This window comes from Genypterus blacodes, unplaced genomic scaffold (genome assembly GCF_046128005.1).
Source record: "Genypterus blacodes isolate CSIRO-AG114 ecotype Tasmania unplaced genomic scaffold, CSIRO-AGI_Gbla_v1 ptg000105l_1, whole genome shotgun sequence".
Taxonomy (NCBI): domain Eukaryota; kingdom Metazoa; phylum Chordata; class Actinopteri; order Ophidiiformes; family Ophidiidae; genus Genypterus; species Genypterus blacodes.
Window position 1 is genome coordinate 1,154,793 of NW_027466909.1, and position 62,708 is coordinate 1,217,500.

General features: G+C 43.4%; 5 protein-coding genes and 1 long non-coding RNA gene across 9 annotated transcripts; 4 read left to right on the forward strand and 2 right to left on the reverse strand.

The window, feature by feature from the left end:
* The first annotated feature begins 4,344 nt into the window (after window positions 1–4,344).
* Window positions 4,345–7,975, forward strand: tlx1 (T cell leukemia homeobox 1). Its single transcript, XM_076160419.1, has 3 exons — window positions 4,345–4,807; window positions 6,267–6,468; window positions 7,765–7,975. Exons 1-3 carry the CDS (start codon window positions 4,345–4,347, stop codon window positions 7,973–7,975), a joined length of 876 nt encoding a protein of 291 aa, XP_076016534.1.
* Window positions 7,976–11,119: 3,144 nt separating this feature from the next.
* Window positions 11,120–12,412, forward strand: sdhaf4 (succinate dehydrogenase complex assembly factor 4). The gene is made up of 3 exons (XM_076160410.1): window positions 11,120–11,282; window positions 11,415–11,534; window positions 11,815–12,412. Exons 1-3 carry the CDS (start codon window positions 11,207–11,209, stop codon window positions 11,922–11,924), a joined length of 306 nt encoding a protein of 101 aa, XP_076016525.1. The 5' UTR covers window positions 11,120–11,206; the 3' UTR covers window positions 11,925–12,412.
* Window positions 12,413–12,500: 88 nt separating this feature from the next.
* cep68 (centrosomal protein 68) lies at window positions 12,501–20,299 on the forward strand. 3 transcript variants are annotated; one of them, XM_076160409.1, is made up of 8 exons: window positions 12,501–12,951; window positions 15,412–15,849; window positions 15,948–17,054; window positions 17,134–17,326; window positions 17,467–17,669; window positions 17,761–17,883; window positions 17,985–18,081; window positions 18,822–19,097. In XM_076160409.1, exons 2-8 carry the CDS (start codon window positions 15,592–15,594, stop codon window positions 18,881–18,883), a joined length of 2,043 nt encoding a protein of 680 aa, XP_076016524.1. In that variant the 5' UTR covers window positions 12,501–12,951; window positions 15,412–15,591; the 3' UTR covers window positions 18,884–19,097. The 3 variants fall into 3 exon arrangements, with proteins under 3 accessions (XP_076016524.1, XP_076016523.1, XP_076016522.1); XM_076160408.1 differs by lacking the exon at window positions 18,822–19,097 and adding an exon at window positions 19,112–20,299 and having other exon boundaries at window positions 12,801–12,951; window positions 17,470–17,669; XM_076160407.1 differs by lacking the exon at window positions 18,822–19,097 and adding an exon at window positions 19,112–20,299 and having other exon boundaries at window positions 12,803–12,951.
* A 528-nt stretch (window positions 20,300–20,827) lies between these two features.
* On the reverse strand, window positions 20,828–27,238 carry LOC143008510 (ras-related protein ORAB-1-like). The gene is made up of 6 exons (XM_076160298.1): window positions 26,845–27,238; window positions 23,681–23,753; window positions 23,410–23,505; window positions 22,634–22,729; window positions 22,384–22,515; window positions 20,828–22,218 (listed from the first exon to the last, which is right to left on the reverse strand). The coding sequence occupies exons 1-6, from the start codon at window positions 26,856–26,858 to the stop codon at window positions 22,018–22,020; spliced, it is 612 nt and encodes a 203-aa protein (XP_076016413.1). The 5' UTR covers window positions 26,859–27,238; the 3' UTR covers window positions 20,828–22,017.
* A 6,721-nt stretch (window positions 27,239–33,959) lies between these two features.
* LOC143008492 (cadherin-5-like) lies at window positions 33,960–57,408 on the reverse strand. 2 transcript variants are annotated; one of them, XM_076160276.1, is made up of 15 exons: window positions 56,900–57,408; window positions 50,405–50,635; window positions 49,968–50,247; window positions 49,346–49,468; window positions 49,091–49,258; window positions 48,445–48,626; window positions 46,125–46,232; window positions 45,889–46,031; window positions 45,669–45,802; window positions 44,916–45,025; window positions 44,428–44,530; window positions 42,114–42,235; window positions 41,885–41,999; window positions 37,961–38,093; window positions 33,960–37,783 (listed from the first exon to the last, which is right to left on the reverse strand). In XM_076160276.1, the coding sequence occupies exons 1-15, from the start codon at window positions 56,900–56,902 to the stop codon at window positions 37,399–37,401; spliced, it is 2,340 nt and encodes a 779-aa protein (XP_076016391.1). In that variant the 5' UTR covers window positions 56,903–57,408; the 3' UTR covers window positions 33,960–37,398. The 2 variants fall into 2 exon arrangements, with proteins under 2 accessions (XP_076016391.1, XP_076016389.1); XM_076160274.1 differs by lacking the exon at window positions 56,900–57,408 and adding an exon at window positions 53,649–53,710.
* Window positions 38,696–48,433, forward strand: LOC143008493 (uncharacterized). The gene is made up of 4 exons (XR_012964595.1): window positions 38,696–38,771; window positions 45,718–45,843; window positions 46,163–46,256; window positions 48,121–48,433. It is a non-coding gene; the product is annotated as an uncharacterized LOC143008493 (long non-coding RNA).
* Window positions 57,409–62,708: the final 5,300 nt, after the last annotated feature.

Sequence of the window (62,708 nt, forward strand, 5' to 3'; positions counted from 1 at the left end):
AGAGAGAGAGAGATGAAATTCTGTCAGTCTCCACACAGCAGGTCAGGTTCTTCTTACGTTCTTCATCCTACACATCAGCTGCAAACACGTAGATTGATAAGAATCTTATCAGGCTGAACAAATGGACAAGAAGCCATGAGGACGGAAAGCTTTAGTAGAGATGAGCAACATGACGAGAAGGTTTCAATCCCAGAAGAAGAATCCACAGTCAGAGCTTTTACACCAACAAGGGGTGGAGTGTCTGTAAGGGCGGCGATGCATTTACAGGCAGAAATGTGAGTGAAATGTAAGCAAGGACGGAATTAGTAGGATTTAAACTTTTACAGAGGCGTTAGGCCATGGTTCAGGTTCGGTTCTGTTTCATGAACCAAACGGGAAATACATGACATCATGAGTGGGTCGTGTCTTACTCTTCCTCTGCAATGGTGCCACTGTAGATTGGTAGAAATGTGGGAGGGGTTACATGGATACTGAACCAGAACCAGAACTATTTAGGTGGAGATTGGTGTGTGAAGTTGACTTTCTCTACATGTAAGTCATATATATTTAATGAGACATAAAGTGAATCTGTCTCCATACTAACTGAGTGCAGCGTACAATCAAAATGATGTCATACTCTCTCTCTCTCTCTCTCTCGCATTAGCATGGAGACGTGAAAGTATTCAGTCGGTCCCCAGACCCTCATTTGGCAGCCGGTGGTCGAGGGGAAAAGCTCATCTTGCGCCGGGAGGACGAGCTGATGGAGCTGGCGCCAGAGAGGTTGAGGTCAAGGGTCAAGGACTCTGCAGGTAGACCCCCCCCCCACCTCCTCACACACCCCCAAGACAAAACAGGATCTACAGGCTGTGACACACACAAACACACACACACACACACACATACAGCAGGCAGTTTGGAAGACAGGAGGGGAAGGCAGGCAGTGATGTTTACGTCCCTGCGCACCAAATTCACTCATACCCAAACGATCCCAGGCGTCATCAAACGTCTCCGTGTCTCTGCCAGCGTCTCCTTCATGTTTATTGTAGATATAAAAGGAAAAGTGCTGTTTAAGCTTCCTCTCATTGTATATTTATGACACAGGACATATGAAACAGCAGCATAAGTAGATGTGCTCTGTTTACACGTTGGAAAGTGACACCTAGTTTCACCCGAATCATCATTTTTCTCTCAGACTGTATTAAGGTCTGAAAATGTGCCGAGTCCAGATGTGTACAAACGTCTGTAAACAAGCTTCATAGATCAGCCGCTACGTCTGATGAGATGTGTGGAGCTGCACGGCCTGAAGGAGAATTTTTTTGGATTAGCCTAATATATAAAAGATTGCTAGGAACAGAAAAAAGCAGATAATTCAGGGGACTTCCAGGATCTCTGAAATAACAACCATAACCCAGACTGTCCACTGAGTGATGCTGGGCAAATGAAGGCGACAGAAAGGGTAGTTACTGTCCTTACCCAGAGAAAGTTGGCATGAAAGCATCCGTTCCCTGGTGAGGAAGCCGTTTAACCAGAAATAGAGCTCAAGAGGGAGGCAGAGCAGCAAACAGAGAGGCAGAGCGTCCAACAGAGGTCTGCAGAGCACACACAGGAAACTATGTGGTGTGAAATCTGAGGTGTGAAATTATGATACAGACACATGCTGGCTCCGTATTATTATCAGTCTAAAATAGGACATGTTGAACTATCTTTGCTGTGATTGTTCCAGATGTATTAAGTATTATATGCAGTGCTGAGTGCCAGAATGAGCTCCTCAAAACAATGTGCACTTCTATCATATCAGAATTAGTGGCAGAATGACTTTGAACAACATGCACACAAACTGCTGAAACGATCAAACTGCTCCAACGTTGTTCTGTGTTTCAGCACTTTGTGCCTTCAGCAGAGAGAGATGAAGGACGTAAGGCACAGTTTGGAACAGAATATGATTCAGCTCCATCTGCTTTGGATCAGATCTATGAGACAAAGTGACCAGCAGTGAAACCAACTGGACCAGCAGACATGCAAAGTACACAGCAGTACATAATACAGATCTTAAAAAGTTGAAGATGTTTGTCCTTTATTTCTTCAGCACTAGGCAGGTTGGAATTTTTCATTTGTTATTCCACTCCTTATGTTATCTTATTCAAATCCAGTGTGTAGGTGTAGTTTAATTGTAGTGTTGAGGAGGTGCCTTAGTTTCCATGGAGATCACAGATTTTGTCTAGATTTTTGGTTTTTTGTGAAGGGGCCGGTACCTGGTTTAGGCCCCCCAGATCACTGAGTGCGCCCCTGCTTTATTGTTACAGTCTGTTTGGTTTCCTGCTCTGTAGATAACTTGGTGCTTTAGGAAGAACTTTGAACTTTGAACAAAGGTATAATTTTACAGACAGTTTAGCGACATCAGAGCTTAGGCAGCGTGTGTGATGGAGTGTGACAGCCTGTGTGTGTGTGTGTGTGTGTGTGTGTGTGTGTGTGTGTGTGTGTGTGTGTGTGTTATTCTGCTTACAGAGCCATAAATCGATCAGAGGAGTTTCATGTCATATTTCCGGGGCCCCTTAAGGACTCCAGCCTGAGATGAAACTGTTTGCTCGATAATTGAGTTAGAAACGATGTGACAGTGTTCTTGTCAGTCTGGGACCTGAATACAGCACATATAACTTCACTATCACTTCCAATCATTTACTTTGAAATGGTAAAATCATGTTACCTGATTTTTCTGGCCTCTATGAGCTGATCTGATTTCAGTAAAATTAGTTTCTGTCTTTGCTTGCTTTGCTCTTTATTTTTAAACTATTTTTTTATCCCTTATTATTTCTGTATGTGTGTTGAAAGTGCGTTTTTTTTCTTTAAACACAGCTGAAGTGAAGCTGCCCCGCATTAGCAGAATATTGCATTTCATCTCAATAATTTACCCGCTTTTTAAAGTCCCTGATGCTCATTATTGGTCTGGATGTGCAGGAGTCTCTGCTCTGATTGGCTGCTGGGCGCATTAAACTTTGATGTGGGTCACGTGTCCAATGAGAAGAGTCGAGACTGTATGAAATATTAATACTTTAATGCCCCATGTTAAGTAATTAAGTCCCAGTGGCTTTTAGAAGGAGAGAAAATCAATGAGCCACATGGTTTAATTTCTCATTTAATTGTTCTGAGTTTGTGTTTGGCTGCAGTGAGGTTAGGAACAGTCAGGATGGCGTTAATGGGAAATCATTTGTTTAAAAAATACCGCTTGTTATTTATGATCTACGATTAAACAAACCTGTGTCGATTTGTTATGGCTGCAATCAACATTATAGCCTAATTTAGAGCCGCTGGAAAGTCATTGATCATCCTCTGGATTCATGAATAATGACTTTAATGAACATAAAGTCACATCGTTTCGTGCTTTTGCTTTGATTTTGTTTTGTTAATAAAAGGACTCTGGGTTTGTTGGAAAATGTAAAACTTAAAAAAAAGGTATACACTTATATCAAAAACGAATATTTTAGAATTTCAACAAATGATCCTCTTTACTTTATAAAGCGTATTTGACCCAGAAAATAGAAAGTATTTCTACATCTCTGGTGTTAATTAGAGCTTCACTAAATGCGGAATAAGCTGCATGTTTTTCCTGTTGGATCATTGTTACGTTCATTCACTACATTTCAATAAGCTTAATTGTCTATTCATGTCATTTATTCCTTATGGAACATGATGACCTCACTGTGTGTCTGTGCTTGTGCCCGCGGGCTCGCTGCTTTAAAACACAAACAAACTGTTATAACTGTGAAAGTGAAATAAATTAATGTCTAAAATTCCCAATGAAAACTGTAAATGTGGTAAACACGCCGTGATTCCTGAATGAAGCTGAGATCAGCCGCTTTATTATGAAAATGCAGCAGAATATCCGTGAGAACGCGAAGGTTTAGTGTGAAGCGTTTAGACTCGAATCCCGTCACGTCCAGACGATTCGTGTTTGTTTGTGCTGTGTGTATGTGTGTGTGTGTGTGTGTGTGTGTGTGTGTGTGTGTGTGTAAATCAGATGGATCCTCTCCGTTATTGATCTGCTCCAGCTGTTAATCAGAGTCTTATGAAGTGCGTCATAGAGCCTCGCAGAGCGCGCGGAGTCTTTAGCCAATTGAGTTTCAGGCCTAAAATTGGTTCTTAATCGCGCGCGCTGTCTATTTGGCACTTTGATTGATGTCCTCGCGCAGCTCAGTTGGGGGTGGGGGGGCACAAACAGCCCCGCTCTCCATCTGCGCACGCACACACGCGCTCAGCTCCCACGCGCAGTAGATAACGACCGGAGCGCGAGCCAGAGCGGCGCAGACTGGAAGGTCCGGGGCGCGGGAAGCTGTGAGCCTCGCGCGGAGCGGGGCGCTCGCGGGGGCCATGGATCACCTCGGGATACTGGGCGCTCATCTGCAGCAACAGCACGCGCACGTAGAACCCATCAGCTTCGGCATCGACCAGATCCTCAACTCGGTGGAGCAGAGCTGCATGCTTGGAGCCCGAATGCACGAGCCGGACTACGGGCACCCGGCCTACAACAACGGCACGAACGGCGGCATGAGCGGCGGCGGAGGCGGCTTCTCCTGCGGGAACAACGGATATAACGGCACCGGCAGCTCGTGCGGGGTCGCCTCCCTCGGCGGGAGTTATCACATGAACATGAACATGGGCATGAACGGGAGTAACGTGAACGCAGCCGGGGTCATCCGCGTGCCCGCACACCGGCCACTGAGCGGGGGGAACTGCTCCATGCCTCAGATGAGCGGGAACATCAACAACCTGAGCTCGCTCACCTTCCCCTGGATGGAGAGCAACCGGCGATACACCAAGGACCGCTTCACAGGTAACACACACACACACACACACACACACACACACACACATGATCCATAATCAATACAAGACATTAGGTCTGCAGAATGAAATGGGACGTTCAAGCTGAATACCACAGAATAAATACAATTGATTATGTTAAAAAACACATACAGAAGAAGTCTATTAACAGTTAAAACAAATTGAATTGAGGTTGTTTTTATTTGTAATATACCAGTCATATTTTAGAAAATTAAAAATCAAATTAAAACCAGATATATTAGTATAGTTTGAAAGTTTTATAAAATTATGTATAATAACAAAACGATAAATGTAAAGTAAACAAAATTATACCAAATTAAAAAATAGAATATGAAGTGTTATGAATGAAATTTTTAGTTTTAAAAGCAAAACAAACTAACGGCGGTTTCTTTAAATTATACACAATAGACGATATATATTTATAAATCAATGAAATAAAACAATATAAACATGGCAAAGCTGAAAAAAAATTTGATTATTCATCAAAACAACAGAAAAATGAAAAAAAAAAAACGTGCTATTTATTAGATCCATTTGATTCATTCTGATTGATTATTAGAAAAGGCTCTTGACATTGAAGTAACCAACAAACTGCTACATCTAATTCAAATATCTCATCTGTATCATTATTGTTATTATGATGACATCTTCTGTGGTTGTGTGTGTTTCCGTGTCTCTGTCACGTGACGCTGAGCTGTGATCTTTGTTCTATAAGCTGCTTCACTTTGTTTCAGTTTAAACATGTAAACACGCAGATCTGCATTACAGCGCCCGCCAAACCAGAACAGTGACGTCATAGCAATGATTGAATACAGACAGGGAATAAAGGACTTTATGCAAAACTCCCAGAAGTTATAATAAAGGCTGATGGATTTCATAATGTATACAATATTTCATCTTTACATTACAGTGAAGCCTTGTGTAATAATAATAATGATAATAATCATAATCATAATCAGTTGTTACATTGGCGTCCAGGCTTTGCTGCTGCTTGCTCATTTTGTGCCCCTTTGCCTCGCTTGTCTTTATTTGTCTTGTCTTGTCCTTTCCTGTCTCAATCTGTCCCATCCGGCTTTGTCTATTCCCTCCTGCCCTCTCCAATCCCATCCTGTCCTACTCTTCCCTGTCTTGCTCTGTCCTATTTCCTTCTGTCCTCCTGTGTCTCATCCCTTCCCTGTCCCGTTCTGTCCATTTCTGTCCCACTCATCGCATTCTATCGCATTCTGCTCTGTCCTGTCTCATTCTGTCCTGTTCTGTCTTGTCCCCTCCTGGTCTGTCCTACTTTCCCTGCTCTTTCCCATTCTGTCCCGTCCTCTTCTCCAATCCTGTCCCTTCTGGTCCATCCTCTCTCATCTCCCCCTGCCATGTCTCACTCCGTCCTGTCCCGCTCTGTCTCACCCTGTCCCATCCAGTGTCTCTCTCACCCCTCACTGTAACTCGGCGCGTAGGTCACCCCTACCAGAACCGGACGCCGCCCAAGAAGAAGAAGCCTCGGACGTCGTTCACACGGCTGCAGATCTGCGAGCTGGAGAAACGTTTCCACCGGCAGAAGTACCTGGCGTCCGCCGAGCGCGCCGCTCTGGCCAAGGCCCTGAAGATGACCGACGCTCAGGTCAAGACCTGGTTCCAGAACAGACGCACCAAGTGGAGGTGAAGCCACAGCAGGCCTGTTTGCCTTTCTGATGTGTCTGAGTGCTGGGGAAGGGTCGATTGATACGTTTTGAGCCGAATGTAGAAAGATCTCTGAGGCCGTAGTTTTTCACAGAGGGATTGACCCCAACCCTCTACTCATCATCTGACCTAAGGTTACAAACTCTATGATTAGATTTAACTTCATGAAGGAATGTGATCATCTTTCATACACAATATACCACACAGCTACACTGGACTGGAGGATCTGCAATCTGTCTGTCTGCCTGTCGGTCTGGGCTTAGGGTCAGGACCTCTGCTATTGATTTTGTATAAGGGTTAAATACTCACACATATGGGACACATCTGTAATCACCACACATCTGCTTTAATCCAGTCTGTTTGTGTTCTCATATTTATAATGTAGATGAAAGCACAGAGACTTTATGGGCCCAGAACTCAGAATCACACCATGGAGGAGTCAAGTCTGTTTATTTAGAACAAATAAGAAATACATCAAAGAACAGATGCATCTTTATATTCAGCAAATTCAAAGTAGAATAAAGATTTAACAGGTCAAGAATATTTGAAATGAAAAAATTAAATAAACATTTGTTTTAGTTCTTACAGTTCAGTATTGGGAGATTGAGCATCAACATGAGTTCAGGTTTGAGTTCATTTTTATGCTACGTGTTTTATACGTAATTAAATTCGAAAAATAAATAATTAAACTCCTAACTCTTAGTGATCAAATAATTCTAATAATAATTTACTTTTCAAAATGTTGAAAAAAACTAAACTAAACGAATTGTATTTTATTGAGCTGATTTCTTTCCCAAAGTGACTAAATATTATATTTCTCTTATAAAAATAAAAAATTATCCCAGTTTTATTTATCACTGATTGTGTCTTTATGGAGGCAACAACTGCAAGACCAATCTGAGGTGTGTGTGTGTGTGTGTGTGTGTGTGTGTTTGTATAAAGATTTAATAGTTGTATTGGACATTATTGGAGTTAATTTCGTTGCATTTAAGATTAAATTGTAATTTACCAACCGAAACGTCGAAAAAAAATTTCACGTGACAAACAAATCTGTGATTTAGTGATGATCTGGATTGTTACCAAACAAACGAATCACCTGGATTATAATGAGCATAAAGTCAAGAGTATCATTCTAAATATGCTTTAAAATGATAAACTCTCTCTTTGGCACCGCCGGGAAAGAAAGCAGCATTACTGTCTCTTCCCCCCGGGTTTAGAACCCGAACCCCTCGGTCCGGGTCGGCCCAGATCACGGTAGCCTGTGTGTTGTTGCAGGCGGCAGACAGCGGAGGAGCGAGAGGCGGAGCGGCAGCAGGCGAACCGGATCCTGATGCAGCTGCAGCAGGAGGCCTTCCAGAAGACCATCAACCAGCCGGTGACCCCGGACCCGCTGTGCCTGCAGAACAGCTCGCTGTACGCCCTGCAGAACCTGCAGCCCTGGACGGAGAACACGGGCAAGATCAGCAGCGTGTCGGCCTGCGAGTAGGAGCCAAACCCCGGCGTGACTCCGCCCGGGCAGCGCTCGCTGCCGATAGGGGCGACACGCGCTCCGGCCCGCCGCGGCCCCGCACAGCCTCTGGTCCTGCGCCCAAACCAACACCTACTCACATGCGGGCCCGCGGGTTGATCTGATCCGGATCCCTGCGGTGATCCCGGGCCGGAATCTCCTGCTCGGCTCAGAGACACATCGCTCTTATTCCCTCTGGGATTTTGGGAATGTTTCTGCAGGAAAACTGGTCCATAAAGACACGAAGGAGCTTTAGACAAAGACTCCGTGGAGCAGAGTGAGTGACAGTGTATCATAAATGTTTCCTCCTCCGAGTCTGTCAGTATTTAATGGACTTTATAATGCAGAAGAAGAGAGCACTTGTTCTTGTTCTTGTTCTTGTTCCAGCACCTTTGTATCTTATAATCACACATGATGAAGAAACAACAAGCAGCTCGTCTGTTCACTATTTTTCCATTTTGTAATTTGGATTTGAACTCATTAAGGCTTAAAAGCATCTCATTAAAACATGAAATAAGAACTTTGTGTTGACATTTATGAGGCATAAAGCTTCTTTGATTTCATTCTTACTTCTGTACAAACCCTTTGATAAACTGCTTTGTGTGTTTGTGTGTGTGTGTGTGTGTGTGTGTGTGTGACCGCCCCTCTCTCTCAACACAATGCTGCGTTAATAATGATTTTAATGCCATCAAACAAAAAAAACAAAACAAATCATCAATTTTTTTGGAGGTCGTTTGGTATTTTTCTCCGTTTTGAAAAATAGGTAAAAATCATAGTTTTCATTTTCACATCAATCAACATGACAAAGTTTGATTTGTCCAGATTCATTAGAATTATGAATAGAAACGGCTGTGTTTTTGTTTGCAAATTAACTCTTCATGTTTTGTCAATTTAAACAATCTATGCCTATAAACAAACATCTTTCTGTGTTTATGATGCATATAAATATTTACTCACACGTGTTAGATTGGATTGTTTTATGAGAACTTTAAGGTTTGCGTAGAACAATGCTAAACCAGCTATGTGGCTGTGTGTGCGTGTGTGTGTGTGTGTGTGTGTGTGTGTGTGTGTGTGTTTGTGTGTGTGTGTGTGTGTGTGTGTGTGTGTGTGTGTGTTTGTGTGTGTGTGTGTGTGTGTGAGACGTGACATTCTCCAGGTCTGCTTTTCCAAAAGGTTGAAGAGGAATGTAAAGGAGAATTTCATCATCCACTCAGAAATATCAGCACTGAGTCGCTCAGTGCAAAACTCCTGAAATTCCTCTGGTCTGCACACTCACACACTCGCACACACACGCACACTTTAGCCTCCGGGGAGGAAAAAGTGCTGATAAAGGTAAGACCTGCAGAGAAAACACACCAATATGCAGCATTACTCTGCACAGCTCAGACACTCAACACTCCTCTGTTCAAACCACATCAGCTCTTTGGAAGATTCACACAAACTCATGAAGTTTTAGTGCCAACACCAAGCTAAAGTATAGTTTCTTCTTTCTCCATACATTTCCACATATGCACAAATGTTTCGTGACCAAGTTCTTCTAAATTGTACTTAACAATTTCACTGATTCCTATGAACACACATGTCCACCAGGGGGCAGTGCGTCACATTCATGTATGTGCTGATAAATATAAACGTACAAAAATAATGACAGAAATTGAGAAACAGGTCTCTGTAATTGTTCACAGTAAGAGCGTTTTAAATGAGAAAGGACCACACCTCCGCCAATGCCGAGTTGTCTTCTAGTTACGGGGGAGGGGCTCCATTCTTCAGCCATCGTTCGGTTATGTGCCGTGGATTTATGCTCACTCTAATTTTATGAAGGAAGTCTTGATTCACACAAAAATATACATTGAGGCTCAAAATACCTGAGCTGAACTATTTGCGTTTAAAAAATATTTTTATCCGTCAGCTTAGCCTGAACTTTATCTATATGGACTTCTGTGAAGGCTTTTATTTCTTTGTATGTTTGACATAATACTGAACAGAATCACAGGAAGCACAGTTTGAGAACCACTGTTGTAAATTACAGTTGCATGTTTTCTCGTTTCAGCCAGAATTCAAATCAATCCTCATCTAAATCTTTAAATTCTGGTGATGTTTTCACACATCATTTCATATATGGAGTTCCAGTAAATCCACACCTACAGCTTGCCTCACATTCAGCGTTTAGTTTGTTATGGCAAAGCTAAATTGGACTGCAGTGTCTTTCTCTCTGCTCACCTCCATTCATCTCTTATTCATTTCATGGGAGCAGAGCTAAACACCAGATTATTGGTCTGTAATTTGCAATAAATCAAAATGTCTTGTGCATAATGCAGGACATAATTCCCAGTTAATTTGGAATTCTGTGTCTGGGCGTCGTAATAGCAGAGGTAATTTGTGGTGTGAGGCTTTTTGGATGCTCCAGCAGCAGAAGGGTGTGTGTGTGTGTGTGTGTGTGTGTGTGTGCGTGTATGTGTGTGTGTGTGTGTGTGTGTGTGTGTGTGTGTGTGTGTACGTATAGGGAGAGGATGAGCAAAATAACACACTTATGGCTTAATCAGTGTGCAGAATTACTGGTAGAATGAACAGAGGATGATGATGAAGAGGATGGTGATGAAGTCATTTACATTGATACATGTACTGGGGTGTAATATATAATAAATGATCATCAACAGTGTTTACAGAGAGCAAACATAAATCATAAATACATTTTTTTTTTAAAACAATGTACAGTAAAGATTGATGTTTCCTTAAATGATGTCTCTATTGATCACAGATTCTGTCTTATCTGTCATGAAGGTAGTATCATCATTGGTATTGTTATTACCGTTATATTTTACTTCACGGGTTACATGTTTCACTTGTGATTCTTGGAGTTTTGTCTCCCCCTTTTGGCCTTAAATAGACATTGCTTTCAATTGTAGAAATTAAATCGAACAACACATTAACTCAAAGCAGCACGCATTGTTAAAACGCGTCTTTAATTTCAAGTGTTTATTGTACTGATTTATAATACTATTTCTGTCTTTTGTCCGTTGTATTCTAAATGAATGAAAACACAATATAGTTTAAATAAAGTTTTCTGTAAAAATACACTCGCCCTTTGTCGCGCTGTGATGACGTATAAATGCGCCCCTTACGCGACATATTACAACAACAAACTTGTGTAACTGTCCGTGTAGAGGCAAATTCGCCTTGTTCTGTTTTTAAATCTCGTATTAAGTTAAGATGTCTGCGCTGCGGCTCTGCTCCTCAGCACGGAACCGTTTATTATCCAAGAGTTTACTAGAATCTACGTTTACAGGTCAGTATTCATGCTTAAAGATGTGACTGTTCATCGTTGATATTCTGATTAAACAACGTTTTAAAGTACGTGTGTAAACTAAAGGCTCATGTCCGCGGATGTCCTGTGCTTATATTGCATGTTCTACTGCAGGGTCAGGACGCTCCAGAGCCGCCAGCGGAGCCGTGAAGGACCGAGAGCCGCTCAAGAAGCCCACGACCCCGCTAGGCCGCCACGACGCCCCCGAGGAAAAGAGCGGCGACGTGCTGGAAAGTGAGCAGCGTGTAGGGACAAAGTGTCTTAGAGAAAGGCCCAAGTCCAGACTGGGAGGTCACAAATTAAGGTCCAAAACAAATTCTGTCTTAACTCCACTCAGTGAAGTCCAGAGTGATGAGTCACGACTTGAGACTAACTTGGGACTTGGTGACCCCTGGGGTTCCCACGGTAACAAGCCGGTTTAAACCAGCACAGTGAGATTAATGTGAGAGAAATAAGAGCAAATCTAGACTGTCGTGCATCGTTCTAACTGAATGTCTTCCTGTTTTCATCCCAGAATTCCCGGATAATGTGAATCCTGCGACGAAGGAGCAGGGGGGCCCCAGGGGTCCGGAGCCCACCCGCTATGGAGACTGGGAGAGGAAGGGCCGCTGTGTGGACTTCTAGATCATCATGGACATTGTGTGACCGAGTGTTGCTAGTGTTTAGCTGAAGGTGAGACGGTCACCCACACACTTCAACGCTGCTATTTGAACTCCTTCTGTGTAGAGAAGTGAGAATATTCAGATCAATAAAAGGAAAAAGATGATGATATAAGTATGTTGATGGACTAATGTTGTTCTTCGGTGTTGAATACAAATGTAACTGATGGAAAAGTGCTCGTCTCTATCGATGATCCTCACAGTTAACACTTTTTCATGACTTGTTTTGTATTTTAATGAAGGCATTTGTGGGACATCATTTTCCTGAGATATGTGTAGGGAAGAAACTGGTCTTGAAGACTCATTTTCATTTTGTTCATACTGTTTCTCCAACTATTTGTTACACAGAAATGTAATGTGGTTTCATCAGAATGACACTTTAAGGTGTAACCTAAGGTTTATATTGATCATGTGCTGCTCCTGTTTCAGACGAATAAAATATTCAACAAATAATTCCACTACCGTTGTAAAGAAAATCTCATTGCTCTGGTTTCATTATACTTGGATTTATAATTGATTCATTTTACTGGAAAACATAAAGAAAGGCATACAAGCTTCTTAACAATTAAGAATTTTAGATATGTGTACTTCCCATGCTGTCCGGTAGAGGGAGTAAAGAGGCTCTTTCAATGCTGCTTTTCACATCAATGTTGCCTTCAAGCTGCAGTGAGGAATGCTGTAAATCGGAACTTCTATAGGAACGTCTCGGTACTTGACCACTCGTTTCGAGAGTGGAGATATTGATCCAACTTTGAAAAATAAATTAACTTATTAGTGTTAACCTCACTGTTTGATGTTTGATTTGTTGGATATTTTGATTGATTTACCACCTGCTTAGTATTAAACTAACGCAAAAGACATCAAGTCTGTGTGGGCGTGTGGTACTTGAACGCAGCATGTTTAAGGAAGGAGGCGGCAGCAGCAACAATGCCGCCTAAGAAGAAAACGAGCAACAAATGGATAATTTGAGCTTTAACTGCCTGATGGACGCGGTAAGTTTGTGTTATTCGTTGTGTTTTGAGGTTGTGGCGAGTCTGCTTGGTTATTACTCGTGAGAAAATCATAAACGAGACGCGTAAAAACGCAAACGTAGCCAGTTGACATCATGGAGCCGCTAGCTTCAAACTTTGTTTTTTATTGTCTAATATCGTGAAAAATGGTCGTACACTGGAATGTAATATATTTTATTTTACGCTACATTTACGTGCTTGACCTCAAAGTTCCCGTTATAGACATCGTGTGTACCGAATTTTCCCCTCCAAACGCGGTTGAAGTCTCATCCAGTTTGCTTTAGCTACAAACACACACAGCTGCGACTCATTACGACATTTAGTTCAGATTTATAAATTATTGGTGAATTGTTTCAATGTAAAACACTTTGACTTAATATTCAGTAGCGGGCGGTAACAATGTTTAAATGTAAGATTGTATATAAATTGGAGGGTTAAATTACTTCCGAATGTACCAGAATGAAGATGAATGTAACGTATTAATTATCATTTAGTGCTCCTCTTTACTTCTACATGTTGTCCAATTGTGTTTCAGTCATGAATGTTTGTGGGTTTTTCTAGTGATGTTCTGTTACAACTGTCAAACTACCAGTAGGTTATTAAGATTCATAAAACATATTAAAAGCGTTTCTTTGGGTCTGTACTTCTGTGAAACCCGGAATACAGATGAAATGTTTAAAAGGGAAGCGTGTATGTTAAAGGGAAGTTGTGAGTAGAAACCACCATCACATTGTTATTGTGTTATAATGTGACAACTGATTTCTCCTGTCTTTCTTGTGTTTCTACGTTTGGTCGATGTCTCATTAGTACAAGTACACCTGGGAGGATATTTTCCCAGTATTAAATATTATGACTGACCAACCCTGACCCTGTCATGCCTCCGTAAGTGAGTCTCTGGTCCCTTTAGTCTCTTGGTTCATAGATTTGTCTTCTGTTCATCATACGTCTCTCTTTATGTTTGCATGCTCGTGTTTCATTCACTCCTATGAATCTTTGTATAATTTGTAGCTCTCTCAGATGAGCCGTAGTCTCTCGTGGTCTCACGGGCGCTCAGGCGAGTGTAGGACAATGGCTCCTTGCTCTGTGTGGGTCACTTGTACTTGTTGCCATGGTTCCCTACGCACAGTACCCACAGTGACTTCTGTGCCCTGCGTTTGTCATTTGTGTTTGTCCAAATGAACAAAGACTCAAAACACAAAATCAATTCCTTAATCAGCCTTGGTGACTGAAGATGCTTGGATGAATCAAACTGTCATTCTAGCACAACACAGCGGGTTTATGATGCTCTGTAATCACAGACAGACAACAGGATGTCATTTAAGATGCATTTGTTTAGTAGGAAATTACGTTTACCCTCCTGTCATCAGATTGTGTTCCAGGTGAACAGAGGAGCCAGGCAGGTCTTTGTTCAGTTGTAGCTCTTCATTGTCACATCCCTCTCGAGTCTCAGCAGCACCCTCTCCGTGGCATCACCATGGAAACCAGACACACCATTATGATGAGGGATACTGTTGAGAGTGCATCCTTTGACCCTGAACATAGTGAAGATATGAAACCAGCGCTGGAGGCACATGGTGTCTCTTTTACGTGTGCCTGTTTCAAATCAGCTGCTAAACACTGCACCGGTTGAAGGGAATCGTAGCCTCTCAGCCACCGGCAGCACACTGAGCAGCGTGAAGGGCGAAGTGGGCCAGGGACTTTGCTGTGAATGTGGAGGAAGATTCAGTTACATCAAATCCTCCTAATTTCTCATGCTGACATATTTCAGCCTGATTTTAGTGGCCTTTCCTCTGACATTGTGATCGTCCTCACGTTGTCCAGATCATTGGGAGTTTAACTTCTGAACTCCATTGGCGATTGTAACTCCGTATTTCTTATGGATCTGATGATGTCATCGTGTCTCTGGCTGTCTAAGTGTTATCAGACCCGGTGGACAAACAGTAGCGGTCTTCCTCTTTGGTCAGATGAGCACAGGCGAGTCTGAGCATGCAGTCTTAATGAGCTCAGTCAGGTGAAAGCGTATCATTACACTCACCTGGACCTGTGCTGTGCCGACTGGCTCCCAAAGACACAAGTGGAGCATTTCCCCTCACTAAGCAACTGTCACCATGTGTGCAACGTGTGTTGTTGTGCACATATGTGTTTATTGGAAACGAGCGTTAACAAGGATCAAATGATCAGTTGTAGTTTTTTTTTACACCATGTGAAAGAAGAGCAACGTTGACAAACGTAAAACCAAAGGGTTTTGAGGGAGATTCGGAAAACTATAATTTTTCTTGTATGTATTTTTTTAAAGCCCAATTCAACCATTCAGACTGATCCTGACTGTCCTGTCATAACACTAGATTACCACTAGACCACTGGTAGCAGAGACTAAGACCAATGACGGACCAAGGACTAATTCAAACCAAATTAAGTCGGTTTTCTCTTGTGTCATTTCAGTTCCTGCCACAGAACAGAGGCCTCTACGCATCACCTCCACAACACCATGTTTGGGACTGACAGAACCTTGGGCGAGAATCTACAACCGTAGGCTGGCCGCTCCTTCAGGGTGCACGAATGAAACTGAACCCAAAGAGTAAAACAGCCCCGTAAGGGAACGTTCAACGTTCTCCTTCTCCAATGGAAACCAAGGGATGCAGCCAGCGATGGAGGACACAGATCCCAGAGTTTACACACGCTAGAAGATGTCAGAGTATAAAAGACACAGAAAGAGACGAGAGAGAGAAGGAAGGGGGAGGTGCGCTGAAGAGTGTTTCCATGGCGCCCACCTCTCGGTATTTGACCGACAGGCAATATGTAATGAGAAAGCCTCTGTTCTCAGTGGACGAACAGACATCCATCTTAAAGAGTGGACATCCACAGAAACACTGGCAGAAGGTGAGGATCAAATTATTCACTGCTGTCGAAGTTAAAGACGTTGTTTGACTGCCAGGAAGCATCCATTTGTTTCATTTTGATTTCTTCCCTCCTCATAGGAGTCGTTGACCAGTAGCAGGACTGAGGACTACCAGTCTGCAAAGTCGGGTGTCTTGTCCAGACCAAGAGACGAGTTGACGGTAGAGAGATTCAGCCTCTCCCATGGTGACGTCTCCCCCCCCTCGCCCTCTAGAGACGACCCCCTCTCCCCTCTGGGTGTGTCGGACCTCAGGAGCAGGTTATCCCACGAAGAATCCGGTGTTGGGTCAACCTACCTAGGCAGCAGATTAGCTGGGCAGAGCCTCTCCAGCTCCACCCTAGAGGTCCAGAGCATCAACCCGCCTCTCAGGCCCCGACTGTCCTCCACCGTCCTGCATCCCACATACACCCCCCGCTCAGGTCAGTCCAGGCGCAGCCAGAATGAGTTTCGAGTGAGTGGAAGGGATGGAAGAGACGAAGGGGAGGTCGACCTAACTGTATACTCATCTGGAGGTTATGTTAGGGGACGCACTTCCTCTTCCCCCCACAAAATGTCTCCCTATCAGGCTAATTACTGGTCCTGCGCCATCCCCAAGGGTTTGCCTCCGTCTCCAGACAGGGACTCTCCAGGCTGGGACCATAACCGAGAATACCAGGCCCTGCTGGACTACACCTATCCTCTAAGGCCAGGAAAGGTGGCCAGTGAGTGGAAGAGCCCCGACCCCCACAGAGACCCTCCCTCACGTAGAGACCTTCGCCTGCAGGACTCGGGGATTGATCTCGACCAGCTTTGTAGCTCCACCAGCCTTTCAGCTATAGACGTCTCCCCAAGAAGAGAAGAAGGCTATCATAGTTTAGTTCATAGATCAGGTGATCGTGGCCACGGGCTTTCCAAATCCTCAGAGGACCTTCCTTACTGCAGCCCTCTATCCCCATCAGACCCCATTGGCTTGTCTATGGACAGTCTGAACTGCAGTAAGGACAGAAGTGAGTTAAAGCCGTCCACTCACACCAAAGAGTCTGAGCGTGGTCGTCGTCATCAGCGAAGTGCACCACACGCCTTCTCCGCCTCTTTCATCCGCTCCACCAGCCTCCTTCCACGCTGGCAGTGTGCAGGCGGGCCGGTGGACGAGGAGTACCGGCCTCTCCCGGACCAGCTGGAGGAGCTGCAGGTCCTTTCCAGACAGGTTAGGATACAGCCTTAAACTTCCCTACTTCTCAGAGCCACGCTGAAGTCTGTTAACATCCTGTCCCTCATGTGTGCAGGTCAGGGAGGTGACGGCTCAGCTGGGCCGGCCGGTCACAGCCAGCTGGGAGTCTCTGGAGCCGCCGGGCACCACCTCCGTCCTCTCCTCCGTCACCTTGCCGGAGAAACAGGACCAAGGTGAGGAGCAGGAGGAGGAGGAGGAAGAGGGTGAAAACAAAGAGCAAGAAGTGGACAGTCAAGACGCAGACCAAAGTATGTAATGATGTACTTAAGGTCTGGATGTGTTCTTCATAACCGTCCCTGTAATCAACTCTGTGATCCAGTGAACCTCATACGAGTCTTTGCAGAACAGATGAGTTTAGTTCCTGAAGCTCCGTCCTCCTGTCCCTCAGCAGGTCATCACAGGGACTCGAGCGACGCAGGCTGGAGGAGTCCGGCGGTCTGGATAGAGTCTGTGGACGCGGGACTGAACCTCTCCAGCATCAGGGAGGTGGAGGCTTTGGCTGAGCAGCTGAGCGGCCTCACGCTGCCTGAGAGCCACAGGAGGAGTCTGGAGGAGATGGAGGAAACCCAATCCCTTGTGCGACACATCCAGGTACAACTGTTTAAAGGGACATTTAAATCCTTTCACATTTCCTGTGATCCAACAATGGCTAAAGCAGTGATGGATGTTGTGTTTCTGTCAGATCTTCTGTTCCCACCTGGGGCAGCTCATCCAGTGGCTGTACGCCGTGTCAGAGAAGATGGACCTGCTGGCTCCGCCCACAGTGGACCTTGAGAGTGTCAAGTCTTCACTGGCAGAATATCAGGTGAGTGTTAACTACTGCCACTGTCCTCAATGTACATAATAACACTATATATTCTATATCTAATACATCCATTCTATTCTTTTGTCTCCATTGTTCATCAGAGGTTTCAGAGAGAAGTGAGCGACCATCAGCCTCTGACCTCCTCCGTCCTGCAGAGCGGTCAGCGTCTCCTCAGCTGCATGGACATCATGTCTCCAGGTGAGCCTCAAGGTGTCTCCAGGCAGGCAGCAGCTCAGAGTCTCACTGAACATCACAAGCTTTGATCTCACCTGTGCCGTGATGCCTAGCTAGATAGAACATTTAAATAGTGCAGTATCGTCTTCACTGCAGTACTCCAGAGTAAAAGCAGCACAAAGGGTCAGTCAGCCATTCTGGAGACGTCTGTTGTTGTTGTACAGTGATTCAAACGGATCCTTTCGCAAACATGAGTCATGAGTCGTGTTTTACTGTGAGAAATCAGTAGGCATTCATAAAAACGCCTACTTTGGCTCAATGTCTCATGTACATATAGTGTAGGGTGAATATGATCATAGGGGCTATGAGAGTCATCCAAACGTCTCCTGTCATATACTGGAGAACACAAGGTTCTGCAGAGAACCTCTTATTGGAGATTTGCACACATCCCGTCCTCTGCTCCTCTGAGGCAGTATGGGGGGTGTTTAGTGCCATGCTCATGTGTCTCATAGTAGACGTTGCAGATGTACAGTACTGTTGCGTGCAAGAACACAACACCGAGATCCATCAGCACGGATCGTCTTTGCTCGTTTATGATGCAATTTTTTTACGTGGAAGAGACAAATTTCCATCAGATCATGGATGAGGGAGACGACAGAGAGCTGGAGGTGAGTCGACTCTGCACAGATACCTGAAGTGGATTTTAGACCAAACAAAGTATCTGTGCTCCAGTAGTAACGCTGTGTTTGCATTTATCTCTGCAGCTCACTGTGATATCCACACTGCTGCTCTCAGGCCTGTAAATGAAGCCTGTTTAAACTCCTAATGAGAGGCAGGCAGGCAGGCAGGCAGGCAGGCAGGCAGGCAGTGACTGGATGAGACGGCAGGATTAGACACAGTCCAGCTTGGCTCGATCGCTCACAAGGTTGACGACAGAGATTTGTCTTTGAAGCATTTCCAAACCAACCATGAGTTCCTTTGTATTCTCTCTCTGTCTCTGTCTGTCTCTCTCTCTCTCTCTCTCTCTCTCTATCTCTCTCTCTCTGCCTTGAAGTCTTAAGAGACACCCTGCTTCTGATCGAGAGGCAGTCCAGAGCTCTGGAGACCCACACAGAACAATTCTTCTCCTCCATCTTGTTGGCCATGGACAGCCTGACCCATCCCAGCCCCACCAGTCGACTCAGTCCAGTCTAGGAGAGCAGAGTGGAGGAGCCTTATTACACATATTTATTTTTCTTTTCCATCTGTCTCATTTATGCACCAGAAAATTCACATTTCACACTCTCTGTGCACGTCATCAGTCGGCTGTAGAGTCGTGCAGTGTTTGTCAGTAGGAAGGAGCAAACCTGGGGAGACGGTTTAGATCTTTCGGCTGTTTCTGATGAAGCAGCAGCGCCCCCCAGTGGCCCACTCTTTATTCTTACCATTATTTTCGAACAACAAAGACCTGCAGCCGCACTATTGTCTTCAAAGAGAAAAGAAAAATGGGCTGTGACATTAGTATGTAATTAATTTTGAGGCATATTCTTTGGTGTTTTCTCTCCAATACCTATTATCTTAACCATTTTACAAGTGTTACTTAGGTTAAGCCTTAATCCTGGAGGTGGTGCTAGAGGGCGTGGTCAGGGGTCATGGGGTCACCAAAAGCAAATTCATCTTGATGAAAGTGAAATCATATCATGTTATTGGACCTGGAAGGGTTTTAAAAAAATTATCTTATATTACATTTGCTTTTAATAAGCATCAATTTTATCCTTTCTAATATTATCTGTGTTATTGTGATGCATTCCTGCTATTGTTACTAAAGCTTTGTAATTATCAAAGCTTCAGTCTCACGGCGCTTTTGAACGTTTTGATCATTTGTGTAGTATTATAATAGGATATCATAAAGGTATTATGATGGTAAAAACTATGAGCCATTACACTAAACAAGCTCTGCTTTGCTGGCAGGTCAGTGAAGGTTTCACACAACGCCGCTCCATGTTACAATGAATGACATTTTATAACCCGACTCCACTATAAGCCGACTTGTTTACAGGGATCAGTGAGGTTTGGTTTGATCTTCTACAGTCACAGGATGAATGGCAGGCAGCTTGTTTGTTTCTTCTCACAAAGTGCACTTCAATGTAACACACAGTTTAAAAACACATTTGAATCTTGTGTCCCATGTGTTAATATGTACGTTAAACACGCCTTAACATGGGCAAAGCACAATGTTTTCAGAATCATGAAATAAACCCCGTTGTATAAAATAATGTTTTGCTATTTATTATTCTGTCTCTCTCTTTTGTTCTGCACTCTTTCCCCTCTTCTTTTATTATTCCTCCCATTATTTCCCATCATACATTTACACATTCGTCCCTCTTCAGTTTCACAGCCTATTAAGCAGCAGTTTCAAGCTTTCGATGTAGATGAGTAACTGTTGTAATCATCACAGCCTCTTTGGTTAGTTGTTTTGATATGTTGCTGTTTTATGATGCACATTAGAGAACTTCTGGCTTCCTGTAGTCACCTCTTCACTGTTTCCCTGCAGTGAGTCAGGCTCAGTTATGAAGAGTAGCACGCTGGAACTTGATGGGATTTCCTGTGATTGTGCTGACTCGTGCTGAGTGGAAACTAGGCCACACATCTAGCAGTTAAGGATTGAGTTTAACCAGCTAATGCCCGGCTGCTATGTACACAAACGCTCATCTGTGAGCGTGACCTCACCTTGTACAATAGAGCCTTGTTCTAACACGCTTATCCATACAGCAAACAAGCGCTCCCAGAGTTGCTTTAAAACTGAATCCAGTCGCCTTTATTATGAAAACAAAAGAACATTGTAAATTTAAATGCAATTCTGTACTGAGATTACACAGCAGTTTGCAAACAGACCCCAGGTTATTGGCAGATTTGCCGAACCAATGCAGAATAAATAATTCAAACGTTTCTTTGTGTCTCGCCAAGAATTTCAGACAGATGTTTCCGTTTCTTACAGTCTGGTAGTACAATATTTATTCAGTTTAAGTGTTACATGTTGAGCAACAAACTTACAATTGTCGTCAGCCACAAATTGAATGCAGAGATAGAATCACAACTATCCCAATGTGTTGAGCACTACAGAACTGGCGAATTAGATTTTACATATGGATATATACATAAAGGTTTATGTACATATACTGCTGCACTACACTTTCAACAGGAACTTTAAAGCAGCAGAGGTGTGAAACAGCAATGACAACGTCATCTGTGGATCTACAACAAACAGGTGTGGCGTTGTAGATCTGCAGTGGTAACGAGAGCACGTCACCACGGCCGTCGTCACGACTACTGCTGCTTAAAGTCCCTCGAGCTGGACAAAGATGAGACGCCGCTGTGCAGAGATCGGTGAGAAAACTACAAAAAAAAAAGAATTCAAAAGTAGGGACAGATCAACATGCTGATAGAAAACAGCTAAATAATAATTGGTGGATAAGAGAAAAAACAAATAAAAGTACATACAAACAGAAAAGTTTATGCATGTGACTCAGACCCTCCCCCCCTGCTGAAGGAATGCAGAGAAACAGACACATTCACACGACACACAGTTTTCATAAATCTGCATTCACAGGGCCAAAGGAAAGTCTCTGAGCGGTGGAAGGTGACGGTACGACGATCATCTAGCTGCAGATTTGACTCGTTATGAACCAGGACAGTAGGAGAGGAAGGATGCTTTATTTGTTTTTGTTTTTATTTTGGTAGTGCGGCTACGATATGTACAGTACAAACAAAGGCTATTTAGATTTTGCGTTCTTGTTGCTTGCACTCTCAAGACACCTGTTGTCGTCCGTCCGTCCTGTCCGGTCTGGTGGTGGTGGTGTTGGCTTTGCTGGGACACAGTGGAGCATAAGAGGAGGATGGTGGTGGTCAGGCCGACCTGCCTGGGGGGGGGGGTGGTGGGGGGTGTTGGGGCAGGAGGGAGTAAAAGTGGGAGTTTCTCTCTCAGCAGCATCCTCCCGATGAAGGCTTGACGGTGGTGCCGGGGGTCAGCTTCACGTTGGGCTTATCCCCTCCCCCGGCCGTGGCCCCCGGGCCCATCCTCTTCTTGATCTCCGCAGCCATGGTCATGAAGGCCTGCTCCACATTGGTGGCGTTCTTAGCACTGGTTTCCAAGAAGGGGATGGCCAGGGAGTCTGCAAACTCCTGCACAGGAGAGAGAAGAGATGAAGTTTATGTAAATGTGTATTGTATCAGGATGTGTATAAAGTGGATCTAAGGCCTTTTAGTAGATATGAGCGCTTACATGCTGTTCATGTTCTGACCTCACTGCTACATTATAAATGAACAGAGGATAGTAGATGTTTGTACCTTTGCTGTTGTGTAATCCACCACCTTCTTTGTTGTCAGGTCGCACTTGTTCCCCACCAATAGCTTGTTGACATTTTCACTGGCGTAGCGGTCGATCTCCTGTAGCCACTGTTTGACATTGTTGAAGGACTCCTGAGACAGGAAATGCAAACACAAACCACCGTCAACCAAAGTGTGTGAGGGGTCAAGCAGACCAGCAGCACTGGTTTAGAGGCAGGTTTAGAGCTTCATGTGGGCGGTGGTCACTGACCTGGTCTGTGACGTCGTACACTACGATGATACCGTGAGCTCCTCTGTAGTAGCTGGATGTGATTGTGCGAAACCTCTCCTGACCTGCCGTGTCCCACTGTCAGGAGAAAACATCTGCTTACCAAGCTGACAAACAAAATCTAACACTTTATACTTTCTCACACCTTAGGGATGAGCAGGTAGGGAAGCTCGACCATCAGCCCCTTACACACTTTAAGGGTTAAAAACTTCATCAGACTCAATCAAGTCTGGTCACTAATTGTCGCAGGTGTATTTTGTGACAGTCAGCTGTGACGGCTCCCATATGGATCCATCCTATATCTATTTCATCCTGCTTCGGTTCAAGGAGACCGTGGAGTCAATCCCAGCATGCACCGGGCCACATTTTCATGATTACATTGTCATTAGTATTTGGCTCACGTCCTGACAGACAGCAGGAGTAAACCTTCTGTTGACATGCGACTCAGACAGCGTTAAGTTAGCAACTGAACAGAAATGTGTCACGGAAACACCCAAAGTTCAGAGAGATTGCAAAATATTGCTAAACAAGTTGCGCTGCTCGCTCAGGGGAGGATTTGTGGCGAGAGAAGTCGACACTGAGACTTGGTGCCATTTCGCCACGTTAAGGTCCTTTGATTGTGTTGATAGACTTTAAGACAGTGATTGTTAATTCCCTGAGATTCTGCTGCTCCATGTTGACATCACTTCACCTACGTTTGGCGTAACTCAGCTATGAAAGCAGCAGGCAGAGGCTGAATGAGTCTGGAGGTTACTTACGATCTGAAGCTTAATGGTCTTCCCATCAAGTTCTATGGTTCGTATTTTGAAGTCCACTCCAATTGTGCTAATGTAACTTTCTGTGTATGTGTCATCCTGTGGAGAGGAAGAGAGGCAGCGTTAAGACATCCTGTTCACTTCCTGCTTCACTACACAGCAAACAGCAACATCAATATTAGCAAAGTGTTGGCAGAACAAACGTGTTTCATGATGTGTGCACTCAAGTTTCCCTCTTTAATAATCAGAGAAAGACGGATTTGTGGCAACTTACTGCAAATCGGAGAAGAAGACAAGACTTTCCAACACCAGAGTCGCCAATCAGGAGCAGCTTGAATAAATAGTCACTGTGAAGGGAGAGGAAAGAGCTCTAGTTAGAAATAGTTACTAAGTATGTAAGCAAAGTTACAATTTAACCATTTGACATGGAAACAATCGTCCACAGCGTCTCTCAGCAGCGTTTCAGAGCAGAGGGATTCTAAAACCTTCTAGTTATTAGATGGATGTCAGTTTGGTTGAGATCAGAAGCCCTGGTCAGTATTGAGTGTCATCGCACCGTTTGGCTCGTCTGCATTTCAAGTAAAGGAGCCGCTGAGGACAAAGAGCCCTGCTGAGCTCAGCCGTATTTCCAGAGGCAGATCATGTGATCGTCCAAACCGAGCTCAAAGAATGCAGAGGGGAAGTGGAGCAGGGAGGAAGCAGAGCGGCCTTGGCGTGGCTCTAGACTTCAGTCCCATTCAGGATATCCAGCACCGGCCTTTACTCTGTACTAGAGACCTTGGAGAGCTAACGTAACCTTTCTTTAACTCCACAGTGTGAGATACACCGGTCCAAGTTCAAAGACGGTGGAGAACGTTGACTCCAGTAAATCTAATCTGTCGTGTTGCCTTTTATTGTAGCCGTCATGACAGACGCTCTGTGATTATGTCCTTAACCTCTAAACACACCGTGGAGGCAGAGGACAGCTTGCGTACAAAGGGCAGGGCACCTTACAGCACACGGGTGGATCCTACATCCTGTTCCACTTCAGAGGCCTCAATAATGCATCATTAGCTGATAGAGCGCCGACCCCCCCAAACACAAACACGGCAATACCAACGCACGGCAAACACGCTTCACCAGAGGCTGTACACACATTCTGCGTGTGTTTAACAAATTCTCAACGTTCTCTGGATTTCAGGGACCGGTGCAGACTGAGCTCTGCTGTGTGACGCTCAGGCAGCGGGGAACTGTGAAGCTTCTGTAAGGTTTGAGCATTTTAGAGACGTTTGCTTTTCACTTACTCGACCAAAGACGTAACAAAGAGAGAAGTGAAATAGGCCACAATAAAAGCTGAGGACGTTATAATAGGATAGAGATCCGTGAGGACAAAGAGGTGTCAAGGTCGAAGGTCACGGGAAAACACCTTGAGGACACATATGACAGGATACATCTGAACACACGTTTACAAACTTCATCCAAACTAAATCCATGTTGTTCCTTGCCGTCACAGAGCTTTGTGACCTCAGCTACAGACGGAGCGGTGATCAGGTGGATTTGGGTGAAATTACAGCTGAACGGACAACAGAAGTGGCTTGTGTTGATGGTTTCGTGCGGCTGGTTACCGTTGGAAACCATTGTGAAGCCGACATCAGGTTGACACAGCTGCTGTTCTGCGAGTGCATAAACTACAAACGCAGGAGGAAGAGTGTAGTTTCCCTACAGACAGAGTTTGGGTGGAGTATCACTGTGAGCCGGCCTGCTGTTCTGTCTCCAGCTCCTCCACTCCCCATTGTATAAATTCCAGTCATGCCCTCTTCATTAAGCCCTTGGTTGTGGACAATGGTCGTCCCTGTGCCACACGCTGCTCAACACCACTCTGGATATCAGCAGGTTAGAAGAAAACAAGGCTTTAAACTGTTTGAGGCCATTTCCCCTCCAGCACTTTGTGGTTTAAACCAAACCTCTTTAGGTTCATCTACTGTAGGTCAGACCAGACATCCAGAAACATCCCAAATATGCCACTAAGAGACAAACTGCAATTCAGCATTCATAATGCAGCCCACAGCTACTTGTCGTCACAGCAACTTAAGACAGAGACGCTTGACTGCACTCAGGACTAAACCTGCATGTAGGTCAAAGGTGCTTTGGGTTAATTTTACTATACATTCCAAAAACAAAGAGTAGGAACCTCTGGACCTTGTTTGGGTTTACCAAGGAGGTGAATCATTAGTACAAACTGGACACTGAGGCACCAGTGTGTGTGTGTGTGTGTGTGTAGTAAACATGGTTTCTCTGGACTACTTCACTTGTCAAACTGGTGGAATCTGAAAAACACATTCGTCACCCATGTGATCGTTGATGAATGGAAGTGAACAGTGACGATTATGTGTGGTTGAAACTCAGCGATTGCTCAACAGTGCCATGGTGAAATAAGGGCTTGTCCTGTGGCATGTGACCCAACACATGACAGAGACGTGCAGCAGGAGCTTCTGCACAGCTGGAACATATGACTGCACACGGAATCAGGAGTGGCTTTTTCTGCTCAGATAACTCATAACCTACATGTAAACTATAGGCTACATCTGCTGTTAGTTTGACAATAGGAGTCATTGTCATTAACGGCACAAGGAGTCAAACCTTCAGTTGAGGATGTGTAGCATTTTTAGAGTTCAATCAGGTGCTTTTACTAACAAAACAACTGACACAGATGAGTCTCTCGGATCATTTCGTCTTATTCTCTAACAAATCCACTGTTATGTTCATTTACCCAGGTGATCTTATTAACCGGGATCAATAGTGACTAAGCTATAGGAGGCTTGTTTACTTCGTTCCGTATTTTCCTTTCCCTTGTTCTACTGTATTAGCTCCAGCTGTTATTGGACTGAGCCACACAGTCTAAACATTTAGCCGTTAGCAACAGGTCTCCGTTTAGAAACGCGATATATCGTCTAACCAAAACAACCCCAAAGGGAAACATTGGGTATCAGGTCGTGTCCATGACTAATTTATGACTTCATTAAGCTAACTGCCGAAATAAAACCGCTTCGGCAAAGGTTGACAGGTTCTTGAAAACTGACGCCACTGCTAACAAACAATATTAGATCACTCGGTGTTACCTTGAATTTGCGTTTTATTAACGAACTGGTGTGACGGGTTTACAGGCCACCAGGACGCGGACACTGGCCGACAGCTAATTAGCGGTGTTAATAAGGACAAAACCTTAACCGACGCTTGTTAGAAGATGGATTGATTGGATTGATTAAGATATTCGACGGGGCGGACATCTCCGATTTGACTGGACAGTGTTAAAGATGTCTGAGGCGGGTACAGGTGCACACTAAGGAGGCGAATGTCAGCTGATGTTAGCCGCTAACTCAGCTGCTAATGCTAACTTGATGCCCAAAGCTAACGTCGCTAGCACAGGAAAAAATATGGCTTTTCAGGTACAACACTTACTATTCTGGATTCATCGTTGACCCGTTGTGTCGTGTGTCCCCTCTTGTGAAATGTCACCTTTTCCCTGGCTGCAGATACACACAGTTAGCTTCCACTGCTGTCCAGACGACGGCCAGCTACTTGTTTCTCAGTAAAAACCCAAAATGGCTGCAACTCCAACCAGGAAACAGCTAACATTAGCTAGCTGGCTAGCAAAATCAGGAAAAACGTAAGGAATACGTCACTGTAATCTGCGGGAATATTGACAAAGCACCGAGTTAACTCGTTTTTAACCTAGACGGAGTGAACAGGGAGTCTATGGAGCCGTGAGGTATCCTTCTTTCTCTCGGTGTGCGTGTCGTTACCGCAATAGTGAACTGTCAGCCAGAGGGATTACGTCATTTAGTGAAACGTGGCACAGAGGAGTCAACCGGTGATATGAGTCAAGCTAAACGTAACACTGCGATTCTGGTTGATTCTTTCGAAATAAAACGCATCCGCCTCCGGTTTCTCTCGTGTACATTGCAACAGAAGTGGCGTTTTACAGTGACAGGATAACAGCTCCGTTTCCGCTTTTATCGTACTTAGTGTGACTGGTTTGACACAGTCGTGAGTATTTTCCAGTTTAGCAGCCCAGCGCCTCTGTACACTTTGCACCCATTCATACTCTCATACGGGTTCACCGCCTGAGCAACAACCAGTTTTTCAAAGATGGGAACATTGCCACAGTGGAAGTCATACTGTGTGTTATCTCTGCCATGAGTCATTGATCTGTTGTTATTCGGTTGCGTCATCGCAAGTGTTAATAAAAAAGTGTGACGCTACGCGACAAGAATGCAGTACGTTGGCATCTCCAATGTAAAAACTACGTCATGTTGAGTAGTTTGATCAGCTGTATGTAAACCTTAGGATGAGTTAGAATGTCTGGCCTGCATTCCCAACAAGTCAGTACATTTTCAGGGTCAAGGTTTTGTAGACTGGACTTAATAATGTTATAACCTTGCTCATGCAAAGCCGTCCTCTCTAAAACCTACTGTGGAACTTCGTCCTTCTTCCTCCTCTGCATAGATGCGTCACTTATTGGGAAAGCCTGGCCAAACAGAAAACACGATGTTACAGTTAAAAAACGGTCTCTTACAACATTGTGTCACAGACTCCAAATGATGTCATCAAACTAACACCGTTACACCAGTGATGTCAAACTTATGTTGTCATCCAAACTTACAAAGTTACGCTTAGTTTCCCTACAAAATCTGTCCAGCATTCTTACCATTTATTGTTTTATTACATCACATTCTGATTCTGATATGAAAGTCAGAGAGACGCCATGAAATAAAGGCCACCACTGAAATGGCTCACATCAGCATTGCCTCGTTTTCCATAAATATCCGCAACTCTAATAGATTCTGTTACTTGTTTAATAAACCTGAGCTTGTCAAAGTCATCCAACGGTCCAGGTCTGGATGGTTTCATTGCTGATCACTATAAACATGTCTAGAATATTCCAAAATACAAAACATTTTGTGTATGAAAATACATAACGCAGGACACAGATTGTAATTTTTCTTTTCTTGCTGATTGGCTTTTAAAACCACACTAGAAAAGAAGCCAAATTGTGATTGGGTGTGGCTCTTTGAACCACAATTATAATATTGCATGTAATGGCAAAAAGATACCACTAGAGGTCGGGAGAAAACATGATTTGTGAAACGCATGCCTCTCTACTCTCTGAAATCTCTGAAAGCATTCCTGCCCTAAAACCTAAGATTTGTACAACTCTTGCCTCTGACCATGTTAAGTTATCACGTTGTAGCTGAGGGAAAAGTCTGGATGTGAAGTATTTCAAAGCCAAAAATGTCTTATTTGTTTGTTTTTTCAACCCAGCATACTGGCAGGAAAGACCCACACATTAACAGTGTGCACCTCATCTGGAACAGTACCACAAAGAAACACAACAACACAGTATTTTGCTGAGACTTAATGAGGGTAAATTATCAGTATTGACTTTCCCGCTCACACACGTATCCTTTGCACTGTTTGCGTACATGACCTCCATGTTAAAAGCCCTGTGGGTGAGCGTGCATGGTGGGATATGCATAGAAAACAGAGAAAGACTGCAAATATGCCAAGCCATTTTCCCTTTTCACTACGCTGGCACCTTTCATTATTTTCAGTATTTTGTTTTGTATATTCCAGGCAGCACTTACAGGCTTTCTAAATCCCCCTGACTGGCTGAGGGAACTAAAGCATGTTTGGAAAAGTTACAATAATTTAAACTCAGCAACAAAGCCCCGCACTTCAAATGGAGTTTCAGCTGTTGCATAGCAACAAGTGCTGAAGAACGGCGCCTCCTCTGAGCTCCGTTTAACGCTTTGATCGAGGGGTGAAAGAGAAGGAAAAGGCTGTGCACACTCACTCTCAGACAGATTTTGGATTAAGAACTATTTTATAGCTGTAACAGTGAGGCAGCTCGACACCACCAGGCAATACCAGCATCCGGAATCTCTCAGAGCAAGCAGTGTGTTTAAAGATGCTGTGTGTATGTGTGATTATACTCTTAATCACGTCTGTCTGTCTTATCATGCCGGCCATGTCATTCTCGCAGACGTAGATCTCATCTGCGTGCAGTTCTGGCTCGTTGTCGTCGATGTCTTGGACTAAAATGTCAACATTGACAAATGACTCCAAACCTGTGAAGAATGAAAGACAAAAGCTTAATCAGCTGTGATACGAGCTGTCAGGCAAGACGCCTACAGGGGAGAAGAACAATCATTAAATTATTTAGGTAGGAGACAGTTTGGCGTTCCGCTGAGAGGAATTGTTCAGTTGGAACTCATGTAGAGAGAAGGTGACGGCGCTCATCCCCTGTGTATCACCATGAGTGATCATCACCTGACTACATTGCCAATTATCACTTGTTTTCTAAAAGACATGAAGGATGTTGGATGAACTACCTGTAGACATGCTTTAGCTTTGGTATCCTAATATATAAGATCATTTCCGGTTTGCTGTTTCTTGTGCAGAGACCGAGGAGCTATCTTTGCTGCATGTACGTACATTATGTTTGTGAGTATGTTCCGTTAAGATCTGTTTGAACAGTTTGTCATGATGTTTCACAAATTATGAAACATAAATTGCTTTCTAAACGGTAACCAACCAATCCTATGCATAATGACAAGCTGCTGAGCTGAAGCTATGAATAACCTAGTTCCAATTTTTGATGAGAGAGAGAGGCCTTAACAATATTGGGAAGGTGTCATTCCTGCTTTAAACCACAGGGAGGAGACAAAGCACAGCCTTTGATAGAGAGGAGGCGAAAGCTAAACCAAGCTGCCAGCTCCCTCTCTCTCTCTCTCTCTCTCTCTCTCTCTCTCTCTCTCTCTCTCTCTTTCTCTCTCTCTCTCTCTCTCTCTCCCACTCTCTCACCTCAACAATGACAGAATTATTTGATAGTTTTCTTCTGTTTACATTAAAAATAAGATTTAACCTGGACTATGTTCTGCTAACCAATCAGTCACTGTTGAATTGTGACTTTATGCTGTAAAACCTTTGTGTGCTCTTTAGATCAAGCTTTACAGATCTAAACAAAAGCACGACTCTGGAACTTTCATAAGAAACCACTTTGATGTTTCATAACTTCTGTCATAACCTCGCTTCACAGCTCCCATCTTCTACAAAGTCAAATTTAAAGAAGAGTTATTTTACATCTACATCAAATAGTCTTTGGAAACCATGGGCGCACGGCTCGGCACAATACCAGCTCGTCTGTTTGGGTTCTGTGCTGAGATGAAACAAACAGCAGGAGAAGGAGGAGTCCATTCTACAATGTCTAAAGTAATTTACTGCTCACAGACAGCAGGCTGCTCCAAGCGGCAGCCATAGTGGAAATCCGTTTGTGTTGTCATGTTGTATCTATTTTAAAGTAGCACAGCAGCAATCTGGTAATGTTCCTGTGTCGCAGCACGCACATGATCGCAATCATCTCTCACGGCTCTGGAGTTGCCAGACTGTCCCTCGTCTGCAAAAGTGTACCGACGTCCCCCCACACACATTGTGTAGCTCTTTCTCCAGTCGCGGTTGTTTAGAACTCCGCCTTTGTTTGTCAGTTTGTCTGTAGGATGTTTAATGCAGTTCTGACTTTGTGATGGTTGACTGCAGTGCTTTTCAAACCCAGAATGAGGAGCAGGCCTGTTTCCACTGGGCATCCATGTGGGAGGGGTCGACGGTGTATTTGGCTAATTCAACTCTATCCAGTGTCACACATGTAGGGAATGGAACCCATAACCTCTGCAGTGACATGTGGCAGTCTTATTCTCAGAGTTACAGAGACTGAGGACATAAAACAGGACACCCAAATATATATCCTGTGTATTTAGTCTGCAAATGTTTGTCTGTCTGAGAAATATTTGTACATAGAGCAGAGTTAAAGAAAACAGTCTCTCTTCCTGCGCTAACAATAGAGACAGATTTTATTCACAAGATTTCCCAAACAGACACATTGGCAGGTTTTCATACACAACAACAGCTTGTCAGACATTTGCCATGTTCTGTCATAAACAGACGGATTCCAAAAAAAGGCTAAGATCGACAAAACCAAGCATTTCAAATCTATTTTGGAAGTCTGTGACCCACAATTGGAAGTGTCAGTCTATCACAGGACGGGAATGGAACAGGGCAATGTGTTTCTCATTGCATGTTTTGAACTTTCAATCCCAGCCACGACGCTGAGATTTCCAAATGTTTCAACTGTGCGTCGCATGCCAAAGGGTTCACGGCAGAGGACGGGGGGGAGGGAAGGGGTTTGAACTGGTGCTGTATGCATGAATTCACTGTTACTGCCCTCCAGGGTTATTTTGGTGAAACTACATCTGTTAGCTGAAATAGGTCACAGCCGGGCACAGAGGGTTTTCGCTTCCATCCTACCGTGGGATGTTGAATGATGACGTGCTGACAGATTGTGCGTCGTCTCCTCCTTCACCAGATTAAAGCCCTTGGCAGCAGTGGAGATACAGACTGTGCAAAGGACTGGTGTATCTATCAGTGTAGGTCATGTAGAAATGTGGAAAATGTGTGATGTCCTCTGTGTTGAGGTCACTGGTCAAATAATGGTTGATCATAGTTGAACATGGCAGATAAAGGCAGGTCTAGGAATCTATTTGTTTGTGTAACTATCTTGGACAAACATCTCTGGATGTTTGCGAAGAGGAATGGGCACTTTCTCAATCTCAAGGAGGTAGAACGGTGTTGAATGGTTTCTGTGAGTGTTTGGCTCGTAATCAGGATCTCTCTGTGGGAAACCGACAAGATTACCTTAAAGCTGAAAATGAGATTGGATTCTGAAAATTGCGACTCTGGACAATTCTGGTGTTTGTAGCTAAAAAAGATAACAACTCTCTCTCTCTCTCTCTCTCTTTCTCTCTCTCTCTCTCTCTCTCTCTCTCTCTCTCTCTCTCTCTCTCTCTCTCTCTCTCTCTCACACACACACACACACACACACACCTTTCCAGGAGTCACTCAATCAGATGAGACCGATTTGTTGCTACCCATTTCTGCTCATTTATGAGATTGTGAGCTCAACATCATGCGGTTCTATCTGCGCCGCTCCCCCAGACCCATTTTCAGATACAAGGCTTGAAAGTTTTTGCTACATCCAGCTGAATCCCTGCTAAAATATCAAACCCATAGATCTACAATTGACCCACCAGGAACATAGAACATCCGTCACTCCACGCAGATAGAATACAGATGTGTTCAAATGTAGTGGTGATTCACACTTTACAGCCACCGACGATCATAAACAGAAGCTGCTGTACACAAGTGTGTGCTAACAGGATTACATGCCGTAGTCGTGTAAACAGCTACCCGTGTCAACTCCCTTTCTGCCCACTTCAATATTCAGACTTTCTTTGATCGGACTTCAAAGGATTATCTGTTTGTAGTCTCTATGTAATCATGTTGAAGGATGAAGCAGGCCTGCGTTTAATCGTGCAGTTTGACCGAAACGTAATGTGTTTGTGCCTCTGGTCTTGGTCGTCTTCTGTCCTGACCGCGAGTAAACACAAGGTTCAGCTGAGGTGATTGAAGGAGATGATATGTGAAGAGTGTGCCTCTCTACTCTCTCTTTCCTTGAAATCGCCTCTGAAAGCATTCCCGCCCTGTTTTATAACGGAGATATGAGTAAAGTCTTGATTAGAAACAGCCCTAAATCTTCATTCCAGCCTCCGACCGTGATACGATGTCACATTGTAGCTAAGGGGTTTGAAGTATTTGAAGAATGTCTTTTTTGTTTTTGTGTTCTTGTTGTGGCTTCCCCTCGCACTCTCAGCCGGTGTTTCCATTCGCAACTCTCTCAGACGTGAACTCTCAAGCTGGCTTTGATTGACATATTTTTCCTTCTCTGTTGTCAGGCGAACTGCCTGAACCTGAAGCTGTGATTTACCCGACTGTTCAGATAGCAGGCAGCGTCAAAGACTGGAGATCAAATCCGTGTTTTATTGTGTAGTCATCTGAAGGCCAAACATATTCCTGAGATGCGATCAAACACGTCGGCAGCCTCGTCTCTTCTTATGAGATTTAAAAGTGTGTGTGTGTGTTTTTGAAGTCAAAGCGTGGCTGTGACATCAGTCTCTCATGTTGGAGGTCCAAGCCATGAATGCAGTCGGGCCTCTACAATAACAAAACGACACAAATCTGGCGGCTTAACACTCGGGAGGTTGAAAAAGAAAAACAAAAAGACTTTCACACTTTGAAGTTCCTCCAGCCCAGCGGCCAGATCGTCACAGATCACATGTCAGGGCGGTGCAGGAGATCAGAACATTTGACACGGAATCAGTTTACACACGTGAACGTCTGAAACTCATTGTGTACCTGACATACACATCTATCACAGGCTCTGGTTTTATGGCCAAGACGAGAACATATGGTGTTGATATTCTTGTTAAATAGTAAAATTGTTTAAATAATATATTCTTAAACGATTTTCAATCAAAAGTTTTTGATTCTTTAAGGTCACAGTCAGGTCCCCATAGTGCTGCACATACACACATGTGTGGTTTAAAGGACAAGGTGTTCAGATTGAAGTCCATGTAGCATTTGAGCACCACTAGCATGAATAAGACAACAATACTAAGACAACAAAACTTATTGGAGTGTTTATTTTTACTCTACACTTACAAAAAATGTCATGTAATAAAAAGTCATAGCTATAACCATAAAAACAATATAGAAAACATTGCGTCTACCATCAAAAATGACTTACAGTATTTATCTTAACAAACAATAAAGGCACATGTTTCTCCCTTTGAGAGCCTCACTGTATTTACACTGAAAACAAAAGTACTTTGACGTGGTTGTTCTCTTACTGACTGGGCTGCTTGGATGCCGTCACCCAGCAGGATGTGTGTGTATATACACAGGTATGACCGCACACACACACGAGAATAGACACAAATAGAAAACGACATTCATTCATTCTTGTGCGCCCACACACGTCACACACTTTGATCAAAACGAGCCTCGTTTTACTCTGTACAGCAACAAAGGAGCAAGTGTGGAGTGTTACGGCGTCTAAATACAGCAAATCAGGCAAATAAGACAAGACAAGATGATGCCAGAAATCACATGAGGCACATTTTCATCTATGTACATTGTTTCATAGTATCGCTCTCAGTAAAACATCATATATATGGAGGAGTTGGCCACATAAAATAGATCTTGTTCATAACACGAGCGCAAAGACTTGGACCGGATCCCTAAGTAAAGAGAGTAATATAGGAAAAAAGGTTTGTGTGACCCGACAACAACACTACCATTTCGACCTTTGCAGAAATGAAAAATGATAAAGAAAAATATGATTTAAGTTTTATGCATGTTAAAAAAAAGGAGCTGCAATCTGTGATTAATAAATTAAAAATATACCGCAGCCAAAAGTTGCAGGATTTGTTTCCCTCGAGCTAAAGACAGTTTGAGGCATATTTCTGTTCTTTGCTACAGACTCTGTCGTTTCTTAAACCTCCATGTTTGAGTAGAAATGAACATAATGATAATGAAATATGAAAAAATGAAAATACAAATGATAAAGGTGTCAAAGCTCAGGCGTCTTAGGAGCCTAAATCACTGACAGGTCACACATTTGACCCGTTTGGTTGTGTTTTATCCAGTATTGGATGTGGTTACAGGTGAGAATCCGCTGATTCAAAATACTGCAAATATCCAAACTTTTACTGAATAACAAAGCCAACGAGATATGAGCCGTTACACATTGTCAGGGGAATTAGGCAATTTCACTCTCAACACGTCTTTGGCTTGAAGTGTTTCTGCTCAGCTGGAAAACCAATCGCTGCTTCTACATTGTTCCCCTCATCCCCCCTTCTCTCTCTCCTCTCTCGTGCTCCTTCTCCTCCTCTCCAAGGTTGTTTCCCAGGCCCGGGGCTAACAGGAAGCGTGCACAATGTGTCGTAGGTTCGTGGGAGAGATAACGCAGAGCAGGAAGGGGCGGGGTCAAGCACCCAGATGGACAGGAAGTCACGTCTACTGTTTGGTTTAGCTGATTAGAGAGAGAGAGAGAGCGAGGGAGGGAGAGAGAGCAAGCAGAGCAGTAAGACTGAAGCTGAAGGAATGGCTGCTCCATGTATATATGACCCAGACAGGAAAGAATCAAAATGGCTTCCAGCTATAGTAGCCAGGGTTTATCACATAGTATTCCACGCAGGCTGGAGTGCTTAGTCCAAACAAGAACCAAATAAATGGGAGAATAAACAAATAACACACTGTGCCAAAAAGGGGACTTTTTGTGCGACAAAATAATCAATGACCGAGCCATTTGTCAACCGTGGCAGTTGGCAGTTAATGTTTATCATTCATCAATTAAGTCTATAGTTACTAATGCAAATTAGACAGAAAATAAAGGTTTTGTTTTCTTGCTAAATCATCAGCCAACTAAACCAAAACATATGTCCATAAACTGAAAACCAGATGTGATTGGTCAATTATGTCACAGCGAAACGTTGACACACACGAACATGGTCCTATAAGTCGAGGCTACGTAAACCCTACAACCCAACCATGACCCTAAATCATTACCTGATATACGTATAAACTTAAAGAGTTGTCTTCTAGATATTATTCAGCAACCACTGGCTCCACTTTGACCTTTAAAGTGTCTAATTGTCAACTCCGACCAGTCATGGTCTTGGTAGAGCTTGTGGTGCTGATCTATATATTGTTGAAATTTTGGAACGGAGATGGTTTCTGAGTCGCTGGTAGCCAAAAGGGATGCGAGGTTAAAGTTATTCTCGCCACCTCAGAGCCATGGTGGCGGCCCTCGAATGTCCAACGAGCCAATCGGCGTTTCCTGAGTTGTCCGATGCGACTTTTGTTCGAGTACGCCTCTGAGAATTGGGCTTTCATCTCAACAATGACTGTGATGATGGGTTCTGTCAAATAAAAGCTGGGAACACGCTGTAATTCTGTCTGAGCGCCAGAGCCCATTTCCTTTCTGCCTGCCTGACTTTCTGTCTCTCTCTCGCTCTCTTTTTGTCTAAAAATGAGGATGCAAAGTGCTACTGTGACAAAATGAAAATGCACAAAATGACTCCTCGTTCATTTCAGATGGTTGGTTTCAACCTATTCAACGCACACAGACAAAAGGATGTTTGATGCGCTCGCTACTTTTTTGTTTTGATTATTGTTTTTTTGAGGACAAACATTGACAACTGGATTGTTGCAGTGAACAAGATGGACTGATGTAAATGGGGTGAACCTGAAGGAATACAACATAGTTGGAAGAGTTCTGGCATGACAGATGGATGACGTTTGATCGTGTGATGATACTTTTCTAGGGTTTTGTTTCTGCCGTAGCCAAGCTGCCATCTGGCTGTGATCAAATGGCTCTTTTGAGTTCACATGCGGCTCCCTGAGGCTTTTTCACCTCAAACAATAAAACCCCTGAAGCGATCGTATTTACAAATCAAAATCACATCAACTTCTCATCTCCATTGTTCCCTTTGTCATAAAAAGAGAATCAAAGATAGAAGAATTTACAGGCCATTAGGGAGGAGCAACACAGAATGAAAGACACAAAAAACTAATTCTGATTGTCAGAACTTTGATGAAAACCTTCAAGGAAATCATTGCGATAGGACAATAATTGGCCGTCCGCTTCTTCGGCCTCTCCTTACTTCCTGTGTTACATCCAGGTTCTACCTTAACTGTCGCGCTAAGAGTGTGTTCAAAACCTCGGCTTGAAAAGATTCACATTCAAAACATTAGAGTTGAATAAACCTGGGGGAGCTTTGTGGGTTTAAAGCTCTTGACTGGGAGGTAAGACGAACTGGGATGTCGTTGAACTACGCTAGATAACAAAACCTTGGAACATCGATCCTTTGTTCACATAGCTCACCAGGTCTATGTTCATCTGTTCCTGACTGAAACTTGACAGAATCATGTGTGTATGTGTGTGTCTTTGCAGCATGCTTTTTTGGCAATGAGTGTGGGTGTGTTCATTTTTATGGCTGTTTTCGATAACTGATGCGTGCAGGCGTGTGTGTGTAGTTTGGCTTCATGGTCTCATCTCCATTAGTAGGGATGGTAGCAGTCCGGTCCGTCCACGCCGTACAACTCGGCCAGGGGCCTGAAACGCGGCCCCCAGTCATTCAGGAAGTCGTAATCCACATTTGACCCGGTGGAGGAGCTCTGGAGAGAGCTGAGGCTCCCAGCGAGAGACTCGGGCCCCTCGTAGCCGTAGATGTGCAACGTGTCGTAGGGGATGCCGTCCCGGTCGTGGTCAGCCTCGTCTTTCTTCGCTTCGATCATCACGGCCATGTCGCCATTGCAGGCGGCGGGCGAAGATTGCGGGTGGGGCTTTTGCACCATGGCGTAGAGGGCGGGGTGGGGGTGGTGGTCCGGGTGGCGCAGCATGGAGCCGTCATGGCGAGCCGAGGTTAGGATGGAGACGTCGTAGCTACAAGAGAGAGGCGCAGGGGTTACTAAAGGTTTGTTTGTAATTCTAGACAAGTTTTCATTCTAATTTGGTGGCAAAAACGACACCACATTTTTTCAAAAGTCCACCTGGAAGTGTTTGGTCCAGACAAAATTGTTGATATATGTTTCTCAAGGTGTTTCCTTTTCGTCCACTTACCCATTGGTGTCCATCTCTCCTCCTCCTTCCTCGTCGTAGGTCACTAGCTGCTCGTGGATCTCACTGCTGTTCTTCATAAGAGCCAGAGAATTCTTCTGATAGCGTTTCCTCATGACAATCAGGATCACAATCACTGAAAGAGAATTTAAAAAGTGTGGGTGAATCAATCGATTTCAAGAAAATTATGAGAAGGTACTTTAAGGGGTCAGAGACCTTGTAAAAGAGACAAAAGATGGGACAGAAGAAACAAGAAGAAAGACAGGAAAACTACAGGAAACAAGCACAAGCAAACAATGCGAGGAATAAAGAAGCAGAGTCGGCAGCTGGGAAAGAAACAAACAAAATTCCAAGGGGGTGAACAGGGAAGTGGGTGAGGAAGTGAGATGAGATGGAAAAGGAAGTTGGAGAGAAAGAGAAAGAAAATGAAGACCAAGAATCTGAAAACTAAAAATCTTTGAGAAACCAAAACAAATGCAAACAGGACGCACAGGATATGAAACATTCAGAGGACAAACTCTGGCACGACATAAACATGAAGAAAATGTTTTAATTTAAAATTCAGACTGATTCAAAACAGTCAAGGACTCAAAAACATGTTAAAATTCCTGTGTTGGTATTTTCTGTGTGATTTCATTCAATTGCTCACAGGTCTCCTTATGATTTAATTTGCTTCTTATGGAGCACCTGGTCAGCAGAGGGCGCTGTGTCCGTAAGATATCAATAGCTGACGGCAGCCATTAATAGAGTGAGACAGTACGAGCAACACGGGCGTTTAAGATGAAACAGGTGTATTTCGTTACTGTTCTGACAGGTAAGATGAATGAAATATGAAAGTAATATAACATGTATCCAAGCCTTAGACTGTGAATGGGACATGGAGTGATTTTGAACGTCATTCTGAATGGAGGGGAGTGAGCCCATAACAATGTATAGGAATCCAAGTTGGCGGACGACGCTAATGACATTGAAAACGAGTGATAACGAAATGGTGATAGTTCGAAGCTAGCCCTTGCTAATTTAGCATGTGAAAAGGTTTTTTAAAGCTTTATTTGATTGTGAATAGGCGAAGGCTAATGACACAAATGTTTACTGTAGTAAAGCCTGCGGTCATTGCGGCCCTGACTAATTGCTGGCCAGGAAAACAGTAGGTAGTTTCCCGTGGGTTTTTCCAAAATAAGAGTCTATATGAAAGTAAGATTTCAGTATTACAGGTAATTATTTTTGGTGAGTACGACAAAGACATTAAAAAAGGTGAAACAATTAATTTGACAATAAATAGAGATAAGAAGAAGACGTACATTGAAGATAAGTACTTTTGGAGATGATTACATGACTAATTTGAATGTTTTGCTTTGTTTAATTTGTTATATGTGTGTTGAAATATGCCAGCCGTTAGACGAGTGAGATGTCCAACATTACAAGTGATGCAGAGCAACACAAGATGTTTAGGACTTAAACAAATACAAATGTAGTTAGTTACTGTTCGCACAGGAATAAAATTGAATTTGTTACAAAAGTATTGGCCACCGTGAAAACTTGGCTCAGTATTTTCACTCTGGTACAGAACATGGGAGGGCGAGGAGACGTATGGCGTTCCTTTAGGTTCCTGGGCCTCCAGTCCTGGTATGAACCTCTATGGCTCCCGGTAGATGGCTAGCATTAGCACCACTTATCTTAAATTTGCATGGGAAACCATCAGATTCAACTTTTACAATAAGCTCAGGAGATAGCAGCCTGACTGAGAAAAACTTCAGTTTTTTTGTCATCTTTGGTTTTTGCGCATCAGATGCCGACTTCTTCCGCGTCAAAGCACTTTGGGCCCTCAGCAGATAAAGACGAGCCGCTTTAAATAGTTAATCTAGCCTGCGTCTGGGTGTGTGTTTGATAAAGAGAGAGAGACGAGTGAAGAGGGAACAGAGGGAGGGCGTGATAGAGGAGGAGTGTGTTAATAGTTAATAGGTTGAGTGTTTGGCTTGATAAGCTGACGGCCCCTAAAGAGCTGATAAACTCTCCTCATTACCACTCCATTCTTCTGCTAATTTTCCCACAACCCCCCCTCTCTCTCTCTCTGTCTTCTCCTCGTTGTCTTTCCACGTCGATCCACCCTGCATGTCAAGGTCTAGATATACAGTATCTATAAAAAGTATTCAGCCCCCTTTGATGTTTTCCCCTTTTGATGTTTTTGCTTTTATAAATGAAATCACGGTCAATATAATTTGGCTTTTTTGGCAAGAATTTACAAAAAAAATTAAATTACTGACCTAATTCAATTGAGGTCCAGCTAAATAATGTAGTAGTGATGGAGATCAGCTGAGTGCAGTTAATGTGTCTCAAGTGATTGCAGTATAAAGACACCTGTGCCTGGAAGGTCCAGTCACTGGTTCATCAGTATTCCTGCTACAATTACACAATGAATACAATGAAGAACACTCCACGCAAATCGGAGAAAAGATTGAGTATAAGTATAAGTCAGGGGATGACTACAAAAAAATGTCCACCGGAGTTCAGTTAACATCAAGAAATAAATCTGCCTAGAGCAGGCCGTCCTCACACAATGAGTTACACGGCAAGAAGGAGACTGGTGAGGTAAGCAACCAAGACACCTACGACCACTCTGAAGGAGCTCTTAAATGTTTGAGAGGCTGAGATTGGAGAGACTGTGCATACAACTGTTGCCCAGGTCCTTCACCAGTCAAAGCTGTATGGGATCGTGGCAAAGAGTTTGCCCAAAGGCATTTGGGAAACTCCAAGGTCAATTGGAAGAAGGTTGTTTGGCCTGATGAGACACTGCACATCACCATAAACACCCCATCCCCACCGTGAGGCATGGTGGTGGCAGCATCATGCTGTGGGGATGCTTCCGGCTTCAGCAGGCCCTGGAAGGCTTCTAAAGGTAGAGGGGGAAATAAAACCCAAAGCCTACAGCAAAAGCTACACAGAAGTGGTTTAAAGAAAAACTTGTGAATGTCCTGGAATGTCCGTGTCAAAGCCCAGATGAGAATTTGTGGCTGGACTTGAATTGATTGAGACTTATCCACACAGACTCAGTGCTGGGATTGCAGCCAAAGGTGCATCTACTAAATACTAACTTGAAGGGGGTGAATATTTATGCAATCATTTATTTTACATTATATACTTTTAATTAACTGACATCACTTTGAAAAAATCCGTTTTACCCTTTGGCATTGAAGAGATGTTTTTTGTAAATTCTTGTCAAAAAAGCCAAATTAATTTTGGCCATGATTTCATTTATAAAAGCAATAAAAGAGGGAAACAGATTTTATAGGCAGTGTAACTTTTTTTCATCTCTTTGCTTTCCTTGCAAGCCCCTCTTGTTCGTCTCTCTCTCTCTCTCTCTCCTGCGTGACACTGATCCGACGTGAGGGGGGGCGGATGTATCAAAGAGAATATTGAACTCAACAACCGCGAGCATTATTTCCACATCTGCCGCTGCATTATTCATAACGTTCAAACAACAACGGCAGAGGAAAGTTCCCCCGCAGAAAACAAAAACAAAAAAACACTAACCTTTTTTTTTGTGCACACCATCTATCTTTGATGCCACTTTCTTGAATTCCTCTCAAAGTAGAAAAAGCTACACATGTTTACGCAGGAATCAAAAGCACTTCTCCCTCCTTTCATCCTCCTCCCTTCTGTCTGTCGAGCCTTTCACACTTTTTATTGTTGACAGACGCAAAAGATTTAACACAATCAGGAACTTTTTAGAAATAAATGGAGTTTTACAGCTTAGAAAGATAGAAATGCCAACAGTGTGTCGTGGCTTTCTAGGTAATGTTTGTTCCTGGCTCTTCAGGTAACGCGGTTCTTGGTTCCTGTATCTCAGACCTAATTTTGCCTTTTGACATCAAGTTTTGTTCAGAGCTTTATGTACCCGTGTAAACCAACTGAATTTGTCAAACTTACCGAGTATGGTGAGTATGCAGAGCAGAATGGCGATCAGGGCGTGAACGCTGACTCCCATCCTCTGAGCCGCTGCTTTGCACTGAGTGTGAACCCGCCTGGCATCACAGCGACACACCTGCACGCGATCCATCAATCAATGAAAGGGAAAAATTGTGAATTGGTTATTTTCCTTTGTCGTAGGTTGATTGTTGGTGAACAGTGCTCATGTTTGATCTATCAAATCTCAGACCTTTATCGGCAAGCGTGTGACGCTCTTCTTGGGCGGGTCGTTGATGCCCACATCCAGGCTGTAATCCCAGGGGTCATCCAAGCTGAACTTGCCCTGGATGACCTTGATGTCTGCTGTGTTGTCTGGAAGCACACACACACACACAGAATTATTTCTAACCTTGTAAGGACCTCCTGCTCCATCTTCTCCTCCTAACTGAAGCTGATTTAAAGTGAAGAGCTTTAGAGCTGAGAAATTGGATAAATGATGTGAAAGCAAAAACAGAAACGGTACATCGAGGTAGATTGACAATTGGTGAGTGGATTGGCACAAACTAAGTCTCCTACACTGCAGGTGTACGTTTCTTTAAAGAAAATGTTCTTTTTTTGAATGACTGAAGACAATAGAAACTGAGCAGACTGGAGCATTGTTTCCTCCTCGTTCCTCTGACCGACAAACTAGCCGTTTGTCAAATCTGCAGTGGACAGAGGTTTCCTGCTGAGATGCTGGGGACAACCTTTCTCCACAATGTCCCCCTGCCGAAGGAATTCAACCCAACACAATGGCAGGAAAGACCCTCACATACACTAACACACACCTAAACACGGTGTGCACCTCAGCTGGAATGCTCCCACAAAGGAACACAACTCAGCTCAATCTGGGGGGTTTTTTTGACATCGAATGTATTTCAATTACGATTGCAGGTTTACATGACGACCTCACTGGCCTAACTACTAAATAATTGTTCGTTTTAAAAGCCATGTAGAGTATTAATATTTGAGTGTGTGTGACAGTGGTTCACACTAACAACCGGCACTTATCAACCATATCTCCTCTCTTTCATTATATTTTCTTAACCTTTCTAATTTTCTCCCTTTCTTTCTCTTACTCTAACATCGACACTTCCCCTTAATCTTCATCTCTTCATCTCCTTTCATCTCCCACCCTCCCAGCCTCGTCCGCTCTTCCTTTTGCTCCTCTACTTCAAATTGGCTCAACATGTTTAACCCCTCCAGGCACGAACGGAGAGGAAATCAGTGAGGCGAGTTCCTGCGTTCTCTCACTGTTTATCTTTCTTTCACAACGTTCTATGTTTCGCTCAAATTAAATAGTAAAAATCTAAATTTTTCATCTGACCACCTATAGCTTTCATCTTTGCAGACTTTTAATATTTGAATAAAACAGTTTTCCTCAGGCTTTCAAGCCATGCTGGTGTCTGCTCTAATCAAAAACGATGAAAACTGTTAAACTTGTACCATCTTTTTGTCTCAAACTGAATAAATCAAATAGTGATGTAAGGCGGCGCCAACCTTCTCCCAGATATCCCAACTACCTCTGGATCAAAGAGAATTCCTCTCTGGAGAAAATGAATTGTGTCTCACATTATCAGATCACAGAATCTTTCGTACTCTGAGGTGTTGCCTTCAACTTTTATATCACTGCAGATCTACGCCAGAGCAAAAAACTGCTCGCGATTCAAATCCAGAATCAGTCTCGCATAAATCAACAGCCGTCCCCTTCCGACACGCCACGCCGCCCTCTTAACTCGCTGACCTTTTCCACCACAACATTTCCTCCCTTTCTGCTCCACTCCGGGGCCATTTTAAACACTTTTCATGAAACGTGCCATTCATTTGGAGTCTGTCTTAGTTAGTCCGAAAATGGAAAATAGACGTGTCTGCAACAATCTATAGTCCCGATAAAATTTTAACTGAAACCCAAAAAATTATTCCAAAAATACAATCAAATCGAGAAACTTTTTATTCTGTGATTTGTTTTTTGGTTCCTTCACACTCACCCTTATGCTGTTATTGTTCAGACTCACTCGTGTGTTACAAAATGTTGTGCTGTTTCACTGAAAATTCCCTAACAAAAGATTGGATATTGCTGAGACATAATGAGGGTAGATTATCAGTATTGACTTATCCCACTCACGCACGTATCCTCTGCACTGTTTGCGTACATGACCTCCATGTTAAAAGCCCTGTGGGTGAGCGTGTGTGGTGAGATATGTAAAGAAAACAGAGAAAGACTGCAAATATGCCAAGCCGTTTTCCCTTTTCACTACGCTGGCACCTTTCATTATTTTCATTATTTTGTTTTGTGTATTCTAGACAGCACTTACCATCCCAGACAGGCATTCTAAATCCCCCTGACTGGCTGAGGGAACCAAAGCATGTTTGGAGAAGTTAAAATAATTTAAACTCTCAGCAACAAAGCCCTGCGCTTCAAATGGAGTTTCAGCTGTTGCATAGCAACAGGTGCAGAATATCGGCGCCTCCTCCAAGCACCACTTAACAGATAGAGAGAGGGTGGGGGGGCTGTGCACACTCACTCCTGTTGTCGACAAGGGAGAAGTTAGCACTCGGCTTGTCCAGGTAGAAGCTGAAGTCAGTCCGCTGGATGTCTTTATCTGTGGCTCGCACCGTCCCAATCACCTGAGGAGAGAGCACATTTGACACGAAATGTGGACACGTTATGTTGGTTCATGTTATAGGAAGAGTAATTAGAGTGAACAGCTGGTGAGAAGCTTTCACTGAAAACTTCCCTCTTCTTCTCTGGATGTGGGTCATTTTAGTTGATTCGTCCCCAACACCTTTGCTTCCCATTTCACTCTATAGTCCACCGGTTTATAAACAGTACTGTCCACAGAGTCTCAGAAGCTTCTACCCTCAGGCAGAAGATTTTGGATAACCTCGAGTGAGCTTAACTGGTTTAAGAATTATTTTATACCTGTAGCATAAAGCGTCTTGACACCACCAGTGCATATAGAGATGCTGTGTGATGTGTGATTATACTCTTCATCACGTCTGTCTGTCTTACCGTGCCGGCCATGTCATTCTCGCAGACGTAGATCTCATCTGCGTCCAGTTCTGGCTCGTTGTCGTTGATGTCCCCGACTAAAATGTCGACATTGACAAATGACTCCAATCCTGTAAAGAATGAAAGACAAAAGCTTAATAAGCTGTGATACGAGCTGTCAGGCAAGACGCCTACAGGGTAGAAGAACAATCATTAAATTATTTAGGTAGGAGACAGTTTGTCATGGGAATAGGAATTTCTCAGTTGGAACTCATGGAGAAAAGGTGCCTGTGTGTCACGATGGATGCTGCTTACAGAGGGCAGAGTTTACACGCTGCAGACATTGCATACATGACGCCTGCCAATTGTCACTTCTTAATTTCACCCAGCCATAGTTCCCCGATAGACAAGATGTTGGACAAACTACCTGTAGACAGGCTTTAGCTTTGGCAACCAAACGACAAAGCAATTACAGAAGATTATTTTCCGCTTGCATTTTCTTGTGCAGAGACTGAGGAGCTATCTTTGCTGCATGTGCGTACAATATGTGTGTGATTATGTTCAATTAAGCTCTGTTTGAACAGTTTGTCATGATGTTTCACCGCTGCTCTATAAATACCCCGAGCTTGGTTACAGAGCTGTGACAGGTGAACCAAAGCACACTAATCTGATTGTCCTGCTTTGCATTTGATTCCATCTGAGCAAACCAGGCGGCATAGCAACATGTTCAGCTTACAAACTAAATATGGACACTGCAGTGTGTGTGTGACGTACCACTTGGTTGCTCCTGTGCCTTGACTTGAAACCTGTGTGTGGCTTCCAGCTCCCTGTCCAGCTTCCTCAGGGTGGACAGCTGACCTGTGATGGGGTTGATGCCGATGGGACAGTCCTTGTTTTGGATGGAATACCTAAAGACGGAGATGCGTCATTGCATCACCAACTATGCAAGGTTGGTAACTGTGTGAGGGTGTGTGTTTACGCCACAGCGTCCTACCTGATGCTCTTGTTTTCTTTGTCGGGATCTTTGGCCGTAACCACGCCTATGTTGCTCATTATCATCTCCTCCAGCACATTGAAGCTGTAGACAGGTTTGGAGAAGAGCGGCGGCTCATCTATGTCCAGGACTCTGATGTTTACCTGTGCAGATGAAATCACAGCATTAGTCACGTGATTGAGGTGCCTTAAAAGAGGGACTCTAAGATGGCGCGGCCTGTCCGTCCGTCTGAGTACCTGGGCTTTGGTGATGGCGCTGTCCTTGTTGTCGGCAGGAGATTGCAGGTTGTCCTCCCGCACATGCAGATTGAAGCTGTAGCTGCTTTTCGTCTCGTAGTCCAGGGCCTGGAGACCACAGGGGGCGAGATGGTAAGTTTGTTCACATGAAGTCAAAAAGTCATCATTTCATGTCCTGAACCTTTTGTTTCTGTGAGATCTTGACCTAAAATTGATGGATTCAATCTGTCCCTGCTAAGCACAAAGTCATATTTTGGCAAAAAGCTAGACGTGATGAACCTTTTTGTCTAAAATGTATGTAAGATGTATGTAGTGTATAATGTGTGTTCAAACGCTCATGAGGTTGATGGGCACTGAGCTGGCAGACAGAGACAGAGATCGTCATTTACTATGCACACAGATCATAAACGCATCATCATCAAACACACTTAAATATATACGAACACAGTCAACACATCGACTCAATGACTGGTGACAGCACTTCCACTAGACTGATTCTTTAACACAGCTTTGATGCCGCTGACCTCTTGGGAATTCTAGAGTTTCGCAAAAATCATTGTTGAAATCACAGTAAGAATCATATTCTGAGCAGACCTTCAGATTGTGTTTGCAGAGGTTTTAGCCTGATTAAGCTGCTAAGACTCCTTTCCATTCCTCATTAACATGCACCTCATATTCACACTGTCTAGATCTGATGCAGCTGGGTTATATTTAAACTTGTCATTAAAATGCCTCTCAAGTACACACTGAAATACTGAATTTCTCTCTCATGCTGCACACACACACACACACACACACACACACATACAGTCGCTCATGTATTTGTCTCTCTTATCATGAAGATTAAGTCTTTTCGCTAAAAAGCAAGTCTTAATATGCTCTGGGACACAACTCGCCTTCCAAACCACATAAAACATTCTTCTCCTCAACATTAAACCCATTTCTGTGGCACAATATTACCTCACTCCTTTCAGTCATTCACACTGCCATTGGATTCACTTGCGTCGCAACAGAAACACAGCAGCAAACAGCAAACAGTGTTTACTATGATATTTCCACTGGGATTATCATTTGGTTTTGGAAGCAACCCACTGCTCTGTTAAATGTTTTTCTTTATCTTTCAATGGGACACCGCAGGTAGAGACGGGAATATTCTGTTAAGTAGATTATTCGCCATAGCACTCGCAGGGTATCAAAGGCGCGCAGAAACAGCTTAACACCAATAAAACCTTAACCGAAGCGACAGCCGTTTTACTCCTTAAACACAAACCGTGTAAACACAAACAGTGACAAACATGAGAGGGACGACTGGGTAGAGGAACGGAGAGAGAGGAGAGGGATGTAAATCCGTCTCCAGGCAGTTTAGAGGTTCTTCCAAAAACTCATTTATGTTTTCAGCTCTTTAATGTCCTGAATATGTCCTGTGAAAAGTGCAACCTAGTAAATCAAACTGCCCAAATTCCTGCCAGTGTAAACGTCCCTCAACCAGAAGGGGGACATGATTTTGGGGGTTAGAATTATTGCCGTCTAGCAAATCTTTTCACATCTGTCTCATGTGTCCATTCTCAAAACACACGTCCTGTGCAGGGTCATTAATTTAAATCTAGAGTCTCCTGTTAATCTCCATAGTGTGTGTGTGTGTGTGTGTGTTTGTGTCACTCTCCTTGATTGCAGATGAAGTTCACCTGGCTGCTAATCAACACCTGTGCCTAATAAATTATTTTTTCTTTTTTTTTAATGGACCGTTTAGAACAATATATTTTTTATCGGTTATATATATTTTTTTAAATTTAAACTGTTTAGAACAATGTGTTTTTTATCGGTTATAATTAAAAATAAAAATTTATGAACTGTACAATATTTTTTTATCGGTTATAATTTTTTAGTTTTTTCTGTATATATACACTAACTACATATAACTTTATTCACCAACCCCTAAAAGTAACTACTTATAACTATATTCACTAACACCAAACTCCTATCACTCTTTCAACAGGCGTTCCCGCTTCTTCCTGAACGACAGGAATGCTCTGCATTTGTGTTCAGCTTGGACACGAAACTGTCACCAACGTTCAATGTTTTTCAACTTCAACTCCTACTTTATTTTACACCCTTTGCTTGGCAGTTCACATTGATTTAAGGGCATTGACCATTGAAGTGTAAGATTGACTAAAAAAAGTTAATTTCATGTTAGATTTACCATCATATATTGTAGAGTTCTGCAAAAAACTCATTGAATGAATTAATCAACACTTTAATAAAATGAACTTCACTTTAAAACCATGAATTATGTCGGATTCGTAAATCAAACCCCCCGTACCTGTTTGAGCATGAGGTTTCCGTCCTTCCTGGGGCTGTGTTCAATGTCAAACAGGCTGTTAAAAGGCTGCGGGATGGTGAAAATGGGCTCTTTGTTCTGAAGCTCATCTCTGTCCAACAACTCCAGGATCCCAACCTTTTCATTGAGCTTGTGGTTCTCTGGAACCTGCAGCTCGTACACCCCTGTAGACGGGAAAGGCACATCAAGAATACCACTGTTATTGATAGAACTGCAGTACTCATATTGCAGAATTAAGTATTGTATTAATCAGGTCACAGTTGATACTGTTGACTGATGTTGCAGCAAGACCTCCTTTATCCTCATTACTCATTCATTAGTCACTCATTAGTAATTAAGAGACTGTTGGATAAATATTTTATGTATTACTGCATTTTTATCACGCTCAATTAAATATTTATTAAAGTAAAAATCCTTTTTTTTTTTTACTCTGTTGGTGACAGCTTTGATTATGCAGTGTTTTAACACCTTTCCATCCGCTGTATAGAGTGTGACAATTCACTGCTGCGGGTGATAAAAAGCAGAATGTAACTGTCCAGAAAAGAGACAGGTCATTAATTTAACATCTAACATCATCATTACATCATTAACATTATAATTACTATATATTTTTTTCTCTGATTCTCACTTCGTGTAAAAGAAGCAATGTTGTCGTTGATGTCGCCGATGGTGATGGTGACGGAGGTGGTGGCTGTGTTTCCAGTGACCATCCCTCTCATGTCCTGAGCCTGAACCACCACCACATACTGACTCCTGGTCTCCCGGTCCAGAGAATCCAACCTGGAGGTGATCATACCTGGAGGGGGGAGAGAGGGAGGGATTACACTTGGTGCTAGGAAAACGTGGTAAAATGAGAGATGAGATGATGTGTTTCAACTCATACCTGTCATGCTGTTGATTTCAAAGGCAGAACGATCTCCAGCTTGCGTCAAAGTGTACTTGAGCGCTCCATTGGCTGTGTTGGTATCGTCAGCATCGATGGCTGTCACCTGCACCACTTGAGTTCCTACAGTGGGCGAAGACGATTTATGCAAGGAAAAAGAAAAATGATAAAGATTTGGGATTTATTCCACAATACAATGCATTACCGTTACCCTGTGCTAGCCTAGCAACTGCTCTGCTACATACACAATGACAGCACAGTCAAACCTACTAGCTAGCTTTGTAACTGCGGCTTTTAGTTGGATTTACAAGTCAAACTGCATGTTTCCATCAATTGGGACGACATAGTGACTGGGACGTCTTTCAGGATGTTGACATCGACCTTGTTACTTCAATAGCTTGTAGCTAGCTAAGAATGCTGGCAAATCGTGTGGTATTGATAGCTCGGCTATGTGGAACTGTTGCAAACTCTCAATTATCAAGTTCATCGGCCATTATTGAGAAAGTAATTGACCAGAGAATGGCATCAGTATTAGTGAATTACAAAGCGTGTAGATTTGTGTCTAGAAAATGGATGATCTCCATGCACTTGTAATGGTTGCTTTGACAATCTGCCTGCTTACCTATCTTGGATCTCTCCATAATGGATCCATTGTATATTTGGGGGAAAATGGGGATGTTGTCGTTGATGTCCAACACCAAAATGACAAATTCTCCAGAATCCTCAATCAGCCTGTTGTTCCCATCGTATATCCTGGCAGTCAGGTGGTACACGCTCTTCTCCTCCCTGTCCAGAGGCTTGGTGACAAACAGGTGTCCTGCCGCATTCACGGTAAAGATGGAGTTGGCTCCCTCTCCTTCTAAGGCGAACCTTTTCACCTGTGATTCCTGACTCGACCTCAGCTGTAAGAGGAAAAAACAAGCTTAGTGTGGGAATCCAAATTGAACGTATGAAAAAGTGGACATTTTGCCAGCCTGTGGTCTTTTGCTTCTGGTTTAAGAAAAGAAAAGGGGGAAAGCAAAAAAAAAACCTGATGCTCCATCAAGTGTATTAACCCACCTCTCCAAACTTAAAGGGGACAGGTGTAGGTCTCTCTTCCTCCACAGAGTAAATGTTCCAGAGCCAGTCTCTCTTCTGCCTGGACAGCACAGGGTGGGACTCCTTCCTCACAATCTGAGCAGGTCCTAGATGCTCCGCTGCCGCTGCAGGAGGGACGGATTCTCCAGCAACGGTGAGCGAGACGGCCAAGGTCACGAATGCCACAGTCCACAGCTGAAGACAAGCCATCATCTAGGAAAGGAAAGGAGATGAGAGAAGAGAAGCAGAAGGAGGAAAATAAAAAACAATTAATAATGGAAGAGGAAGAGAAGAAAGTAGCAAGACATGAAAAGGGAAACAAGGAAGCAGGGAAGGGGAAAGAGGAAGGAGAAAAGAGGGAAAAGATCACATTAAAACCACTTATCAGCTGTAGACAGACTCCTTATGTGTGCCAGGGTGAGAGACAGAGAGTGAAGGCCAAGAACTCGCTATCCCCTCACAGCTCATTGCAGAGCTTGAGGTCTCGCTATCGTTTAGGACCAGCGGTCTTTAAACCGTCTCAGCCTGGGACCCAAATCAAACATTTAGCCTCTCAGCATGGGAGTCAGGCTGACGGCGTGTCTCTGCTTTGCCTGTGTGGGATCTCAATCAAAAGTCTGTGACCCATTTTAGGTCCTGACTGAAGTTGTGTTGATTCTATGTGACATTTGTCTTGCCTGTGACACACACAGCCGGCGTTTTTTTTATCTGTCACATTGTTTGGCCCTAAAGGTCAAAATACTAAATTCTACAAATATCATATCAGGCCCCTCTGGTCAGATTCTAACCTTTGAGACACAATGTGTTTGTCATTTAAAAACATCACACCGACCTGAAATCAAAGGCAAAATTTTAAATATTGAGGCCACAATCATTGACCTTTTCCTCCAAAGAACACACAAACACACTTGTACTTTATATCAAAAGCACAGGCATATTCACCGATTGGCAGTGTTGAGATTTAATTCAGAACTGTACACATAATACTGTAAGCGCTGTAATATACCAGCACCATAGAATCAGTTTTGTTTTTCTGTTTCTCTCTTTCTCTCTATCACAACCTATGATGCGATTTGTACTAGCCCACATTGCTGTATGACATCATCCTGTAACATCATCCTGTATGACATCATCCTGGAAAAACTATGTACCCTATGACATCATTGCAATTCCAATCTACTTGTACTCTACTTATATAAAGTTCAACAACAACAATAGTAGTGATAATACAACCTTCCTTCTTTCTCTCTCTATCTCTCTTTCCCCTCTTTCTATATAAAAAAATGATTTTCAAAATATCCATCCAATATGTCAATGTTTGCTTCAATAAAAACATTGCAAAAATAAAAGAAAAAAAAGAATCAGCATCAAACGCTGCTTGCATGCCTCAATCGTTTGATGCTGATTATTGTAAAATCCCAGACAATCTCAAACTTGTTGAAAGTAAGAATGCTTGTATATAAAGATTAACAAACAATTTAGAGGATTTTTATTTGTATCTCCTCCCTAAAATAGAATTATAATAGCATGACTGACTGATGTGCAAAAGGCAGACAATATTCATTAGATGATATTAAACTGAATTAAAGGAGGATGCTTGAATGAAGTAGTAATGAAGGAATTACCTTTGAAACCAGACTGGTCAGATTTACACTTTTTGACTAAAGACGTTTCAATTGCTTGCATCATTTGTTCCTGCCTTCAAACCCTTTGGACTAAAATCGAAGTGTGATACACACACATCTCTGCCCCTCCCCACTGGGCTCTATGTAATAAAGCAGAAGTGCCATGAATGTGCTCTGTGGAAAACACCATGGTGGACAGATTAGTGAATCTTATTGTCTTCTAACCATTAGCCATCAGAGGAAAAGAATAGGAAAAGACCAATCTCATATTCTGCTGACCTCCTGTGACCTCTTCACAAATCAGCTCAAAAGAAGATTTGCCCTTTATTTCATTTCCCTTTGTCTTGTTTCACCAACTAGTTTTTTTCAGGGTTTGCGTTATTCCCTTTCAGCAGTAAAATGAATTAACACACATTGTATTTATCCTCTGTGTACTGTAGAAGAGTACTGCAGGTCCAGATACAGAATCTGCTGCTGCTCCTTACCAACAAGAGCATTCAATCACAACTAAATGAAACACCAATGAACTATTATTTACTAGTTTGCTGTCACCTCGGTCATTTGTTCTACAGAAACAACAGTAGGTGAGTGTGGTCGCTTCACACAGAAAGACTTAAAGACCTCACGTATCCTGTCTCCTCCTGGTCATCCTGCCTGAAGGTTAACTGAGTCAACCTGTGTATCCTTCCTCACACAGAGGCTAACAAAACAACAGAACCTTATGTTGTCTGTTCCAAACGGACATTTCCAAAAAACACACTCCTAGACCTCTGCTATGATGAATAGAAGTACAGACATCAAATAGCCTTTGCAGTTATAATAGATTATACTGTATTACCTGAAGTGAGTATGATAAGCAAACGGTTTCTGGGTGCGATGTCCTCTCTTTGTTTTGTTTTTCTGTTTCTCTCTTCTCTCTTTCTCTCTTATCAAAACCTATGATGCGATTTGTACTAGCCCACATTGCTGTATGTCATCATTCTGTAAGAACTGTATGTACCCTATGACATCATTGCAATTCCAACCTACTTGTACTCTACCTCAGGGTCTACGTAGAAAGTTTAACAACAATAGTAGTGATAATACATCCTTCCTTATTTCCCTCTATCTCTCTCTCCTCTTTCCCCTCTTTCTATATAAAAAATGATCTCCAAAATATCCTACAACTGTCTCCGCAATGTCATGTACAATGAAAAAAAAAAAAAGCAAACGTTTAGCAAAAGACAGGAAACACAATTCAGCTTAATGTTGTGTTATCCTGTCTACACAAAAGCCAAAAACAAACACACAAATGACAAAGAATCTCTAAACTCTGAGCTGCTCATCTACATATCAGTGAGCGCGCCTCTAACACATCAAGAGCTGCTGACTGTGGAACATATACAGTGATTTTAAATGATGATTAAAAATATCTTATTCCTGTCTCGGTAACCATTGGTAACTGTATGTAAAACCACGTCTTTCATAGGCACTTCAGCACAGCAAAAAGTCAGTAATTATGTTGAAGCTTTGTTGAACTTTTTCATACCACCTCCAGTCTGACATTAACAGGTTTCACACCTTGTCAATGTGCGACTGACTCACAAAACGCCCTTCCTTACCTTAATACAGTGGCAAACGCACTCCAGGTTCTCGCCCGTCACACGTTCACACTTGCTCATGCGCTATTCCAATGGATTCAAACTACATCAGTGCTGACAAATCAGTCCGTCTGCCCCTAAAAGGGCAATTTTCAAAATAGTTTCCTCCTTCGGGGGGCAGCGTCTTCCTCCTTGGCTTTTATCAGCTTCAGGAAGTGTAAACACAATGCCTTCTGGGAAATACCGTCACGTCTGCTAATGAAGGGGTCATCATTAGTGAGCAAACACACCCTTCCTGTGATTCAGACTCCCTCTCTCTCTCTCTCTCTCTCTCTCTCTCTCTCTCTCTCTTCTCACCGTCTTTTCACTATTTTTGGTTTCTATGCTTTTGTTCTCTTTTCTGTCTCACAGCGTCTCTCACTGTCACTGTCTCACACTCTTTCTGTTTCTCTAACTTCTACCGTTTGAAACTCCCATTTTGTCTCTATCTCTCCCCTGTCTGCTCTCTGTCTTTCTTTCTCTCACTCCCTCTCAGTTCTTCCTTCTCTTTACTTTGTGAAACACTCCCGTTCCGTCTCTTTGAAGCTCTCCAGGTGAAAATGTTGTCCTTTTCACACCGTCTATTTCTGTCTCCCGCCACTCAGTCCACTTCTTCCTTTTCTCACCTTGTCCTCCCCTTCGACCGTCCAATTCCTTTTCTCTCCTCCTCTCTTCTTTAAAGCAAATTTAGCACCCTTTGATGTGTGGTGGGGAGTAAACCCTGCTATAAATTCACTCTAATATCCTCTGCAGTGGCACGTGACTGTCCTCTTTGGCAAGAGGTGTCACCTGCTACAGTTTCAGGCTCTACAGCTTACTTACATACATTATGTTGTCATCACAGTGACAACAATAATGTAATCCAATAACTACAACAGCTATCGATAAAGTCCCCATCATGAAATTGCGCTTTCATTTCATTCAAGCTCCTACACCTAAAATCTGTGTTAACCCAACACCAACCGGCTGATCGAAGCAGTTCATGTCTAATGGTTTTAGTCTGGCCAATTGCCGTGCCTGGTCCTGAGTTTGAATAACCAAATACCTCCATTGTTTCATTCCGGTTTAATGGTATCAGGCTCATGGAGGCTCATATGATACAGTGTTTACAGAATGATGTCATACAGCAATGTAGGCTAGTACAAATCGTATCATAGGCTGTGGTACAGAGAAGGGGAGAAGAGAGAAACAATATCCCAACTTCGAAACCCATCCCAACCCCCGCAGTCACACAACCCTGCATCCACACAACAGATATAACAAACAGATATCCAGCTTTCTATGTAAGTGGCTGTGGATATATAATATAAAATAAATCACAATGAACCCTGTGTCTCCTCCATGAAGATAAAAATGTTCTGTTCCTCAGCGTGACATCAAAATCTGCTGCCATGAAAAGATCATATACTCCACAGAGGATGAACCCTTTCTTAAATCTTGTTCTTCTTCAAAAGGTGCTGCAGAGTAACATGCAAATGAGTATTCAATCTCCCCTGAGGATGAACCCCTTTGACCTTAGAGATTCCTCAAACTCTAATGTTCAAGGAATTTTCTCAATGGTTAGTCTAGTTTGTTCAGACTGGTTCATAGGGGTATTGTCAAGATTAAAACATCTCTAGCTCTCTCTCTCTCTCTCTCGCACGCACGCACACACAAACACACATACACACACACACACACACACACACACACACACACACACTAACTGACAGTGTGTCATGTCACTGTTTAGGTCCATTCATGCTCTGATTGGTGATCAAGTGTGTGCTTTGCTCCACAGAGGAGAGTAATTTAGAGAGTCATTTAGATTTTATTACAATGAATCCAGACGGCTGTGAATGATGTGGACCAGCTGTAAGTGTGACGCTTATGGCCGACAGTATAATCTACAGCCGGGAATATGATTCACATTCATTTTGGCTCAGCTGTCAGCTCTTATCTCAACTCCCCTCCTGAAACAGAGGACATATCAATACGGCCCGGCGTTCTAGACGTCCTATTTCTTTAAAACGTATTTTAGCTGTGGTGAAGCGGTCGATTGAACATGTTTCACAAAAATGACTCCTACATCCAGCCTGTGGATTTACACTGCACTTGATCTCGATGTCACCTATAAACAAGAACTGCTCCAACCTATAAACCAATAAATCCCCTGATCTATAAATGACTGATTTCAGTTTCTACAACATTTTCCACTCAAGAACCAGCGAGGAAACTGCAGAATACAGGTCAGGCTCTGAAAATAAAACACAAACTGGGGCTGTGAGTGGTAATGAGTGTGTCAACCTGTCTGACATACACTGGATCTGAATGAATGAATGAATGCCTCTAATCGCGCACTCGTGTGTCTCTCTCTCTGTGTGTGTGTGTGTGTGTGTGTTAAAGTCTCCCAGATGGCACCCAAAGGATTTTCCCTGATAGTTTCCCTCTCCAGGAATGACTCCGCTGGGTTTAGTTGCTTTGCTTCACCGCAACAACCAAAATCAAATCATGTCTGCGGTCTGCACACACACACACCCACACACACACACACACACGCACACACACACACGGAGGCGGTGAAGCCAAATAACAGGAGCAACTCAACACGTCGTGACATTCAGAGCAGCGCCACATAAATTAACACACACAATGGAAAAGTGATCAGATCAGAGCAGCAGCATTGATCTCATTGTTTCCTTTCCTTTCTGGTCTCTTCAGATTGAATACTTGGGCTTTGATTTTTTTTTTTGTAATCTTTTGCCGGTGTGGATCGAATCCCCTCTTGTGTGACGTTAATTGTCACAGCGTGTCCTCGGGGTTGACAGACAAGCGCTCCATTACAGCGTTCAAATCCACACCGAGCTGTGACGGGCGTGTGTGCGTGTGCGTGCGTGTGTGTGTGTGTGTGTGTGTGTGTGTGTGTGTGTGTGTGTGTGTGGTGACAGTCTGTCCTTAAAGGGCTTATCACCGTCATTCTGAGGTATTTCTGTGTCTCATTCTCAGCACTTTGACTGCTATTCACCGCAAATCCCTCCTGTAGAACAGCCTGGAGGGATTCAAACGCATCCAGGTTACATTTCTCTGCCCGAACCAACAGAACCGCTGTCGTGTTCAATTCAATTTAATCCCATTAAGAATCATTTTACCTAGAAAGCTGCTTTATTCTTTAAATACACTCTCTTTTTTCTTCATCATATCAAACCCGCTGCCGTGTTTCCTAATACGCTTTTATGATAGAAAAGAGAACTTACCATGCAAAAAGTCCAACCAGGAGGTTCCAGATCTCAGCTGGAGTTTTGCTGATGATTGGTTGGGGGAAAAAACCAAACCCGGATCCTTCAAGTCGATCAGTGTAATCGATCCGCTGGTTTGTGACGTGGAGAGAAAGCAGCAGGTGCGCTCCAATCTCGGTACAAATCCTCGTCTGGAATTGCGGCGCAGATATGAAAGTCTGTGATGTGTGTGTGTGAGCGTGTGAGTGTGCGTGTGTGTGGGGTTGCGTCCTGAGGTTGATGTAGAGCGAGTCACGGAGGAGAAACAACCTGAGGAATAACAACCACCCAGCAGGTGATGAGTTCTGTCTCCACAGGGAAAGAAAATAGAAAACAGAAGCCCCTCAGGTGTGTGAGGCTGTGAGGCTCTCAGGTGAGAGTCCAGCTGGGGTCGAGTCTCTCTGTCTCCCTCTTTCTGATCTCTCTGTCAGCTTCTTCCTCTTCTTCCTCCTCCCGCCGTCTCTAATGTGGTTTTCTCATCCAGTAGCCACAAGTGTACAACTCCAGCTGTCTGATTCTCTCTCTCTCTCTCCCTCCCTCCCTCTCTCCCCTCCCTCTCTCTCTCTCTTCCCTGTCACCGCACCGGTCACTGCCCACTTCCTCAACTCACTTCCTGTTATTGTGGTCTTCTTCGCTGGTGCTCCCTGCTACTGCTCCTTTTTCCTGTCCTGCAGGGGGGGAAACAAAAAAGAGAGAGAGAAAGAGGGAGAGGTCCAGAGGTAGAGAGAGAGAGAGGGCGGGGAGGGAGTGATGGAGAGAGAGAGAGAGAGAGAGAGAGAGAGAGAGAGAGAGAGAGAGAGAGAGAGAGAGAGAGAGCATGTGTCAAAACGGCTCAAAAGAGACTCTGAGATGGAGAGAAAAGCAGCCAGCACATGTTTAGTGAAGGTGATGGAGTGAATGTGTGTGCGCGTGCGATTGTGTGTGTGTGTGTGTGTGTGTGTGTGTGTGTGTGTGTGTGTGTGAGTGTGTTTCTTTCACACACACACACACACAGACTGACAGAGAGAGAGATGGAGGGAAAGGGAGGGGGAGAGGGAGAGGGAGAGCAAGGTGAGAGAGCCCTTACATCTCAACACTTCTTGGAGAAATAGAGAGAGAGAGCAGTGACAGAGAGTGGGAGGGAGATTTATTATTCATGTGTGTGAGATGAGGATTAAGTTAAACAGGTTATTGGGGATAATCCTGGGAGATTTCAGCACATAAGGCTAGTGAATATTTCACAGGCGTGTGTGTGTGTGCGGGCATATCTGACGGCAAAATCTTGTCTAAGCCAGTAAATGAGATGAGAGGGACACCCCGTCTATCCCTCTCCCTCTCTCTCTCTCTCGACACACACACACACACACACACACACACACACACACACACACGCACGCACGCACGCACGCACGCACGCACGCACACACACACACAATCTCATCCCTCTCCTCCTCCTCTTATGACCGAATCAGCCTGTAATTTGGTGAATTGGAAAGGAAAGCCAGCTGTGTTTTTACATGAAACTCTGCCTGACTCTATCTCTCTCTCAGTGTGTGTGTGTGTGTGTGTGTGTGTGTGTGTGTGTGTGTGTATGTGTGTGTGTGTCTGCACTCACCACCATCTAAGCACGTCTTTCATACTGAAAAGCACTTTGTTTGTATTCTTTTGTGACTCATTTCTAAGTGTCTTCTTGCTTTTGACAAAGAAGTGACATCTAACTTCAAGAAAAAAAAACTTTCACACTTTCTCTGTCGGTGCAAATGTGTGTGTGTGTGTGTGTGTGTGTGTGTGAGTGAGTGTCAGTTTAGACATAAGAGATGTAGAAACTCAGTGACTGGATGACAGAAACACACCAGGGAGAAGGAGCGGCTGATAGACGATGAAAGCATAAATGTCTTCTCTTTAATCTCAACTTTTCAACGTTGATATTTTTGGAAAATAATTGTCTGCATTTATGAGGAGTAATACATAAGTAATGGAAATGTGTTGTAAATATAAATCATCTTATTATTGAAGGGAACCAGAGGGAGAAAACAAAGACTTTGCCTTCATGTTTGAAACAAACAACACGTCACAAAAATGATGGAAACTCTCTTGTCTGCACGTAGTCTTTCTGTCTTTATGTCTTGCCTGTCTCTCCATCTTTCTGTCAGTCTCTCTTCGCAGAATCCTCGCGCTCTTGGCCTACTTTCCTCAAAATCACACACATTCACACTAAAAATTGCATCCTGGCATCACTCATGACATGTAAGCCACTGATTTATTTAGTTCCCCCGCTCCCACCGGCTCCCACCCGCTTTGACTGGAGGAAGACCACTGGGAGGAGAACATCAAGGAGGCAAATGTCTGACATGACGGATGCTTTTGTTCGTGACACGTCCGCCCAAAGGGTTCGCTTTCATCCTTAACACCTAGAGTGGATTTGATCAAACAATTATGATTGACTAGAAAAGATCCTTTAAACCAGCGGTTCTTAACCTGGGTTCGATCGAACCCCAGGGGTTCGGTGAGTCATTCTCAGGGGTTCGGCAGAGGTCAAGACACGAACAGTATAGGCCGGTTCACACTGGCAATTGACTGCCGACAATTTGGCAACACACAATTTTTCTTCGCTGTGTTAGATTACAAATGGTAAAAAATGGTTTCATCCCACCCTAGTAAATAAAACAACATCCATCTTTGATTTTTACGACTATGTCAAATTCTATTCGTCTCCAGTTCAATTGTGTATGGATTGAGGATTATTGGAGAAAAACAAACATTGCTAAACTTGTCAAAAACCTTTGGTATTTGTTTTCTGTGTTTATGCGACATGCTGAGTGCCAGAATGAGCTCAGTCCAACATGAAACATGGGGGCCAGTGTAGATGTAATGTTGGACCACTTCCTTGACATGAAGCTCCACTATTCTGTCCATCAAAACCCAACAATCCAAGGATGCAAGACATTTTTAAGACCCGTTGCCACGCAGGGTGTGGGATCTGTATAGATGTACATACATGTGTGAATGCAAAAGCTACCAGGAGCAGGGCCCTCCCGGTGAGCAACAACTGTATCTGTGTGTGTAATGCTTTAAAGAGGGGTCACGCAGGTGGGACCGCAGCTAGGCAATGGAGCAGAGAATAGTCTAGACAAAAGAGTGATAACAGATCGCAGCTGTGCCTACGCAGGTGAATGTAGCAAGTGGATAAATGTAGCAAGTTTAAAACCGTCGGAATGCAGAATAATTGGAAATGAGAGCTAGGCCGATAACGCTTGTGACCGGGGCCCAACTGCCTTATATTGCCTGGGAAGTGAATGTGAGGAGCCATGTGGAAAAATACCAAGAAAGAAGAGGCGGGTTTCCGCGTTGCTAAGGGGCTCAGGACTGAGCCCCTGCACCAATCCGGGGACTCCAAGTCTAAACCACGGACCTCCCCCATCTAGACTGAGCCAATCATAATTGTCATATGGGGTGTCATGTGATGTTGTAATGTCATATGTCATATTGGATGTCAAGACATGTGATCTTGACATGGGATGTCAAGATGTCATGGGACATCTGAACTATGGGACTACTTATGTTTAATGTATGAATGGAACTGTGTGTTGTTTGTCTATTGTTATTTATTGTTTATTTATAGTTGTTTATTTGTAGTTTATTTGTAGTTTATTGCTGTTTTTGTTGTTTATTTATTACTTTTCTAAGATTCAGGCACAGCACAAATGCATTTCGTTGTATTCTCATGTACAATGACAATAAAAGCTATTCTATTCTAGTCCATGCTATGCACTCACAGGCGGAACACAAGCAACCCAATCTGCAACACTTCCTGTTTGGTTTTGCGACTTCAGTGTCCCTGAATTGAAAGTCTCCAAGTGTCATGAGGTAAAAACATTCATTACAGGTCTTCAGGCTGATTGAAACAAATCTTTCTTGCCAGAGTTTGGCCGCTGCTTGCATCACCAGCCGAAGCATTTTGGGGCTGGTGAGCAGCACGACGTCTCTGGTTAATGTAGTGGAACATCAAGGCGTGTGCTGTGACAGAAACACCCAGATAAGACAAACTGTGAGAAAAGGCTGAGAAAAGGCACCAACAATTCTCCATGTGCCTCCAGAACGCCTGTGATCCTCTTCTCCTCCCACAAGAAGAGATGATGCTGCTGCTGCTGCTTCTCTCTGTTTTACATATAAACTAATAAGCCTTCAGTTCTTCATTTTTAAGGAATTACACTTGATTGGCAAAACACGACGGCTGTTTATCTTTTTCTACGTGGCTGAAATAAATTACATTTTACATTTCATTAGCATACTGAGCAGGATTTTCCTCTTCAGAAAGCACAAACTAAGCAGAAATGTACTTTGTCTCATTATAATTAATGTTGCTACACGGTGATAGTCTGAGCTTCAACCTTTTGCTCTCACAAAAGGTTAAAGAGGTCACAGTTTACACGGCAACACAATGATAAAGAATGGAATTAACACATTACATTACAAAGGGAAATAAAAAACGTTTTAGAATGACCAAACTGCTCAGTTGTTTGCTAATGGCTATGATTGTGCCTTTTATCCCCAAATGATCAAATAGAAATATAATAGATAACATATATGGTTAATAATGTATAATAATATGAGACATAAACATTTCCTGAAAGATATTCCAGAATTCGAAGACATGAAAACACTTTGCTCTCTGAAAATGGACAGGGCTGTCCCATATCAGTGTGTGTGTGTGTGTGTGTGTGTGTGTGTGTGTGTGTGTGTGTGTGTGTGTGTGTGTGTGTGTGTGTGTGTGTGTGTGTGTGTGTGTGTGATAAGTGGGCAAAGATCCCTGAGGACAAATGATGTGGAGATGATATCTTGTGAAATGTGCCCTTTAAAAATAGCAGGGTCGCTGTCAACATTACTCTGGATGACTACTCTGGCTCTGTGTGTGTATCTGTGTGTGTGTTGTGTGTGCACCACTATGATCCGTGTGTGCTTTGTTTTGTGTCTGTGTTTCTCTTTATGTTTGGACATATGCATTTTAGTATTTTCCGCTCGTGTTTTGAAAAGTAGCTGCTACTATCTGTAAAGTCATGCATGAATGAGCAGCTATCCACACCCCTGCTCGTGTGTGTGTGTGTGTGTGTGCCCACAGAGAGGTATGAGTTGCATTTAACCAGAGCGTCTGTGACTGATGTACATGGTAATGTGGAATACTGCCTCAGGGTGAGAGCGAGACGGGGGGACAAACAGTCAAATGATGTAAGCAGTTACATTTATTTCAGCACCGTGTCATTTATTCTTCCTCCTCCACTGTTTGATCCGCTCAACCCACAGGTCTGCGTCTGCAACTTGGCCCTTCACAATACTTTTATGTCGACGTAGAGATGGAAATACATGGAAGGTGACAGACTGAGACTGTGAAACCAAAGTGTCAGCCGGGTGACGAGACATTTTCATCATTTTCTGCAGTGTTTTGAGACTTTAAGGAGTCGGGGAAAAGGTTTCAGTCCATATGAGAACTCCACTTACTGATTAAGGGACTTAGCAAACAACTAGCCAACAAAAATCTACCATCAGAGCAAAGTGACACACAGCCATGGTGTACCACGATGTGATCTTGCTCTGTATAGTTAGAGTTAGAGTACCTAATGTAGTCTTTGTCCTGCAGGCCCACAGAAACTTATGCAATCCTTCACTTTAATGATGGAGGATCCAGAAGCGTTTCCAGCGGAGGCTCGTCTTCATTTTCACCTGTGATGTCTCTCAGTCCGGCTAATAGGCTGGTTTAAAAATGGATTCATAATTGGTAGATGGAGAAAGTTTGAGAGAGATGGTGAAGAAA

Bases quoted from the DNA above. Each gene is read 5' to 3' on its own strand.
- tlx1 (XM_076160419.1), top strand. From the start codon at position 4,345: ATGGATCACCTCGGGATACTGGGCGCTCATCTGCAGCAACAGCACGCG. The intron at 4,808-6,266 runs GTAACACACACA...CTCGGCGCGTAG, and splicing joins CACCAAGGACCGCTTCACAG to GTCACCCCTACCAGAACCGG. The intron at 6,469-7,764 runs GTGAAGCCACAG...GTGTTGTTGCAG, and splicing joins AACAGACGCACCAAGTGGAG to GCGGCAGACAGCGGAGGAGC.
- sdhaf4 (XM_076160410.1), top strand. From the start codon at position 11,207: ATGTCTGCGCTGCGGCTCTGCTCCTCAGCACGGAACCGTTTATTATCC. The intron at 11,283-11,414 runs GTCAGTATTCAT...GTTCTACTGCAG, and splicing joins ACTAGAATCTACGTTTACAG to GGTCAGGACGCTCCAGAGCC. The intron at 11,535-11,814 runs GTGAGCAGCGTG...TTTTCATCCCAG, and splicing joins GAGCGGCGACGTGCTGGAAA to AATTCCCGGATAATGTGAAT.
- cep68 (XM_076160407.1), top strand. From the start codon at position 15,592: ATGGAAACCAAGGGATGCAGCCAGCGATGGAGGACACAGATCCCAGAG. The intron at 15,850-15,947 runs GTGAGGATCAAA...CCCTCCTCATAG, and splicing joins CACAGAAACACTGGCAGAAG to GAGTCGTTGACCAGTAGCAG. The intron at 17,327-17,466 runs GTATGTAATGAT...CCTGTCCCTCAG, and splicing joins CAGTCAAGACGCAGACCAAA to CAGGTCATCACAGGGACTCG.
- LOC143008510 (XM_076160298.1), bottom strand. The intron at 22,730-23,409 runs GTAAGTAACCTC...TTCTCCTGACAG, and splicing joins AGACCATTAAGCTTCAGATC to TGGGACACGGCAGGTCAGGA. The intron at 22,219-22,383 runs GTACAAACATCT...TCTCCTGTGCAG, and splicing joins TGGATTACACAACAGCAAAG to GAGTTTGCAGACTCCCTGGC.
- LOC143008492 (XM_076160274.1), bottom strand. From the start codon at position 53,708: ATGAGCAAGTGTGAACGTGTGACGGGCGAGAACCTGGAGTGCGTTTGC. The intron at 49,259-49,345 runs GTATGAGTTGAA...TCCCCCCTCCAG, and splicing joins TGAAATCAACAGCATGACAG to GTATGATCACCTCCAGGTTG. The intron at 46,233-48,444 runs GTACGGGGGGTT...TGTGGTCTCCAG, and splicing joins GAAACCTCATGCTCAAACAG to GCCCTGGACTACGAGACGAA.